The sequence below is a fragment of the Argopecten irradians genome, unplaced genomic scaffold (assembly GCF_041381155.1).
Source record: "Argopecten irradians isolate NY unplaced genomic scaffold, Ai_NY scaffold_0092, whole genome shotgun sequence".
Lineage (NCBI taxonomy): Eukaryota > Metazoa > Mollusca > Bivalvia > Pectinida > Pectinidae > Argopecten > Argopecten irradians.
The window spans coordinates 1-72089 of NW_027187559.1; the positions used below are offsets into that span (position 1 = coordinate 1).

Here is a 72089-nt window from a genome sequence, read left to right on the forward strand (position 1 = left end):
TTGATATATATACACAGGCAATATGTCTTCAGGTAAATTCAGGTCATTTTCATGTCAATTTCAGGTGAAATTTTTTTCAGGTCAAATTGACCTGAAAAGAGCAAAAAAGTCATTTCAGGTCAAAATCTTGACCTGAAATTGACCTGAAATTCATACGAAATTGACCTGAAATTGACCTGAATTTCACATGAAGAAATTTCCAGGTCAAATTCAGGTGAAGAATTTGACCTGAATTCACATGAAGATTTTTTTCAGGTCAATTTTACCTGAAATTGAGGTGAAATTGACCTGAATTTCACCTGAAATTGACCTGAAAAAATCTTCATGTGAATTTACGTCAAAATCTTCATATGCAAATTAGGTGGTTATTCCTGTCAGTTTTCTCTGTAGATCGTTTACATGTATCGATTACATGTATCGGTACACTCTCAATAATAGAAAATGAATACACTAGTGCTGTCCGACACAATGAAGGATGCCTGCAGAATAATTAAAAGAAAGATAACATTAAATTAGTGTCAAATTTATTAATAAACATCAAATGCACTCCAATATCTATATACCAAAGTCATTCTGTGATGGTACATATTCAAATTACACTTATACCACTCACTATTAAAATATTACAGTATACTCTGTATGTACATGTACTATATTGTCAGGAGTCTGGGACTAACAATTTTATATAATACAAGCCAAAGGAACACAGTCATCGCCATCACAAGTTTGATGATACCAGGCTAGGTATTGTTTTAAATTGCACACGGGAAATTGATGTTTTTGAACTGCATTCAGTATCCAATATCCTCGATTCTTTCAATTCCTGCATCTCTGGTTAGCATTTCTTTGCACCTGTAAAAAAGATGTGAAAATGCAGGGTAAAACGTAGCTGCATATAACAGTATGCTAAATTGGTAACTGATTCAGAAGTAGTGTAACAAGTTTATTTATTATGTAGTGATGTTTGTGTAAGACACATATACATGTATATAAATTATGATTGTACAATATGTTTATCACTTCCTTCACTAAATTTCACATCTTATATATATTTTACATGAACATACATTACCTTCTGGCTTCTTAGTATTCATATTGTCCTGTGGGACACATGTACAGTATAGTCGCCTGTGCAAAGTCTCCTGTAGTCCATGGCTTAGGTTCTGAAATTCACAAGCACCAGATCCAGATCCATCCTAGTGAAAACTGTTGAATATCAACAAAAAATATCAGTAAAAGCAGTGGATGTTGCCTCTAGTTTTACTAGGAGATATATAGGCCAGGGCTGGATATAATGTAACGCCACCGTGACAGTCATTGATAGTAACCCCTGCAGTTTTGAGGATGATTATAAGGTTACCTAGACCGTGATACTCTGGCCACGACACCAGACTTAACAGTTTAGACATTACATGGACGCACATGACGCTTATAAATCCTTGGGGATTATAAAAGATATGCCTACATGTTGTAGATGTCATAATGTCTTAGTCTGGTGTTACGGCTAGGGTATCTCGGGCTAAGGCTAGGGATGCCATATCAGTTAATCCTTTCAGACTCCATTCATTTCAAAATACATGTATAACTCACTATAAAACAGGCCTATAACTGGCTTTACATAAACACGTATACTATATGTAAGACAGACCTAAACATTTAAGGTTACACTCACTGTATACAAACTCGTAATGTAAAACACAGTTGAGTTACATTAAAACCTAACGAACCCCTGAGGACCAGCAGAATCACTTCGTTATTAGCAAAGTTCGTTATACAGATAATGCAGATGTATAGGCCTATCATGGGAACCTTTGTAACCGTGTTCGTTATAAACGTGTTTAACTGATTACGTAATCAGTGTAACAGTGCACTCGTACTGTAAAACAGGTCTATACGTGTACTTAGATCCTAACATATTGTAAATGTACAAGTTTCTCAAGTGCTGTAAAAATCATGTATTCTCATTGTAAAGCAGGCCAAATCTTGAATCAATGTAGGTCTAAATGTATATGCTACTAGATAAATTGAAACACGGACCATTTCCATTTTTGGTTTTCGATGACTGATTAGACCTAACATGTACAAACTGTACGTGTACAGTAGCCTGGATAGTTTTTTTTTATATATTCATTGTTTTTAGACTTGCATGCCTGTAAACCTGTATAAAAATGCAGGTCCGTCAGGATTTAAACTTTGGCCTAAATAACGACTTTCACAACCGGTGGAACCGGTTGTTCCGTATTTTATAATCGAAAACGGCCACGGTATCACCGCGAATGCGATATCAAAACGAATGTCCGCGCTGATCAGTTCGGCATTTCATTTCAGTCTACACTGCAGTATGGCCATCGATATTTTACATAGATTTTTGAATAAGTGAAAAATGTATTATATTTACTATATAGTGTCTGTTATTTCACTCACAACTTACCGTGCATATTCCATGAACGTCAAATGCATTGATCGTCTGCCGAGCACAATATCGCCGTGCACTTCAGGTCACAGCATAATTGCCGAAACAACGAAATTCCGGAAAAGTAAAACGCCGATATGAATACGTTTTAATTCAAATTCAAATACATTATTCTCAAATCAATGCTACTAAAATATCAATATGAATAATCTGTATTTCTTGATATATTTTGAACATCCTCGTTATCTTTTTTAGAAACAAGTAATATAGCTTGGAGTGGGTAATATAATCTATTTCGGCTTAACTGCGGGATAGTTGCTGGCGCATGCGCACAAACGGCTTGGGGGACAAACTTTTGCGATTTGTTTACATTGACGACACGATTCAAGATGGTGAAGGGCTGCAGCGTTTGGGGGTGTACCAATCGGTCTAACGGAAAGGAAAGAGAAAGAGGTGTGAAATTTTTCAAATTTCCCATGGACAGACATAAAAGAAGATCCTGGATAAAAGCTTTGAATCGCAAGGACTGGGAACCGACTGCTAATTCATTCGTATGCTCGGACCATTTCGTCAGCGGCTGGCACGCGTACGACAGATCAACAGAAAGCAACCAATCCGGCTAGAACAAATCGGGCATTCAGACGCAATTTAAGTAAAGTAAGTCAATTAACTTTGAAAATTAAATCGAATATTGGTGTATTATATCCCTGAATGTCGATATACTGTACAGGTAATATTGATGTAAACAAATACACGCGGGTTTCTAGAATTAGGTCATGGTGTACATTTGAGTCATACAATTCAGCAAAATAAAGCGCATGCTGTTATTATTAATTAAACACAGCTATTTAACCTTAAAATGGGTAACTGTTACTCATATGCAGGGTTGTGCCCAACCTGATACAGATACAGTACGTGGACAAAAAGTACTTTGACACACCACATTTTTTTACTACATACATGTACAATGTATTTTAAACCGTTTTCTTTGAAGATTTTAACCAAATTTGACATGTACTTATAGCAAATTATCTACACTTTCAGCACATAATATTTTCATATTTTTCCTGATGTTTTTGGTTGAAATCTGCCAATGGATTAGATCAGTACAATTCAAACTAAAAAAAAGTAGGCCTAAAAATAAATTAAATGTATATTAAACTTATGAATTATAACTTTGATGTTTAATTTGCGATATTTTGTTCAAATTGTAGACATTCGAGGAGGCAGCTCAGATTCAAAAGGAGCAAGAAGAAGGAATGTTGAGGCAATCCATGGCCCAACATGACTTTGTCATCTCCACCGATACTGACAATACAGAATGTACAGACAAGTCTTACTCAACAACAGGTATTCAGTCGGAATGTGACCCTGTCTTGGAAGACAATGTAAGTTTGAGAGAGGAAAACGCCCTTCTCAAAGAAAGAGAACGAAAACTGACTTTTTATGTTGATAAAATCAGAAATAATGATAAGACTACTCGTTTTTATACGGGTTTACCCACATTTGGAATATTTTTGTGGCTGTTTAACTTCGTTAAAATGAAAGCAGAGAAGATGACTTTCTGGGATGGACAGAACACCCCAGGTGACAGAAAAATGCCAATGAAAGTTTCAATTTCATTAGTTGATCAACTGCTGGCAGTATTGATGAGACTGAAATTGAGTCTATTTGTGCAAGACATAGCGGATCGCTTTGGTTTATCATGTAGTACTTTTTCAAATCTATTTGTATCATGGATCTGTCTTTTATATGAAGAATTGAAAATAATTAATGTGTATCCTTCTCGAGACTTAATAAACCAGAATATGCCTGAAGTTTTCAAATCATTCCCAAATTTAAGAATTATTATTTATTGTACTGAAATTTTTGTACAGAGGTCTTCAAGTCTTGTAAACCAGAATCTGTTGTATTCAAATTATAAACATCATGCAACTTTGAAATTTTTAATTGGTATAACACCTTCAGGTGTTATTTCATATGTATCAGATGCTTGGGGTGGAAAAGTATCTGACCGTCGTATTGTTATAGAGAGTGGATTTTTAGATTTATTGGAGCCATGAGATAATGTTATGGCTGATAAAGGTTTTACTATATCAGATTTACTCAGAGAGAGAAAGTGTTCATTAAATATACCACCTTTTAAACGAGGTAATTCACAGTTCACTGTTGAAGAGGTTTTTGCGACACAATCAATTGCAAAAGTGAGAATTCATGTTGAAAGAAGCATTGGTCGAGTGAAAAAGTTTCATTTATTTGATGGTGTGTTGCCCTTAACTTTGGCACCTATTGCTTCAAAATGTTTAAGGTTGCTTGCTGGTTGACCAACCTTGATGTGCCTATTGTATAAGCAATTACCCATTTTTCCTAGAGTGAAATAACAATAGTATCAATTCAACTTGTACCTGATGTTGAATATGTGATTTTTTAAAAATTTAATCTAAGTACTACCCGATAGGACACTGGCAAAAAGCATGAATGGGTATTTCATTCTTGAAGGCGATGTTGACAGAATATTTCGTTTTTTTCATTGACGCAAGTACCATTGCTGTCCCATAAATTAGATCAGTATCAACCTATAAAAAGAAAACAATAGATGAAAAAACACTATTATTTATTTCATAGATGCAACTTTTCCCCAATCCTGTCAGTGCAAATCATGAAGGAAGAAAGATAACTCTTGGTTAATTACTTGACTAGTCTACTTCACTGTCTGTGGCCCCTTTTCATAGTATTTTTTTTTCTTTTGACATGCTTTTTAAAACAGTTTGTGTTTATAATTTTTATATATATTCTTTGTTACCAATAATGGGGTTTGAAATTTTGCTTTTAAATTAGATTGACATCATTGACAAATGCAATAACATCGCCGAAAATTAGGTCACCGTGTAGGCCTACTGTAGCCTTGGCCACCGTACGACTGAATCTAGGCCCGCTTGAATTTTGATTATATTATTTCGAATATATCTAACGATTAAATATAAATTACATAAGTTTCTATTAAAAACATCCATACCTCCACAAATTTAATCTGCTGGACATCCCCTGCCTGGTAATGTGCGACAGCTCTATCCATCGATCGGTACGATTTGACAGAAGTCAGCTGATGACATCCGTCGCCTGACTCCCCAACTGGCCGCTTTCTATTGACCATGAAGTCATAAATGACTTGAAATTTATGTTTGGATCCTTACTTTGAAAAATCGAAGCATATGCTACCGAGTTATAAGGTGGAAAACCTGACGGGAGCGCGATGCTGTCAACAAAAGAATTTTGTAATTCCCGCGACGCCATCTTGGTTGCTATAAACAAAGGACGCCCAGATGACGTTTGTCCCCCCAGGTGGTTTCTGCGCATGCGCCATATTTAACCCGAAACGAACTATTTCCGGAATAAAATTATATTCTGTTTTATAATGTCTGTGACGTAAGCGAGTCGAGTTGTGACGTATGACAGTGTTATGTTTTGTAGTCTTACACAAGTCCCATTTTCTTTGTTACATGTAATATTATGGTTTATTTCTAAGGCCACAGTTTATTATTATTGTACACATGTATAATGTATTATAAATGAAGCAGACACATGCTCATAATATACTGACATACCGTAGATGTAAAAAATCATGCATGTGTGTGATTAAAGAAAAATCAGAAATTCCAGTATCTATGCAATATAGACCATGTTGAAAGACAAATTGATTAATAAATGATTATTTCTCCTTGTAATGACCTGACAGGTACATTTGTTTATTTATCTATTTAATACATGTATTTAGCTCTCTTACATTGGATGAACATAATATAAAAATAATTAATGTAAGATCATGGAAATTTATACCCTATGTGTTTCACATATTGAGTTTTATACTAAATGTCTCTCTTTTACCAGTTGCATCATCTTAGTTTCCAGTATAATTCTCAATAGCTTGTAAGATACAAATTACATGTACATATTGTACAGGTTTCATGTAGATATCTAGTAAAAGCAACACTGGCATTTGTTTGATTAAAATTTATGATCACTGTTATATAGAGGAGTATTTCTAAGGTATAAGTCAATGTAAGGGTTCAGGTAATAAAAATCACTGACTAAACTTTGATGGTGATTATTTCAGATCATGTTCATCTTCAGATTTTTATTGTGTCAATTTTTAGAATTAAAATATGATCTCATTTCACATGGAAAAAATTTCAGGTGAAATTGGCCTGAAGCTATTTTCAGGTCAATTTCAAATTGACTTGAATTTTACATGGAGAATTTTTCAGGTGAATTGATCTGAAGCATTTTTCAGGTGAAATTGACCTGAAATTGACCTGAATTTCGCATGGAAAAAATTTCAGGTGAAATTGACCTGAAATTGACCTGAATTCACATGAAGATTTTGACCTGAATTTACATGAAGATTTTTTCAGGTCAATTTCAGGTGAAATTGACCTGAAATTGACCTGAAAAAATCTTCATGTGAAATTGACCTTAATTTCATGTGAATTTCATGTGAATTTCAGGTCAATTTTAGATCAAGATTTTTTCAGGTCAAATTTACCTGAAGACATATTGCCTGTGTAAGCTTTGTTGAGTTCAGTTCTTTATAACATTATTATGTAAGCAAATATTCAAATCATCATTCTTTTATAGACTCACTTCCTTTTGAAAACGGTTTTTAATTTTAAAATGGGAATTTAAAACGAGATTGAAAATTTTGTAAAATCGCTAAATTATTATCTTACTAGAAATACTTCATTTATAATGACCTTATGGGTAATTAAATTAAACTAAATTAAAAGTTTATTTTCCATAACCCGGATCGCATTGTGGTCCCCTCCGTTGTCATACAAAATATATGTACGTGTGTTAGTTGACTATCACTGCGATATACGGCAAAGTACCCTACCGAATCTTTATTGGTTAAACTAGATTACACCAAGAATATCGCATTTGATAGGTGTTGTAAGTTATGCCATCGATATGCATTTTCTTAAGTTAAACTTATTTTTGAGAAACATTTAATTTTTTGTTTCGGGAAGGCAGTGGGCCTGTATTATGTTCACACCGGATTTAGTCATGTTCCAGATATCCCATTTTAACATTGACTGATTTGATGATTTGTCTAGATTACATAGTAATGAACAATGATTGAAATGGCATACATTAACAAACTTAGCGGTCTGTATTGGTTATATTGTTTTATTGATATGTAGGAATAAGGACGATATGGCACAACTGAAGGAAGAAATAAAACAATTAAAATCGGAACGGTAAGACGTTGAAATTAAATTATCTTTGTTTACTAAATGTTCGTACAAACATTTTCATGAGATCATCTAAACTAGTTCTGTAGTTACTGGAATGAATTTCATATAGGTAATAACCGTGTCCTTATTCAAATTAAAGTCCTTTCACATTATTGATATTGAGATTTGATATAACTTTTGTTAAATATATAATTAATATACTCTATGTACTTGTCATGTATTTGCTCAATTACCGTACGGCATTTGTTGTTAACATATATTTTCGCAACATTATGCAATATTCAGCATTTGCATATAAACACCTTTTATATAAGCGAACAGTGTTTCAAATTATGTGAGAAACTTCAAATGATATCTATTTTGAACAAAACATATGTCCCAAATTGCACTGTTTTGACGATACTGTGATAAGGATAAGAGTTTAAGATGATGTTAAAATGTCATTTCTTTTGATAAATAGATTGAATACATTGTTAAAATCATTATTGATAATTTATTATAACTTTCTGTCATTTTATAGAAAAGATCAGACATCAACGATCACAGATCTAAAGAAAAGAGTAAAGAAACTTGAATCGGATCTTACAAAAGCAAAGCATGGGTGAGTATTCAACTTGTCTCTTTTCCATTAAGTGGCCCATTTGTATTGACCCATTTGCATTTATCGTATCTACGTACAACGGTGGTGTACCTATAACAAGTAAGCTATCAGTGAGTTTTTAAACAGAATACTTCTAATTTGATAAAGTTTTTAGTGACAGAAATATACCTCATATATCTAGTTTGATATTTATAAAACTTTCATTTTCATTAACATTACAGATACCATAAATTCATATACATATTGTAAATACCAAAATAAAGAACGGACCATATCTATTGCGCATTTGGCGATTTCTTTTTTATATCAGAATCTATCAATTATTAAGCTAAATATGTTATACATTTATATCACCCGATCATTCTATTACCGGAATATGTATGTAATTCATTTTTTTTGTAAAATACACTTTAATTGGCTTACAAATTCCCTTAAAGAGATCAACCAACTAAATGATTTGACATAGACCACAGTGTTAAAGATTGTTAAAGATTTGTAATATATTATTAAAACAAAGGGAGTTTAGTTAGCTATTGTGTTCTATAATTAAAGTCTAGGTTATCATATAACACTCGATGGAAAAAAAGTTGGGGTCCTTCAGCTCAAACTCCAACCAGGGTAGCTATATTGAAACCAGGCGCATTTTGCACTAAAAACTCCTGAAATTCTAATGTTTTTACCAATACATTATCAAAATTGATATTTTGAACCTGACTCTCAATCTGAATTTCCAAATTCATATTATGGTTATCTAGGAATAATTACCTGTCAGAAAACATTGTCACAATGGAAATTTCATTATTAGCCAGGCAATCAGCGGCCAGGTTAAATACACAGAGGCCTTTTCGAAGGTCTTTTTTTCAGTTAGTTGGATGTTTCCTTAATCAGTCCATAAATTTTAAAATAACGGTGCCGTTTGTAACGTCGCTTCTGATTGCCCTTGATAACGGCGTAATGATTTCACCGAAAAAAGAGTCCCAAAAAATTAGGAATTTTGAATTATCTTTAGTAAATTTAATTGTAATGATTAGTTTTAAAACAATTTTTTATGTTATGGTTTATTTAGAGAACACTCAGATTTTTGTGTTATATCTCCATAACATATAAACTCTTTTCAAGTTAATTATTAGATATTGCTCTGCCAGCTATTGCATATGCTAAGATAATTCAATTTTGCTTGTAAACATTCACTTTTTCAGCACAAAAAGGAACAAAATGGCGTCGTTTCTGATTGGCTGAGATAACGGCGTATTGATTTGATAAAAACAATGAGTCCCAAAACGAGTTCAGAGTTTTGAAGAAATTATATTTAGTAAATAGAATTATAAGAATTAATCTGATATCTACGTTATGGAGATTTTACATAAGAATATGAGTGCACTCTCATCATATACCCATTCGCGATAAATTTAGAGTACACTCAAAGTTTTGTATTATATCTCCATTAGATAAAAAGTCTATTCAAATTAATCCTTAAGTATTTGTTTATTTTAATTGTAACTGATCTTTGTGTCCATTTGGTTATTTCTTTATTATTTCAGACTTGAAAGCACGGCACCGGAATTTTTGGATATGATATCTGGAGTTTCCAGGGAAAGGTAAAACTAATCACATAACCTAATATACACATGAATCTTAAAACCTATTATGAATTGATAAGAACCAACACCTAAATAAATTCATTTATTGAAAACGTTTTGGCTATCTGATTTGGTCCATACACAAGAAGAATAGCCACAGGCAAAACAAAATTGAACAGAATTAATTGATCTGATTTGCTGAATAAATTATATATGTTACTTAATAATAAAAGTTCGAATATATGTTTCCTATTTTATTTTATATCGTTGGAACCGGAGGGGTTATACTTTTAGTATGTTTGAACGTCCTTGCTTGTCTCTGTCTGTCTCTTTGACTGTCTATATATCTGTCTGTCAGGATGTTATTTTCATAACGACAACCTGAGAACTAATTGATAAATACAGGATCCGGATGTCATGCAATGGTAGCTGAATGGGTAACACAGCTTGGAAAATTAATTTGGTTTGGAAATGTAGGTTTCCTGACAATGAATTAAGAATAGATCAATTGATTTTCATCAAACTCCATACAATTGTAGGAGTTAAGGCAGCTTGTAAATTATTAGGGGGTCAAAAGGTCATAAAAAAGGTAATTGATACTAAAAATAGGGTAATGTCAGTATAATGCCTTGTTAGAATCGGCAGGGGACATGAGTGCTTCAGCAATGCTCCCAGAATGCTTGTTTTGTGTCATCCTATTGCTATCAAGCAATCGGTTGATTTGACAAACATGTATGGTACATATACTCATTCCTAACCATAGATACACGAACGCTATATTGGGTATTAGTTATTCATTTTTAAAATTATATTATGTGATCCACGTAGTTATGAGAAGAAAATGATACAGCTGGAAGAAGAAAATCAGAGACTCAGATCTCGCCATAACGGAGAAGAAAATGGGTAAGCAATGATTGATGAAACATATTTATGCATCTACAAACTTGCAACAGAATAACACAACGATAAATATAAAATGAAAATGACCGACCTATTATAGGTTGACTGAGAATTTATCAATGTATTATGTAACTCAAAAGACACTGTAATTAAAATACACGGTACAAACTTACAGAATATACCTATTACGAGGGGGAGCCAATTTGGGGTTAACAAACGCGCCACTAAGACAATGAAATGTCTTCCTCACAAACGCAAATGCAAATGTATATATATAAAGTTAGATATACGTTAAGCTGATAAATATTTATTAGATAACAAATATACGGCGAATAAAGTGTAAACGGTTATTTGTTCGGTCAGACAACTGATAGTTAAGAAATTTCCATTTCATACCAATAATTCACGCCTCGTCTATAGGCACCATTTATAATACTGTAATTTTGTTTATGTAGGAACGAGGAAGAAATTGCAAAAATGAGAAAAAATATACAGAAACTAACGTCTGACAGGCAAGTTATTTCTGGGCTGCAAGTATTTGTAATTTTGTTTTGTAAATTTAACTAATATTTTATGTAATTTTCACTCTAATTAATGTTTTTTAACATGCAATGTGTGCATATATTTGATGCTTCAGATCCATAAAAGCATAATGTATCTTTAAGATAGAGAAGAAAATTTTGGGTGAAATATCATGCATTTTTAAAGCGGCCATTGATCAACGTCATGCTTAAAACCTTCGATCGAGTAATATCAGACACCCGAGTCACACCACGTGACCAACAGCGGTGATACCAGTACATCGACTGATATAGATCCTTCCAAGCTATTACTGAATTATTTAATTTTTTTTTTAATTCGAACAATATTGGTAATCTAAAATTTGAAAAATTGGAAGAAAAAATATGCATAAACCACTTCCATAGTTTCTTTGACAAATGAGACCAGGTCATAGATCATACAACTTCAAATGCCCATCACGTGTTCTTTATGTCGCAGTTTCTAATTTGACTCCTCCAGAGAAGATATACCATGTCAATCTATTGAAATAGTTCAAATTATATAAATTGTATCACGGAAAATATTGTTTTTGAAATGCTCAATTTAATATTAGAAGAAAAATATTCTACTAGTCTAAGAACAAATGAGTGATTAAAACAATCAAACGTGAATTATGTATAGATGTCGTTTCACTCAAGTGTATTTTTTGAAAACGCAAAAATGTGTTTTACAGTCCATATGAGTTTTAATCAGAAATTTAATATGCATACAGATTTTCTTACATATCAAGGTGTAATCAATGAAATTTCCAATAGGATTTTAAATTACCCATTCATCCCAAAAAACATAGAAATATTTGGTTAAGCATAAAAAAGGAGCAAGTGATTTTTTATAAGGCACATATTTTTTGCCAGAATACTACTGTTGCTACAGGAAGAAAAAAATGGGATGATATTTTTGGTATCGAAAATCAAAAATGGAGACAAAAATACATTATTCCTTTTATCAGTACCAGAAGCACAAAATTGCACGTGGCTTCAGTTTAGAATTAATCAGTATATTTTAACCACAAAATTCATATCTGTTTAAAATAGGGCCTTGTAGACACTCCTTACTGGTCATCAGTGTTAAAACTGAAATTGAGACTATAGTTCAAACATTAATGGGACTGTGAAAAATGTTCCAGTTATTCCTATCAAATTTGTAATCCATATTAGAAATGATTTTTAATTCCATTTACGTTAAATTAGGAATCTTTCATTTTTTTGGACTCTCTAATTGAAAAATTATACAGATACTGTTGTCATTTTAGTACTAAAGCAATATATATTATTTTGTGCTAAATGTCTCCAAATTGGTTTTATCAATGAATGCGTTTAAAAAAGTTTATTGAAGGTTTTGTACAGGACTGAAAAATACATTGCAACCACCAAGGGTGAAACACATATTATGAAATTTGTCAATGAGTGTGAGAAAATGGGAAAGTTTTTTAGAATTATGTCACTTTTTAAACTTTTTCTCTACTATACTTTAATTGCTTTTTTGCATGATCTTGGGTGTGGTATCTAATCTTTTTACATATTATTTTATAAATCTCATTGAGAACAATGACCTTGTCAGTCCATTCCCCCTTCTTCTTTCTCTCAGTTCTTTCTACTATTCTTCTTTTTTACTTAACCTCTTCTTTTGCTTTTCTAAAAGGGTGCAACTTGCAAATTTTATGTCATAAATCGTTCAATTAAAACTCGAGAAAATTACTATCATATTGTATAGGGAATACCTGGTACTGTAAACCACTTTGTCTACATGGCAACCGTTTTTTTTCCTTTTCAGATTTGATATAATTAAGTCGAGTGATTATATATATATATGTGAAAACACATAATAACTAATTAATATATATAGTGCATATATACATATCTACAGAGAGAGTAAATTTTGTTTTTTCAATGAACACATTGAGAGTGCATTATATCTAGCGGCCCTTGTAAATAACTCGGTTTACAGTATAAGAGAAGTTCAAAGTTAAATAAATGAATATTAAACGAGTTAAAATAATGAATATTGAATTTCATATGTAAATGCATTTTGTCACAAATGTACAAATCACTTCACATATCACAAAAACTAAAATTTTTTCCTTGATTAATTTCGTACGTGTAATAATGAAAAAAAGACTTCAACACTTACACAATGGAATGTATCGAGTCCTTCATAAACAAATAATCATAATTGCTAGTCTCTTCCGTTTTCCTGTTTTTCTCGTGCGGTTACGTTTTAAAACAATCATTTGTTGTCGGGTTTTTGTTCAATGCCTTTCCATGAATAGCTGCTACAATTTATTATACGACCCATTTATACCAAAATTTATATAAAAAAAATGGTTAGTGACATATATGAGTATTTTAGATTTTCGTTTTTAATTGAACAATATATTTTAACATTAGTTGTTTCGAATTTGACGTTGTTTCACAGAGACAAGATCGAAATGGAAAAAAACGAATTGGTGAAAAGGAATCAGGAAATACTTAAACAACTCAACAATAAACCTAAAAGGTATGTTGAGGACAATTTGGTTTAAGTTAGTCTAAATTGTTTATACTTGAGATAAATCTTGCCAGTTATTTTTATTCGCTTTAAGAACAAACATAATTTTCATACTATAACTAGTCTGAGTAAAACTAGAAACTAAAACTATCCATATTGATGAGATGTACCCAGTTCTTTTGATCAATGGTAAACAGTGGAATTTGTAAAATTAAGTCATTATTTAATACAGTTGTAAATTAATATAACGAGTAACGTTAAAACAGATATAATGTATCCTCCTGTCTGTAAATGTCAACGTTACAAGATTGTTCAATAACATATTATATTTCATCTTATTTTTGGCAGAAACCAATCCACAGTCTCCACGCAAGGTACAAACAACGAACAAGATAAAAGGTGCGTTGAAAACGTCTGATTGCAAAGCATTATTATATAGTCAAAAGTGTTATTTTCGACGGAAGAGGATGCTATTTTAAGGGACATTTGATAGTTAATCAAATAAGTACTACATGACGTTATAAAGACTGCATGAACTACGTATGCAATGTTAATATTGACATCCAATCTTCTAAAATGAAGTAAATTTTATATTCCGCGCTAGTTATTTTCCGCTATAATATGATTGCACTAATCAAAGTGAATGTGCAATTTGCGCTAAACTTTGATCGCAACCAAAATAGTTTTTTATAGTATCAAACTCAAAGGCTCACCAAAAGTGTCCCTTAGAGCATCTTAAATTGAAATGCATCTTCAATTCCACTTAGGAATGCCCCATCCCGGTCATTTAATGCATTTATGTAGCCGATGCTTGTCCTTATTTAAATATCAGGGCCTTAATTTCGATGGGATAACTTCCTCTCATTGTGACGTCAGTAAACAAAACTAACAAAAAAGTGATAAATGAGGTATCCGTATGTCTTTCTACCTTATATATAGGGCATCACTTTCAAGGTTTAAAATCTCTTGCAACTGATAAGTAAACATACAGGTTACATAAAACGTAAACACATCTTTATTAACACATCTTTAATTTTGATTACACAAAATGGGTTTATTAGACTCGAGATTATATTTGACCATCGCTGGTTATATTCGTCTTTTGATTTATGGACGTAATAATTTATGCACATATATACATGTACAAAAAAGCAATCATATACTTCGTAATCAATACATTTTTTCAAATTACGGTTTGACGAGAACATCGCCTATAAATTGTGAGTGAGACAGGGCTGTATATCGCTTATAATGTCTAAAATTATGTTTTTCTTACCATCTTAAGTACGACTTCCAAGTGTCACCGAAAAGGTGATGAAAACGAACGTATTATCTATACTATTGTTGTAATGTTGTAATCTTTAGGCTGACACATCAAGCTTTAATCGGTACTAAGTGATATACATATATATATATATATATATATATATATATATATATTGAATAACATTAAATTCTCAGTGTCCGGTAAACATATAGAAAAATAAAAAAATGAAACACGTTGTTAGTTTAGCATTAGCGCATTCAAACATGTATTCTTCAGATGCTTAACCAACAATAAGTATGACGTCAATGACATTAAAGTACACATTGTTGTTTAATGTGACGCTATCATATATAAAGGGCGTGAATAACCCATTAACAATTGCATTTAGTACAATTACTAAACAACTTATAACAATTAACAACAAAACGATACAGTTTCGGTTTCATCAGATTCTGAATACATATTTTATTATATCTCTTGGTTCATTTTCTCTTTTTTTTCTTTTGCATGGTTATTATTATTATTTAAACATTTTATTAGAACTGGATATTTTGTAAACCATTCTTTTATCCGGCGCAAATGTTCCAAAAGATGTTCACTTAAAATTTGTTTTCCTTCCCCTGTTCACTCCGTAACATTAATAAGTTATTTTATGTACACGTGACCACGGAACGGACCACGAACCGGGCCCTCAGTGTAAGTAAACTGGTCTCGATCCAATGTTAAAAATGCCTTACAAAATCCTGGGAGCATGTAATAATTACATAAAAAAGGTCTTTTCTTTTGTTCGAAATCACGCAACACATATTTGCATATCACTTACGAATGTCTTCTGGAGTGTGAAAGATTTGAAAGAGTTGAACCAAATCTGTTAATTTATTCGCAGTGGGGCAGGTTCCGTACATCGTGGGTCCATACTTTTATTCTTTACGGTGCATACTGCAAAAAAACAGGTAACAGCCAACTAACACAATGTTCACCAAGCAGATACAAATGCAGAGATTGCAGAACAAAAACACAAAACAAAACAAAACCATCGTCATCAATAAGAGAAACGCCAAACATAGACCCAAAAATCCTGAAGAGAGTAACTAATAGTACATCTAAATCTAACTTCCAAACCGAAGAAAATTTTCACCGTAAAGAAACATGTATGGGACCCACGATTGTGTGTAAACCATGCGACTTACATATACAGAAGGTCAATCTTTCAAATCTCGATTTTGGAGGATAACGTTCAAGGTCAGGTCACAGAACGTCAAAAAAACAACTTTTTTCTAACGAACTTTAGAACGCTCATAATTTCATAACCGTGCGCTACAAAACATGTACGTGTTTTTCATTCTCCCAGGTAGATCACGAACAATTCACGTTTTATATTTCCATACATGTTTATCCATAAATTATGTCAATGTCACTGAGTTCGCAAGGGGGTCAAAATGAGGTTAAACAAAGGTCAAAAATGAACTTTTACATAGAAACGTTTTGAAGGGCGCATATGAAAGAGCATGCTCTCATGCACATAAAATGACAAAATTTCAAGGTCATGTGATTCAAAATGGCGGAGATATAGGACATCAAAAAACAGAATTTTTTAGTTTATATTTGTCCTTGCGCGAGACGTTTTCAGCGCCTTTAAACCGGTATGTACAGTCTTGGTTTTTCGTACCTGTGTTGTATACACTTTTGTATTGAAAACGTATGAATTTCAAGGGGTTATATAGAAAAATGGCGGAAATATAGCTCTCTGAATATCGCGATTTGTTTCATTTTCTTATTTTTTTCCGTAATTAGTGAGCTTGTAGGGCCTTAATCATTTAATGTAGGGTGTTGTTTTTTAATAAATGTAGACTTTGGTCTGTTGTCTGTACAGATTTTTTAATTTCAAAGACATAAATTTGAAAATGGCGGAAATAAAGCCCTCCGAATATGGCGTTTCGTTCATTTTTTTAACGTAAATTTTACCGTAATTCATGAAAATTCAATGAGAAATGTTTTTTGAATTGGATGTGGAAGAGCATTCCCTCAGATACATAAAATGACCAATTTCAAGGTCATATGATTCAAAATGGCGGAGATATATAGGACATAAAATATCGAAATTTTAGTTTATATTTGTCCTGCGCGAGACGTTTCAGCGCCTTTAAATCTGTATGTACAGTCTTCATTTTTCGTACCTGTGTTGCAAGAACTTTTGTTTTCAAATGTTATGAATTTGAAGGGGTGGTATAGAAAAATGGCGGAAATATAGCTCTCCAAATATGGTAATTTGTTTTATTTCCTGATTTTTTTCCGTAATTGGTGAGCTCGTAGGGCCTTTATCATTTCATGTAGGATTTTGATTTTTTGTAAATGTAGACTTTGGCCTATGGTCTGTACAGGTTTAAATTTCAAAGACATAAATTTGAAAATGGCGGAAATATCGCTCTCCGAATATGGCGTTTCGTTCATTTTTTAACGTAAATTTTACCGTTAATTCATGAAAATTTAATGAGAAATGTTTTGAACTGGATGTGAAAGAGCATTCCCTCAGATACATAAAATGACCAATTTCAAGGTCATATGTTTTCAAAATGGCCGAGATATAGGACATTAAAAACCGAAATTTTAGTTTATTTTATTTGTCCCTTGCGAGCACGAGGACGTTTCAGCGCCTTTAAACCTGTATGTACAGTGTTTGATTGTTCAATACTATGTTTTATGAACTTTTTGTCTTCAAAAGTTATTTATTTTTTAAGGGGTTCTATATAGAAAAAATTGGCGGAAATAGAGCTCTCCAAAATATGGCAATTTGTTTCATTTTCTTTTTTTTTTTCCGTTATTTGTGAAGCTCGTAGGGCCTTTATCATCTCACACGTTGAGTGTGGAATTTTTGTAATATGTTTAGCTTTAGCCTATTGTTTTACAGGTTTTTAATTTCAAAGACATGAATGTTGAAAAAATGGCGGAAATGTTAGACCTCCCGATTACCCATGGGGCGTTTCGTTCCATTTTTTAAACGTAAATTTAGAGCGTAATTCATGTAATTCATAGGTTGGATATGTTTTGACATTTGGATGTGAAATTCATGCTTTCAGATAACATATAAGAGACTCAATTTCAAGTATTTTGAATTAGATGTTAAAGATGTGGCAGGGTGATCTCAGACTAATCGTAGATGTTATATGACTAATCTTTCAAGAGTGAAATTCATGTGATTCAATATGATATTTTTGAAAACAGAAAACATTTTTAATTTTGAAATTCATAATAAGCCAGCCAATCAGTGGCCGGGGTTAAAATTCTGTCCTGGGCTCAATCTTCTATACACACGGGCCGTTTCGAAGGTCTTTTTTTCATTTGGCTGGTTGTTACCTATACCCAACGTGAATACTTTAATTTCGAGGTGTTTCAAGTTCTACATGAACAATGTACACAATCGCCATGTTTGCGTTAATACACGTACATGTACATGTGTAGCTACACCGCATGTATGGGAGACCGTCCTCACGTGAACCTAGCTACTAATAGAACGTACATTTAATCAAAGAAAGGTAATGCACAAACCCAATAACTGACAGGTTCAAAAACCTTTTATGTGTGTGGCAGAGCTGTCACACTGTGACACCGGATGTTTAAGTAAAACCGGTGTTATGTTGTGGAAAATACCCGGCAGTTTTGAAACCACAGAACCAAACAAACTTTCATATACATCAAAATTCTTTACAAATTTTACATCTACATGTATTGCCCGACCCACACATTAACCATTAACTGATATACCCTGAATATATCCAATCAGCAGGCTCCGATATATTCATCTCTCTATGAAAGCTTTTGCCCTAAGGGGGATTACCCTAAATCTGTTTTTCCAGTTGGACCAGACTACTTTCGTAAGAAACGCTTTCTGATTAATATTGAGTGAGATCGTCCGTTCGTTCAAGCAATCGTCTGTTCGCTAACATTACTTATATCATTACATAGGTAGAAATCCCGTGTTTTGATCGCGATCAAATCTAGTTATTATTAGGGATTTCCATTGAGGATGGAAATCCCTATTGTTATTGTTCTGTTTTTTTCTTCTTATTATTATTATTCTTTATTTTTCTTTTTTATTCTTATTTCCACACAAATCTTGTTCGCAAGATATCTCAGGAACGAAATAAGGTACGACGCTCAACTTTGGACACGTTATGAATGTACATAAGATCTTGAAATGTACGTTCGATTTTTTACAAAAATGTTCAAGGTCAAGGTCATAGACGTAAAAAAACAATTTTTTGGAACGAAGTTTAAGCGCTCATAACTTCATTACCGTACGGTGTACATCGTTCACGTTTTGTTATTCAGATAGATCGTGACATTGCGCGTGCTTTTCCCATGCCATGTTATCAGAGATTATGTCAAGGTCAAGAGTTCGCTACGGGGTCAAACAAAGGTCAAAAACGAAATTCAACACAGAAAAAGTTTTGAAAGTTGGATATGAAAGGGCATGCCCTCAGAAATATATAATGACAAGTTTTAAGGTCATGTGATCCAAAATGGCGGAGATATAGGCCTTTTGAAAAAAGGCTATTTTGGCGTTTTCCCGCCAAAAATATTTAAGGTTTCAGCGCCTTTAATACTTAACACACATGCTTGATTTTTTGTATAGACATAGCATGGACGAATGTCTACAGAACTTATGCTGTTTTATTGACCTTGACATTCATTCAAGGTCACAGGGTTCAAAAAGCTTTAAATCTTTAAACGACATCTTCGTAATAAATAAGAGGTGTAGAGCGCTGAAATTTGGAGACGTTATGTACGTACATGAGTTCTTAAAATGTACTCCCGATTTTGGAGGATAACGTTCAAGGTCAAGGTCACAGACGTAAAAAAACTGCTTTTTTCGAACGAACTTTAAACGCTCATAATTTCATAACCGTTCGCTACACAACATGCACGTTTCATTCTCCATGTAGATCACGATAATTCACGTTTTTTTCTCAATACATGTTATCAGAAATTATGTCAAGGTCACGAGTTCACTAGGGGGTCAAATGAGGTCAAACAAAGGTCAAAAATGAACTTTACCATAGAAATGTTTCGAAGGGCGCATATGAAAGAGCATGGTCTCAGGCACATAAAATGACCAAATTCAAGGTCATATGATCCAAAATGGCGGAGATATAGGACATCAAAAATCGAAATTTTAGTTTATATTTGCCCCTGCCCGAGACGTTTCAGCGCCTTAATACCTGTATGTACGGTGTTGATTTTTCATACGGCTGTTGTATGAACTTTTGTCTTCAAAAATTATGGGTTTTAAAGGGATTATATAGAAAAATGGCGGAAATATAGCTCTCCAAATATGGCAATTTGTTTCATTTTCTTATTTTTTTTCCGTTATTTGTGAGCTCGTAGGGCCTTTATCATTTCATGTAGGGTGTTGATTTTTTGTAAATGTTAGCTTTAGCCTATTGTCTGTCAAGGTTTTTAATTTCAAAGACATGAATGTGAAAATGGCGGAAATATAGACCTCCGAATATGGCGTTTCGTTCATTTTTTAACGTAAATTTTAGCGTAATTCATGAAAATTCAAAGGTGAAATGTTTTGAATTGGATGTGAAAGATCATACTTTCAGACACATAAAATGACCAAGTTCAAGGTCATAAGATTCAAAATGGCGGAGATATAGGACATCGAAAATCGAAATTTTAGTTTATATTTGTCCTTGCCCGAGACGTTTCAGCGCCTTTAAACCTGTATGTACAGTGTTGATTTTTTCATACCTATGTTGTATGAACTTTTGTCTTCAAAAGTTATTTATTTTTAAGGGGTTATATAGAAAAATGGCGAAAACATAGCTCTCCAAATATGGCAATTTGTTTCATTTTCTTATTTTTGTCCGTTATTTGTGAGCTCGTAGGGCCTTTATCATCTCATGTAGAGTGTTGAATTTTTGTAAATGTTAGCTTTAGCCTATTGTCTGTACAGGTTTTTAATTTCAAAGTCATGAATTTGAATATGGCGGAAATATAGACCCCTCCGAATATGGCGTTTCGTTCATTTTTTAACGTAAATTTTAGCGTAATTCATGAAAATTCAAAGGTGAAATGTTTTGAATTGGATGTGAAAGATCATGCTTTCAGACACATAAAATGACCAATTTCAATGTCATATGATTCAAAATGGCGGAGGTATAGAACTTTCAGCGATTTTGAGGTGTGATTACATGATGTGGCATGTGGCCAAAGGGAGATAATCGGTATCTAATACTAAAACTCTAATCGTACTTGTTATTCCGCATTGGTCCAAGATCTTCATAAGATAAGGAGAATTTTTGCACTTTTTAAAAAAACCTGAAATTCTAATGTGTTTACCTATTCATTATCAAAATTGATATTTTGAACCTAAATCTCAATCGGAATTTCCAAATTCATATCACGGTTATCAAGGAATAATTACCTGTCAGAAAACATTTTTTAATTTTGAAATTCATAATAAGCCAGCCAATCAGCGGCCGGGTTAAAATTCTGTCCTGGGCTCAATCTTCGTTACACACGGGCCGTTTCGAAGGTATTTTTACATCTAGTTTTCAATACTTTTCGGGATGTTTTAAGTGCTACTGTAATAGGGAGGGTTTTCCACAAGAGACCCGGAGGGGCGATCCGACTGTAGCTCCCGTTATATGTATAAGTCCCAAATCGTGATCGTATAGTATTTTTAGTATACAACAGAGTCCACAGTCGTCACAAATCCTCTCCGGATCCCGTTTCCTCCACAGGTTACAGGCCTGTATCTCAACAGGTTCGATCTCTAGGATGTAGCGGAAGCACTGACACTAATCCAATAACTCAACTAGGTAAATACAGGTACAAATAACTATTTATTATATAAAAGACAAGTAGATTAATTATTACATAGAAGATTCACAATAGTGCCCGTTAAGACAGATAACAATAAGAGATATAATAAGTGCCGAAGCAGTTACAATGTATCCAAGATTAACTATAGCCAAACTTTAGGCCTAATTAGCTAAGTCCTGTGTGATTACCACGTTCCCTAAACAAAGCCTAACACCCTACGGAGCCAACTAACCACCTACAAGTGTTCTTAACTCTAGAGGTATATAAAACCAACGGTGTAAACTAGGATACCTTAGGATGCCTAAGCCCTAAGCCCCTGACAACCCCTAATTATACACAAACCCTACGTTAGCTATAGATACACTCTAAGTAAAGACCCATCAGCCCCTTTTATAACAACTCATCAACCCAGTACCCCAAAGTGACCACTGATTGGTCAATGTCCGGATAGAGCACCATATTTAGGTGAAACCGTTGCTACAACAACCCACCTACACACTAAATATATCTTCCGCTTAAAACAGACAAGGCTCAACTGACTGATAAAAACCTCCCACGTGTACCACACGTGTACTCCGGCCAGCGGTCATCATCGGGGTGATCATGAGGACAACTAGGTTGATGAATGTGACTGCTAAACAGCAAACACACCCTAGATAAGACCTGTTCTCACGGTGTTCCCCTGAATTTGGGTCCAAGATACATAAACAGATCACTGAAGTGAAGACTTAGAAGAGTGCAATAACAAATATACATACTGTAGAAATCAATGCAACAATGATAGAAACCCGTTCTATCACACTACATATACACGTATATATGAACAATGTACACGTGTTTGCGTAAATACACGTACATGTGTAACTACACCGCATACATGGGAGGCCGTCCTTACGTGACCCTAGCTGTTAATAGGACGTACATTTGAACAAACAAACAACAAAAGTAATGCACAAACCCAATAACTGACAGGTTTAAAAACCTTTTATGTGTGTGGCAGAGCCGTCACCTGTGACACCGGATGTTCAAACACAACCGGTGCTATTTTGAGAAACTATCCGGCCGTTTTGAGATCACAGAACCAAATAAATTCCCATAGAGGACCGTGTTAACGTTTGCTACTATTCAGGTTAATTGAAGTTATCAAAATTCTTTACAAAATTTACATCTACATGTATTGTTCCGACCCACACATATATCCAATCAGCAGGCTCCTATATATTCACCTCTCTATGAAATCTTCTGCCCAAAGGGGGATTCCCCTAAATCTGTTTTTCGGTTGAACCAGACTGCTTTCGTAAGAAACGCTCTCTGATTAATATTGAGTGAGATCGTCCGTTCGTTCAAGCAATCGTCTGTTCGCTAACATTACTTATATCATTACATAGGTGGAAATCCCGTGTTTTGATCGCGATCAAATCTAGTTATTATTATTATTATTATTCTTATTATTTCCACGAAACCATCTTAACACTTTTTCTCACGAACGGAACAAGGTACGACGCTCAAATTTGGACACGTTATGTATGTACATGAGTGCTTGAAACGTACGTTCGATTTTGTACGATAAGGTTCAAGGTCAAGGTCACAGACGTAAACAACTTTTTTTAACGAACTTTAAACGCTCATAACTTCATAACTGTACGATGTACATCGTTCATGTTTAGTAATTCAGACAGATCCTGACAAGGCGAGTGCTTTTCCCATGCCATGTTATCAGAGATTATGTCAAGGTCAAGAGTTCGCTACGGGGTCAAACAAAGGTCAAAAACGAAATTTGTCACAGAAAAGTTTTGATGGGCGCATATGACAGATCATGCTCTCAGGAACATAAAATGACCAATTTCAAGGTCATATGATCCAAAATGGTGGAGATATAGGACATCAAAAATCGAAATTTTTAGTCCCTGCGCGAGACGTTTCAGCGCCTTAATACCTGTATGTACAGTGTTGATTTTTCATACCTTCGTTGTATGAACTTTTCTCTTCAAAAGTTATGAATTTTAAAGGGGTTATATAGAAAAATGGCGGAAATATAGCTCTTTAAATTTGTCAATTTGTTCCATTTCCTTATTTTTTTTCCGTAATTTGTGAGCTCGTAGGGCCTTTATCATTTAATTTAGGGTGTTGATTTTATGTAAATGAAGACATTGATATGTTGTCTGTACAGGGTTTATAATTTCAAAATCAGGAATTCGAAAATGGTGGAAATACAGCCCTCCGAATATGGCGTTTCGTTCCCTTTTTAACGTAAATTTTACCGTAATTGAAGAAATTTCCAAGAGAAAGGTTTTGAATCGAATGTGAAAGGGCACGCTCTCAGACGCATATATTGACCAATTTCAATGTCATATGATTCAAAATGGCGGAGGTATAGAACATCAATTGTCCTTTCAGCGATTTTATTTTGTGCGTTGGGTGTTGTGTATGTAGTTGAGCTGTGGCCAAAGGGAGATAATCCGTATCTAAAACTAAAACTCTAATTGTACGAGTTATTCCGCATTGGTCCAAGATCTTCATAAGAAAAGGAGATTTTTTGCACTTTAAAAAATTCCTGAAATTCTAATGTTTTTACCTATTCATTATCAGAATTGACATTTTGAATCTAAATCTCAATCTGAATTTCCAAATTCATAGCATGGTTATCAAGGAATAATTACCTGTCAGAAAACATTTTTACTTTTGAAATTCAAGATTAGCCAGCCAATCAGCGCCCGGGTTAAAATTATATCCTGGGATCAATCTTTTATACACACGGCCGTTTCGGTGGTCTTTTTTTCATTTGGCTGATTGTTACCTATACCCACACTTGAAAACTTTAAAATCGAGATGTTTTAAGTTCTACATAAACAATTTACACAAATGCCATGTTTGCGTTACGTGAACCTAGCTATTAATAGGACGTACATTTGAACAATCAAACTAACTAACTAAAAAGGTAATGCACAAACCCAATAACTGACAGATTCAAAACCTTTTATGTGGGTGGCAGAGCTGTCACATGTGACACCGGATGTTTAAGCAAAACCGGTGTTATGTTGGGGCAAATGCCCGCAGTTTTGAAACCACAGAACCAAACGAATTCACATGAAAATTCTTTACAATTTTACATCTACATGTATTGCCCGAACCACACATTAACCATTAACTGATGTACCCTGAATATATCCAATCAGCAGGCTCCGATATATTCACCTCTCTATGAAATCTTGATTCCCCTAAATCTGTTTTTTGGTTGGACCAGACTACTTTCGTAAGAAACGCTCTCTGATTAATATTGAATAAGATCATCCGTCCGTTCATTAATTCGACTTGAAGCGAAGGAAAAGAGTATTAAAGCAATCGTCTTTTCGCTAACATTACTTATATCATTACATAGGTGGAAATCCCGTGTTTTGATCGCGATCAGATCTAGATGTTTATTGGTGTACTGTTATTATTTTGCAGATTGACCTATATTTGCATAATTATATTTAACAGGGAAAAACTAAAAGGTGAACTCGAGAAGCTGGAAAGAGAAAATAAGGACCTAATTGAAGAAAAACAATACCTTGTATGTTATTGCATTCTTTCATGTTTTATTCTTCGGATGAAATATATATAAATTGTCCGGTGACATTAATATGTTAAATGCATTATAATTCAAATCATATTTATCAGTTTTATTTTTAATTGCAACGCTTCCAGGTATCAACCAATTGTGCGGCATTTATTCATAGAAGATCTGCCTAGATTCTTTATTTCATTTGCTTTTCAATATGTTGTTTGCATTATGGTCTGCCTGCTCTTCAATATTTTAGCCAACTGTTGATAGGTTTTAAAAAAAGGTAAAAGAGATGTTTCATCATTCTATATATTTATATATGCATTGATTTGGATTTTTTGCGTGAATTAAACAAAACAAATCAACATTTTTGGTAACAGCTTTCCCTGGAAAAACCAAAATTGGTGTGGTATTTTTTTTATTCTCCCTTCGTTATGCATATTCTACTTTCTCAGATTATGCTGATTTAATGAGTATTTGCAAATTATTTGCAATTGTCTTTCACGGGGTCTAGTTCCACTTCCTGCATTTTTGACACAACAAAATCGACAAGATATTAGTAGGCAGCAATTCTTGCATTTTAAAGATGCTCCACCGCCGACGGACCATAAACGATACTCACCATTTGAACTATAATAGGTGTTTAATCGTGGATATGTATGTCAAATTAATACAGAAAAATACGAAATGATTTATTTTGCTTTTGGTGCATGCGCAATCAGTACTTCATTCCATATAAGATAAAGTGGCACGGAATTTTCTCGGGTGAAGTGAAATGAGAAACTTAAACTTTTCTATGTTGGTGAAAAGTAAGTAACTTTTGTAACCGAAGAAAAATACTAAATCGCCTGCTCCTGTATTTGATAGAAAAAAAACGTTTGTCAGAGGTGGAGCATCTTTAAAATTAGATATAATACATAAAGAAATATAAATGATTTGCAGTCGGTTAGCTTCTTTATTTTTTGCAATTAATTTATTAGAGTAGGTACTATGATATAATTTCTAAAGGTAATATGAATATTTTTCTCAAATATTATAAATTGTGTACATATTCAAAATCGTTCATGCATGAGACTTGTTGGAACAAACAGACATGGTGAATGCAGCAATTTAGTACTGGATAGAAATGAATCATTGACTTCAGATATTGATTATTCAGTGGCAATAAATGCATTTTATATTATAGAAAGAAGAATCAAACACAAGAAAAGGAAAACACAACAGATAAGTATGTAGTAGTATACCTTTGGAATTGTTCAGGGGGTAAATGTAAACATACAACAGTAATATTAATTAAACAAACCTAAACCTATTATGCTATTTCAATAAAAGGCGTTTCTGTATTGTTACATTATAATTTGCTGTGTTACATAGGACTAATAAGCCTATAAGGATTAATATCTTTTTTTTTTCAATTTAGGAACTTGGTTGATTTCGAAAAAGTGAATAAGGAAAACAAGGCTCTCAATGAAAGAGTGTAAGTACTCTAGAACCTGTTCCTTTTAAGATGGTTTTAAGTGTTGTTGTTTATGCTCATAATAAAAATACTGTACAATACATAATAATCAGGTATATTTCTACATAATCTTTTTTAATTTTGTCATTTTCATTATTAAGTCCTATCCTAAATATGTGGCATTTAGTTGTTATCCTACATATGATGTCATGATAATGTTATTATATTCATGTCATATGGTATTTTTAACATGGCCGTGTGGCATGAAGGCTGAATGGGTCAGCGATATGATACATTAATAGATATCTAGTTGTTTCACTGTGTCATTTTAATCGATAAATGTTGTGTAGGGATAAAATCTAGACAATAGGCAAATCCGGGACTCAGATACGACCTACAAGCCATTTCAACACAAAATTATTATGTTTGTTAAAACATGAAGCAAAATTAAAGCGTATGATTGACATGCATACCTTATATATAGAATGTGAGAATAATGCATCAAAACGTGTTAGTTAAATTGTTAAAGTTCCTTACCATATATATTTAACAACAAACAACTTTGTACATTGGCATTTTGAAGGGTATCTTTTATTACTTTTCTTCAAATGGCTTTACTTTTGACTCGACTATCATCTTGATAATACCTTTACCGGAGCTCACTTGAAGCTCTGTTGATTTCATGATGAGTATTTTATAAAGTTTAGAAAAAATGTTTCTTAAATTTGCAGGAAATTGTTTGCATGCGTTTATATCATACTCCTGAGCATTGGTATACGTGTAATAATTATCGAAAAATGTTTACTGTATTTATCTACAGCAAAAACTTGGATGAGGAAATCAGTAGAGTAAAAGATGATAACGAGCGTTTAAATGCAAAACAGGCAGATAGGTATGTCAAATTACATTTTATATCTCACACGTCTATTTAAAGATGCTCCATCGCTGACAAATGACATTCTTTTCTCTATCAAAAACAGGAGTAGACGAATTAGTATTTTTTCTTCAGTTACAAAAGATACTTTCTTAACACCATTACCACCATTGAAAAGTTTGAGCTTTTTCTTTTATTTCAAAACAAATATATTGAAAATAATTAATTGCGTCCCGAAAAAAAAATCCGTTGCACTATGTCCTATATGAAATGAAATATTGATTGCGCATGCACCAAAAGCAAAATTAATTATTTCATATTATTTTTGTGTTAATTAGACATATTTATACACGATTAAACACCAATTATTGTTAAATTTATAAATATTGTTTATACGCTGTCGACGGTGGAGCATCTTTAACATGTCCTTATCATATTTAGAATGTGTAACATTCTTACATCAAAAACCATGCCAAACTATTCCTAATTTTAAGACTATAGACAAACATAATAGACCACTCAACCAATCAAAAATATCTAAGAAAACCAAAAAAATAATTATTAATTATATAAATATTCTATGTAGTACAGGGAGGACATAAAGTTGCAAATAAAGAAAATGGAAGAAGAAAATAATAAGTTAATTGTTTTTGTCATTATCGATGATTGATAGTTTTAAATACGTAAAATAACAATAAATCAATATATAAAAAGTATCAAATTGTTTTTAATAATTAATTGTTTTATATTTTACAATCCACATATTAATCCATCTAAGCTGATCCTTTTTACATCCAATCCAATGTTACAGTCTAGTGTATGCTATGATGTATATATGAAAAAAGTAAGGTATTTCTTTCACAGAAAAGGCTTTTACGTGTAGATTTACCATGCTTGTTGGTACAGGTAATTGTTTTATTTCTATTTTGTCATAACTGTCTTCCCTTAAATGCTAAATTTGATAAGCAAATTTCATTCAGGGACATTGCTTCTCTCAGAGTTAATATATGTATTTCTTGTACTTACACTGCTGATAATAAATCGAAATACACTTATATATATATATAAGCACACCGGGACACATTCAAAGAATAGTGACTTAGAACAGAACATGACATTGTTAACACATGTAATCACATAGGGGGGTATTGAACATATCTTAATATAACCTTGCTGCCATAAGAACTATAGAAATAATCAGAAAATATCGTCTTGGCGTCATAATTTGATCATGGCATCACAAAAATACGTTCCACAGCCCTCTACTAGAAGGTTTGGAACATACTTTAGTCCGCAAAACGATGTGTGTCAAAAACCGTTGCAAGGAATTACGTGAAACTTGGAAGAAATATTAAGGTAGCTGCTAATTGGTCAAAATTTAGAGTTTGAGTGGTTTCAGCAAAATATCATTTGAAGTCAACGATGCAGAACATATTAGTACCCTTTTCGAAAGCCTACGTTGCCATGGTAACAAAATAAATGTTCAAATTGGCCAATATTGTCTTATTTCAGCGGGCAGGATTTGAGGGATGCAGAACGTAAATCTACATTATTTTTCTTAACTTCTAATCTTATCATCATATACTTTCAGCAACAACAAGGACATGGCAAAGCTGCAGGAGGAAAAAACTAGTCTTGAGAAAAACATGTAAGTCATTCTACATAATGTATCATATGAAGGAAAACAAACCCTGTAATCTGTTATTTTATTCATTAGTATAATAAAATGTAATTATTTTAACCATGCACCTGGTAACTAAGGCAATAATACTTTAATCGATTTTCATTACTCTGGTGTGATGGCAGGACTGACGAACAGTACAGATACATTGTTGCCATTTGGTTTTTACAGCACGTCGATTTATGATAACAGTTGCCTTTTATATGTGTTCTGTATACTGGTAAATTGGACTATTCTTCGGGTAGAAGATTAAAAAAGATGGAAAAGTGTAATGTTGCCAATGTGGCTAATGTGAATCGACTGGTGTTTTATGGACCTGGGTTCGAACCTGCAGTCTGGCCTTACATACGCATTTCCGTCAACCTTACGATTCTTATAGAATAATCAAAACCACATAAAGATGTTTTGTCCGTTGTTAGCAAATAGTTCAAATGAAAATAGTATTTATCAAAGCGTACTTTTTCGAACATTTATAATTAAAACTTCTTGGTTTTCATATTTTTTGAATGATTATTTGAATAGTTAAAGTTATTTCATATACGATTTTATGACTTCCATCTTCTATGTTTATGTCTTGTGATGAGATATGAAATGAACGCTCTTTGGAGATCATAATATATTGATGATATTCGTTTATTTATTGCTTTAATGAACTTTCTAATGCTATATTTATACTTACAGCAACAAACAGGAAAATGAAATATCGAAAACTGAAGGAGGAAAACGGAGTTCTTGAGAAAGAAATGTAAGTTGACTGGTATTATTTACATGTGAATCACATGCTTTAATTTGCGTTTCATTCAAAAGTATAGTTCGATAAAAGAAATACCAATTCATGTAGTTATCTTATCAACACCTGGTAACTAGTGCAATATTACAATGATTGACTTCCAAATGTAAACAAATCACCCGTCGCCCCTACTAGCATGACTTATGTAGCTTGAACAAATCGTGCATACTTGGCTTCTATCAACACATTTCGATAGAATGGAAATGCAAAAAATGTTAGTTTAAACTTTCCTTTCAATGTTTTTGTCTATGACCGCTTCGAAAAAAATATAAGCAACTGCCTTCTGCTATTTTCTCGCTTCGAGCTAACCCTAATGCCGTCAAAGCGCCCCCATATTCATAGGTACGCGACTTTTGCTCACACCAAATCCGTTAATCTTCTTCAGGGTGTCGGTAGTTCTTGTATTTGAAATCCTCGTCGAAATAATTGATAATATTTGAAAGTTTGATTGGGAATCATTTATATTGCCTGCGATTCTTAATGTAAACGACATTACTACATGTATACAAACACAATACAATATCACTCAATCAAAAATAACTAAGAATACTGAAGATAATCCTGCCTAAAATTTTCATGGATGGGACGAATAAATTTGATTGGTTGCATTATGATGTACAGAAAGGATATACAGTCGAAAATGAAGAAAATGGAAGACGAAGCGGGTCGTTTAATAGCACAAAATACTGAAAGGTACTTTTTTATTTGTCCTTTTTTGTTTAGGGAATACTAAATGTGTAATATTAGTATCAATTAATATATGAAAAGTAATGCATACTTATTATTAATTTAATTTTCAATATACATATGAGTGAACGTAATTTCAATTAAATCATCGCAATCTTCATACGTTACAGTCTCATATATACTAAGAGTTATATATCAAATACAAGATTTTTTCCGAAGAAAATAGCTTTACATGCTTCTTGTGTTTTGGTCCATATTTGTTTGATTTTTGTATTACTTATTGTCTTTTATTAAATGTTAATGTTATTTTGTTAAACAAAGTTTATTCAGGGAAATCATTTTTCTCCGAGTTTGATTATTATATTCCCTGTACTTAAACCGGTAAAGGCAAGTCGAATAACGGCATATTTGACGACGCACAAGGATGAATTTGTATAATAATTTGACTTACTACTGAACACAACATCATGATTTAAATTAATCGCGAAACGGTCGAAATTGATCATGTATATATGTGTAAATATAACCTGGTGCGATGTTGTGAATATCATCCTCAAAGATTCTTGTAATCGAGATCGTATATAAAAACGAACATTCGTTGAAGATAATGTATCATGTAAGATATTGAGGACATACGTGTTCTCTTATCATCATATACTTACAGCAACAGCAAGGACATGTCAACGCTGCAGGAGGAAAAAGCAAGTCTTGAGAAAGAAATGTAAGTCAATTTACATAATGTATCATATAAATGACACAAATTGAATTTGTTATTTTATTCAACGGTATAATAAAAATATAATTATTTTTAACCATGCACCTGGTAACTAAGGCAATATTACTTGAATCGATGTTCATTACCTGGTATGATTACATGATGGGGTATGTTATAAGTCTTCGGATAGAAGACTAAAAAAAGGGTGGGAAATTGTAATGTGGTCAAGAGCATGCGTTTGTTTCATGGACCTGGGTTGGAACCCTAGTCTGGCCTTCTATTTCTTGTTACATACGCACTTCAGTCAACCTTACAACTCTTATCAATTAATCAACAAAATGACTTAATCATTAAGATTTGTGTTCGTTATTAGTAAATACTTTAAATGAACTCTTATATACCTAAATGTAGAATTTCGAGCATTTAAAATTAAACATCTTTGTTTTCATATTATTGACATGATTATTTGTATAACTAGGGTTATTTCGTATACGATTTGATGAGTCTTATCTTCTATATTTGTTTTCTAAAATGGGATATGAAAGGAACACTCACAGAAAATAATTTATTTCTAATTTATTCATTGTATTCTTTTATCAGTCGCTTTAAAGAACTCTAATTCTAATTACATTTAAATTTTTAGCAAGAAACATGAAAGCAAAAATATTGAACCTAAAAGAGGAAAAGGAAGATCTTAAGAGAGAAATGTAAGTTAATTCTGGAGATTGATTTTCTCAGCACGTTGAATATATCGAAATGAAGACTTGCATAGTTTTAAGATAACAGTTGTTTTTCATATATGTTCTTTTTACAATGTGAAACTGTATTAAACTATGTACATGTATTCTGGAGATTGCTTTAAAATGCTGGTGTTTCAAAACAACCCGAAGGGTCAGGATGACCTATTGTCATCATGCACCGTCTGTCGTCGTGCGCCGTGCGTAAACTTTTCATTCAAAAGACTTCTTCTCAATAACCGAAAGGCCCAGGGGACTGATATTTGGCCTGTAGTATGATGGGATGAAGGGCTACCAAGATTATTCAAATGAATGACCTTGACCTTCGTTCAAGGTCAAATGGGTCAAAAAGGTCAAAATCCTTTAAACAGCTTCCTGTCATTAACTAGGAGGCCTAGAGATATGATATTTGGCCCATGACATGCTTTGATGAAGGGCTATCCAATTTGTACAAATGAATGACCTTAATCTTCATTCAAGGTCACGGGGGTCAAGTAGGCTAAAACCTTTAAACGACTTCTTCTCAAGAACCAGAAGGCCCAGGGTACTGGTATTGGGCATGTACCATGCTGGGAGTAAGAGCTACCAAGTTTGTTCAAATGAAATACCTTGACTCTCATTCAAGGTCACAGGGGTCAAATAGGCTAAAATCCTTTAAACAACGTCCTGTCATTAACTAGGAGGCCTAGAGATATGATATTTGGCCCATGACATGCTTTGATGAAGGGCTATCAAATTTGTTCAAATGAATGACCTTAATCTACATTCAAGGTCACAGGGGTCAAATAGGCTAAAATCTTTGAACGACTTCTTCTCAAGAACCAGAAAGCCCAGGGTACAGATATTAAGCATGTAGCATGCTTTGATGAAGTGCTACCAAGTTTGTTCAAATGAAATACCTTGACCTTCATTCAAGGTCACAGGGGTCAAATAGGCTAAAATCCTTTAAACGACTTCTTCTCAAGAACCGAAAGGCCCAGGATACTCATATTGGGCCTGCAGCATGCTTGTATGAAGGGCTACCAAGTTTGTTCAAATAATGACATTGACCTTCTTCAAGGTCACTGGGGTCAAATAGGCTAAAATCTTTAAACAACTTCTTGAGAACTAAAAGGCCCAGGATACTCATATTGGGCCTGCAGCATGCTTTGATGAAGTGCTACCAAGTTTGTTCAAATGAATGACCTTGATCTTCAATCAAGGTTACAGGAGTCAAATAGGATAAAATCTTTAAACGACTATATGGAATTGTACTAATAGTCAAATAACTGTTAAGACCCATGGGCCTCTTTTTACTATTAATTTGTGTCTTTTATCTGATGAAAATGTCACTGTACTGTTTCATTTGTCGGCAACTACTTAATTAATTATGTATCTTAAGCTGACACTATTTCTATCAGCTTAAAGCAGGTATCATTTTGATGATAAGCAATTCACTTACTTGTGAAATAAATTCAATATCTAACAACGAATTGTTGCATAACCTATATTTATACAATTTTACAATTTAGCCTACCTGAGCCAATCCTTCACCGGTTATATCTACAGTGTTTTCAATACCATGAATATCATGTATTTTTCGTTATTAAAGTGGTAGCCTATAATGAATTATCCGGAGGTGAATTACCTAATACTATATTTATATGAATTACAGCCGAGAACAAAAGAAAGAAAACAAAAAGGGAGACTCATCTTCCGCGGAAAAGATTTCTCGACTTGAAGAAGAAGTAGAAGGATTAAGAAACAGGTACACAGATATCGCGAACGCATGTAATTGTTTACATCTCTTCACGGTCCGTGCCAAATTAAAATTATAATAACTTACATTTGTATAGTATATAAAACATACAATTGTTCGGCAAATTGAAATCATGCTCATTCTGCTAGTGATTCATATCTAGAGCCAATACACACTTAGATAGTCAAATTTTTCAAATTGGTTAAAATCTCAACATTTTCTAACTGGAATTTGTATTTTATAACATCAGGTTAAGCAAAATAGCTGGAGCACAGTTGACAGACAACAATCCTGCAATAGCAGATCTGAGCGATCCCAACCGTCCACTGAGTCTTGGAGAGAAATTTTCTGAGTTGTATGACAATGAATGGACGGACGCTATGGAAGAGTTGTCAGATAGCTCAGACGAACGAGCTGTGATAAAGCAACTGCTTAAAATTGTAGTCGTAAGTATGCGTGTGAATGTCAAAATCAATTATAAATGTTATTTTACACTGCTCTCGAAATGTTCTGTTACACATATTAAAATTTGTTGGCAATTTCTCTCTGAGAAAACTTTCGATTTATGAATTAGAGACAGACAATTAAAAAACTTGATAAATAATATATACTGATGTCTGTATTATAAAAGTTTACACATTTGTGTACTTTATTTATATTTGTAAAACTTCACGTGTAACATAATTGTTGGAGGACAGTGTATTTATCTGTGAGTGTTTACTACTTATATCATGATTTTATCATTCGTTTTACTGGATTCCCCTTTTTCTGTATAATTATTGAATAATAAATTGTAAATAATACATGCAGATTACAAAGGGGTAATATCACACCTCCTTGAACGTGTGTATTGTGTTGGTTGTGTACAAACAAACACGTTTTTATTAAAAAAATTAAGTACGTCAGACCACATTACCTGCAATGTTAGAACGTTAAAGTATCCAGGTCAATGATGACATCCTGACAGCTGCAAGAACAGGAAACAACTTTCGGACTTCTGACTATTTTCTGAACTCTGCGGACTAATTTAAGTGGGATTCTAGATGATCATGTAGGCTAGATATCCTTATATATCAGCAACTATTCGAATTGTAGAGATTATTAATTGACCATTTTGATATCACATCCTTTATGCGATCCGGGGTCAGATAAACAGAACTAAAGGGCTGATGAATGGCGTGATATCTAAATGATTGTTATAATTGTTTTTATATGTTTTGTGTCCATTTAAATTAACAAAGAATACACAGTTAAATAAAGTCATAACAAGTCTGACAATTGATTGTTATTCGATGAATTTTAGAAAGGCATCACCGTCATACTGAATTCATAGTGTAAAAACCAAAATTTCAAAAATTCTACAGTATAAAATAACAACAATCACTATTAACATGAATTAAAAAAATGAATCGCTGTCGGTGCAGGTTGGAAAGGCCGGGCTATTTAACAGTTTTGATTGTGACGTCATTGACAGCCCCATCAAAATAAAAACTGGATAAAAGCCAAAAAAGGGGTTAGTATCAATCAGATATCACTCGAGGGGATATGGTATCACTTGGGCTGATATACATTTTGTACATGAACATGTTGGAATTTAAAATTTATCGCTTGCTTGTATATAACAAAAAATATGGCACCAGTAATTAGCATATGACCATGATACTAAAACGATTTTAAACTAGAACTGTGTGTATACAAGTTATGATTGTATACGGATTAATTTTATAGGAGTCATACCAATTTTGCTGTGAACAATCCGATAAATTCATGGACAGAATCAATGGAACAATGGAAATGTTTTCTGGCAATTTGGTTTCTGAGGTGAGTGATACGTCGCATGATTTTAATTAAGGAATATTAAATCTTAATAACTGATGTTATATTTCATTTATTACAGAGGTGATATCTAAATCATTGCTTCTACATAAAATTAATAATATAGTAAACTTTCCATAGGACTGTCGATATTTTTAATTAGAAATAAATCCATATGGTTTCCCATACTTCATTGGAGTATTTTGTATTATACCATAAGCAAACAATAAAAATATCAATTCGTTTAAATAGTTCTGTATAATGACTTTTTTCATATGTGTCCTAAGATGCCGAAGGAAATCTCGAAAACAAACAAGGATTTCCGAAAGAGTCTGGCAGTGCATTGTGTTTATCACTTACAAGAGGTAATATTCAGTTTTGCAACATTTGTTAAAATAATTTTCGTTTCTTCTTATTACTTCTATTTTACATTCATAAGCTACCAAATGATAATATATAACATATGCTTAAAAACATTAATAGCAGATTTTAACTTTTTGTTTCTTTGCAATAGCCCTTTTATAAATTTTGGAAACATTATTCATAACATAATACATTTTTTGTGTATTTGTGTTCATTTAGTTTACTAAAAGTCTATATATTGATAAAGCTTTTGTTGTGGTACGCAGGAATTCACGAATAAAAAATCGATAGGAAATATAAGAAAGAAAACAAAGGATTACATGAAGAAGTGTGTACAGGTTTGCTGGTTCATGACGGTACAGGACCCAAAAGTCGTAATCAATTACAAAGTAACAGGACAGTTTGACGAGGACAGATTCAAAGCCTACACAAAGAAGGGGAAACAGGTAGACTACCTGGTCTGGCCGGCCCTGCATCTTCACGAAGGTGGACCAATGATTAGCAAGGGTGTAGCTCAGGGAAAGTAATAAGCAAGTACCAAATGACATATGCTTAAAACCACAGGACTTAATGCATTGGGAGGAAATATATATCAAATGTGAATTAATATATATATTTTTTAGATGTTCATCTCATTTATAAAGTGTGTTCTGTAGCAATAGTCCTTTAGTATTTTCAATATTGTATATCTGATAGATTTATAAACAGAGAGATTTTCCAGTACTTAATGTTTGGCCAAATGTATTATAGATTGAGAAAAAGACACGAGAATGTGTCTGACAGTTTATTACAACTACAGACAGTGGTTAGAAGTAGTAACCCAATTTCCATGATTATGCCGTTATTATATAGTGTGAAATTGACGAAGAATTTCATTTATGTATTTTCTTGAAATGCCCATCAATGGTAGATGTATTGAACATCCCTTTATCATGTGCTGACCAATACGATGAGTATTAATTATTTTGGATGACAGAAAATATTTCTGCGTGTTGATGTAATAAACATTGCATGAAAAAATAGTATTTTAAGGTTTAGGTTGCTAGTATGAAGGCAAAATAAATTTCAAAATACCACACAACTTGTGCATCCGTGTAGATATACACCTTGATACAAATATTTGTTTTAGCCTGTTTTGCTATTTGTTCCGTTGGGGTTGCTTCCCTTCGTTTCACTCAGTAAGCGACGGGAGGTAAATACGATAGATCAAAACATGATCATAAAAATATTGATTGTTTTCAAAGTATGAGAGATTAAATAAAAATCATGTGATTGAATGTTTTTGAAAGAGTATGTATTTTTTTATGAAGTGAATTATTTTACTATAAAACAATAATAGAATATATGTATTGTATAGATTGTTTTTATTGTTTCCTTAAGATGTAAATTCTTTAAAGTATTTATCATTTTAATATTTACCCATAATATAGACTTTTTTGTTTATATTTAACACACTCTCTGAATAAGGCATGTTTTTTTTCGCTAAAGCAGAACTTCTGAATCAAGACTATTTGATTGCCTTTTTTTCAAATTTTAACGTGATTTAGCGGATTGTTTCAATGTTCAAGAATGTGAAGGAAAAGGAAGAAAAGAGTTGTTGCTTTCTTTTATACAGCCGTGTTCTCGGGATTTAGATAAACTCTATTATGTAAAATAATCGTATCTATTTGAGCTAAGCACGCATACATGTTTGTACTCTCGTCACATCCGTCCAATTGCAAAATAAAATACAATGTATAAAGAGTTAATATCATGTAAATCTTTTATTAAATATCATCAAAATTATGAGGTTCTTATTTTCTTGTCTTCAATAATATATTTACCTGATACACATAGTCATATTGTGATTTTCCAGCGGATAATATCCCATACCCACAGCATGTCCCAACGTATTATGAATTGGTTATAAGCCTCGAGAAATATAGAAGATCCAGTCGTTTGCTTTCACTAATTATGGTTTGTAAAGAAGCTATATAATGCTGGGATCTTGATATACTAACTAGAGTCAGATACAAATGCATGTAGTCACCTAAGCTACTATATGTTTGTATATACAAGTGTCACAATATGATCAAGACATACAGCCGATGATTTTGCAAAATTGTAATGTGTCAAAAAATCAATTACTATTAATAAAATATTCAGCGCTATTTCCAAATTAAACACGATGGGTAAAAATAATTGAATATGTTTGTGATACATCAAACATATATATCTATTCATGCATTGCTAGATAAAATAAATTAAATGAATACATTAACCATTACGTTGAGCGAAAATGTTGTAGTTGTTGCAGGGGTAGAGGATAGGGGAGGGGAGGGGTTAAAAGTTCGGGTAAGGAGTGAAGGGTAAAGGTTAAGAGAAGATGTTGAGGGTAGGGGAAATAGTATATTGTAGGGGAAGAGGAGAGGGGGAGGGGTTAAAGATAAGGAAAGAGAGTGGAGGGTAGAGGTAAAGGGGTAGATGTATAGGGTGTGGGTAACAGTAGAGGATAGAGGGAAGGTGTAGGGGTTGATTGTAAGTAGTAGAGGCAGATGGTATAACCTATGGATAGATGCTAGGGTAGAGGTAGGTATAGGGTAAGTGTTAAAGGGTAGGGGCAAAGAATTACTAGAATCGGTATCACACAGTACGCGGATTGTGCAAGTCCATGAGCATGACCATGTATGCACTTAATTCACGCGGTGATGACACAGTCGGTTTACTCCAAAGGTTCTTCTTTAGTGGAGTCATTAACCTATTCCCTGAATGGACTATAGAATGTAAAGTCATACATGTAAAAGTTTTCCGAAACATAGCCTGTCGATATTTCGTTGGAGCATCTCAAAACTAGGTAACATTACCACTTCGGGCGATATGGGCTGGCCACCCACTACCTCTAAACAATATCTTAAGTATTCAAAACTTTATTTGGAAATTAAGAATATGAAACGTGATTTGACTGTCAGAACTCTAGCGGTGGTCCAGCCCGATTGTTTTAACCATAACTGTAAATAAAACCGTGCATCTTAACGAGCCGATAGGATTTCTTTCTATTGAAGTTGGACTGGTGAAATAAAGATATATTCGTATTTTTTTTTAAATTCGCGTGTGTATATTAAATAATAAAGAATAACGTAATGCTGATGCCGATAGTAAAAAAACCCAATTGTGGAACGATAATGAAAATGCTAATTGTAGTTAATAGCGATATTTATGGCATTTACATATGAATTTGCATCAATGGCTCATGTAAATTTCTACCACAATACGTTTTGACACACTTTCCGTGTAATTTTGAGAGAGAGCACAACCTTGAATTAAATTGTTTCTAATTATTACATTATAATTGTATATATGAACGCCCGGTTTGTAATTAGAGCCTTTGATTGCGAATTTTATATATGTGTAAATATATTGAATATAAGAATGCCTTGACATCTTACGTAATGTGGATATGCGGAAATAAATGACAATATTACCCCGCCTTCACAGATAAGTACCGATTCACCTATATGGGTTCGCTACTGTGTAGTTGTTAGATTTCGTGATCTACTGTTGGAACTTATTCGCGGGAGCTTATTTTCACGAATTATCTTTATAGCTTAAAAAATATAGTCATTGAGATTACAGGCTATGATATATTTTAAACTATGATATTGATACATTTTGCGAGGTTTTAACTTCCCAAAGTTTGGATGCATACGCAAATTTAGCTAAAATGCCCCCCCCCCCCCCCTTCCCGCTTCCGCAAATATTACCAACTATATATGCACATACGTCAAAACTACATTTTACCAAGATAATTAGGACCTATCTAATAATAGAAATATAATTATATTAGAGTAGTGACTTAGAGCGTATGTAAAATAATGAATACGTTAACAAATAAGTACTATCAATGAAATTACAGATAGGAATTCCACAAAGCCAAATACGGCGTTTATCCACGCATTAATTAAGCGTTATGTATTTATATATGAATATGATTCATATCTTTATATTAGATACACCATATGTCTACTCTTGTCTACCCCTTCACGTTAGTTAAGTAAGATATTTTCGTTTATGGATAGAACTTGCTATACTATTTAGATATCATCCTTAAAATGAAGGGGCATCATGTTACATGTTAAAAGTGGCGTCATAGTTTACTATTTCATCATAAAGTTACGGGACTGTGACATGATGTTAGTCTATACTGTAATTATGTTATAATATGGGTCGATGGTGTTATTTCTGCACGCTTGTAGAACATGGTGTTATTATGAATATATTATGATGATATAGTTCGACATATTGCTAATATTAGACTGTTTGAACAAGACGTTATATGGTGACCATCCTCGATACTCCAGGGCTTCCGATCACTTACGATCTCTACACGTAGGTGATCGGAAGCCCTGAAGTATCGAGGAGTCCTGTATGGTGACATACCTCAATCATTTTCTTGAATATATGAAAGAAAATTAAATAGAAACTAACCTTGTGGTGTTCTACATTTTAGAACAGCATGAACATGGTGGGAAATGAAGTAATTTAGGGATATATACTTGGTAGATTTGGTGTATCAAGTATTGATTGAAATCGATAATTGGTGTACCAAATATTGATTTAAATCGAGACCGTAACAGAACAGAGATCCGATCAAATGTGTGGATATAATATTGTCATTTAACTTGATATCGTTATGATACGGGAGCTAAACAAATAGAAGTAGGGTATTTTGTATACTTCGTTAGCCAACTTGAAGGCTCGCAAAAAAAAAAAAAATAAAAAAAAAAAATGAAAAAGTCTAAACTCACATCTTAAATAAAACATTGGTTCTAAGTTTGTTATCCTTAGCCATATGTCATATTATCGATGACAATCTGTCTGCTGTAAATCTTTAATTTTATTTAGGAAATATGAAATTCCAATGAACCTCTATCCTTACTACCTTTACTCGTTACAACTCTACACCCTGACCCTTTTACCCTATGTGTCTGACGCCTGTATACCTCAGACTCACACACTCTAATTTACGACCCCTCTACCTTTATCCTCTGCCCCATACCCGACAATCTACCCCTGATAACTTTACCCTCGAACCACACCTTCTTACCCCCTTTCCCCTATCCATACCATCTATTTATATCTTACCCTAACCGCTTTACCCTCTATTCTCTACTACTCTATCCATACCGTCTACTCTTTCTCTCTGCTGTCTACTCTCTACACCCTAACCTTTCTACCCTCAACCCTCTAACCCTAAGACCCCCTTACCCCCCACCCTTCCCCTCTACTTACGTATCTGCCCTTACCCACTTCCACCTACTCTCTAACCTCTTTCTCCTCAACCCCCCCCCCCCTCTACCGGTTACGAAAACTCTCTAACCGACTATTTGTGTCTCTTTAAGTGATTGATTTTTTCCAACAGAAAATACGACATGTAAACTTACGTTCGGCAATACTGTACAGTATGTATATTGAAGGTGAATGAACTCTTACCACTTTTGCAATAAAAAAAAACATGCTAACATAATTAATGTTTTGTGTACTGAAACGTAATACAACTGAAAGGTCAAGTTCAGAAAAATACTTATGTATTGTGGGCATTGGCAGTGTCGCAAAATGTCTTGGAGCGTTTTATTGGATTGTTTTTATCTAAAGAAGAACCACATAAGGAATTTTGCATTTTCGTGTGTACGCAAGAAAATTGTTCATTGATGCCGAAAAAGAAAGTCTGGAGACGTTATTTTAATAATCAAAACTGGCTTGTTGTAATGCGTTTCAATAGTATCGTGATTGTGCAAGTTTTTTTTTTAATCACAATTTATATAGTAAACAAACATAACCGCTAGAAGACAACGTTTTTTCAGCCTTACACAAGATAAACTGATAATGTGTTAGTTTTAAAAAAACGCCTTAGGTAGGCAATATCGGAAACACACATTGATCGAAAAACCAGACACACTTCATAGAGACCATCACCTATAACAAACCATCTCGTTGGGTAACGAATTTACGACATTGAATATATTGTAGTAAGGGAATTCTGAAATAAAAAAAGCACTACAAGCGCATACTAAGTAATTATGACATAACAGTTAGTATCATTTGTCTGGTAATGGAAATTGTTATATACGTCGACTTGCCCCATGATAGCAGAGTTTGTAACGCCGGACAGACCGGGTGATATCGGAAAGTGTTCGTGTCAATTAAATAAAAATAAATATAGTCTCTTGGAGAGACGGTTACAAAATTCCATAATTCTAGCAAGAATTCCCGGATATTATTTTATACCCAGTCTCTTAGAATTTGAAGCACACACCAATAGTTTATGTTGGACATTATCATGTTTGTTCAGAAATTGTTTAAAACTCGCCCGGTGCCTCCAGACCTAATTAGTTTATGCTCTAGGTATTAGGTTGTAATGCTGTAAGTAGGTCTTATTACTAATTTTATGTTTTCTATTATTTTCCAAGTTATATCCATCCCTATTTTCCGTACTAAAACTTAATGCCCTTGAGTTTTCGACAGGAAAATAACTGGAAATATCCTATAGAATGGTGTACAGTGTTATGGATCTAACTGTAACTATGTGTAATAAAGTCTAGTGGCGAGATATATTGAAGTTATATTGGAAGACCGTGTGATTCACGAGGACTTGTAAATGAACACGGGTATACCATGTTCAAATATACAATATATTGTATAGAATTTCTGTGTCTGTGCCATAAACCACTATCGAGCTATTTAGAGTAAACATTGTGCAGTACATTAGATTTAATAAAATAAACTACGTTGAAGAAAAATGTAAAAGAATGATTAACTAAATATCTCTAACCTCGAAAATACTGAATATATTGCAAGAAAGTATGTAGACCAACTATCATGTAGCAAGTTATAATTCTCACTGGAACATATTATCTGTAAAAGTTCGAGTCAGAGGTTCGTGGTTTAACTGCTATGATACATTTCTGGTGACCTTTGTGACGATGATTGTAGTTGTTTAAAAAAGCCATCGCCCGCCGTTCAGCGTATACTGATGGTGAGCAAGAATGCCAACAGGACATCGACAAATTCGCCGCATAATTGCATCAAATTGATAAGCTTTCATTAAATCTAGTAAGAGGAGGATCCTGCCTGAGGACAGACAGCAATGTAAAAAGCTACGATCCTCTATTTAGTTGAAACCTTCCATTTAAATTTAATAAAATTATACAAATCTTGGCAGGAGTAACATGGTATGTCTAATATAGAACCTACGATATCATATACACATTTAATAATACATGTCGAAATTCTAACAATCAATCAACCTGCATGGATAATCATTTATACTACTTTCGTTCTACTTACTTTACTCCCTACTTACACCCCTACTTTCTATTCTTACGTACTACTATAACTCATGCTCTACTGGCTACTACTCTACTACTTACTGACACTACTCTGACTCCTCACTAGTTACTCTCTTGTTCTCCCTCTTACTCTCTACTTTACTCCTACTACTACTATTACTCTATTACTCTTTACTACTTACTCACTACTGTACTACTCTTTCTACTTCTACCTACTACTCTACTTACTCTACTACTACTCTTACTACTTACTCTACTACTACTACTACTCTACTACTCTACTACTCTACTACTACTACTCTTACTCTACTCTCTAACTACTACTAACTACTTACTTCTACTACTCTCTCTCTATACTCTAACTCTACTTACTTCTACTTCTCTACTCTCTACTCTCTACTACTCTCTTCTACTTCTACTCTACAACTTTACTTTTACTACTTACTACTACTACTCTACTACTTACTATCTCTACTACTTAACTACTACTCTACTCTCTACTACTACTACTCTACTCTTACTCTCTACTCACTACTCTCTACTTACTACTACTACTACTTCTCTACTACTCTTTACTACTCTACTACTCTAACTACTACTACTACTTACTTACTCTTTACTTTCTCTACTACTCTCTATAACTCTACTTACTCTTTAACTACTCTCTACTACTACTACTCTCACTCTCTACTACTACTAACTACTTACTACTCTCTACTACTCTCTTCTTTACTACTACTCTAACTCTAACTCTCTTCTACTTACTTTTACTTACTTTTCTCTACTACTTACTACTCTCTTCCTCTCTACCTACTTACTCTTACACTACTCTACTACTACTCTACTACACTCTACTCTACTACTCTCTCTACTACTCTCTACTCTCACACTCTTCACTACTCTTCTCTACTTCTCCTCTACTCTTACTACTACTACTCTACTCCTACTTCTACTACTTCTACTTACTCCTACTACTTACTCCTTACTACTCTACTTTACTACTACTACTACTACTACTCTACCTACTCTACTTTACTACTACTTACTACTTACTACTCTACTACTACTCTACTACTACTCTACTTATCTACTCTTTACTCTTACTCTACTACTCTACTCTACCTCTACTCTACTCTACTACTACTTACTACTCTACTACTACTCTACTCTCTTACTCTCTACCTACTACTACTCTCTACTTACTCTCTCTACTAACTACTACTACTACTACTACTCATAACTACTACTCTCTACTCTTACTACTCTACTACCTCTCTTACTCTACCTCTCTACTCTCTCTACTACTCTTCACTACTTACTACTACTCTCTTACTCTCTACTCTTACTCTACTCTCCTTACTACTACTATACTAACTACTCTCTACTACTCTACTACTTACTACTTCTACTCTACTACTACTACTTACTTTACTCTACTACTACTACTCTCTACTACCTACTACTTTACCTCTACTACTCTACTACTCTACTTCTCTCTCTTACTACTACTCTCTACTTACTTACTCTCTCTCTACTTCTACTTACTACTCTACTACTACTCTTTACTTCTCTCTTCTACTACTTTACTACTCTACTACTCTACTACTACTACTACTACTACTCTCTTACTACTACTACACTCTACTTACTACTACTCTACTCTACTCTCTACTCTACTCTTCACTTTACTTACTCTACTACTAACTCTCTACTCTACTCTTTACTACTACTCTCTCTACTACTACTACTCTTCTACTCTACTCTCTACTCTTACTCTACTACCTTCTACTACTCTACTACTACTCTACTACTACTCTACTACTCCTCACTCTTGCTACTACTACTCTCTCTCTACTCTACACTTACTCTCTACTACTCTACTACTACTACTTCTACTACTCTCTCACTCTACTACTACTACTCTACTACTACTCTACTACTACTCTCTCTACTACTCTTACTACTACTCTCTACTCTAACTACTTACTTACTCTACTACTACTCTACTACTTCTACTCTACTCTCTCTACTCTACTCTACTCTACACTTCTACTTCTACTACTCTACTACTACTCTACTCTCTACTCTACACTACTACTACTTACTCTACTCTCTTACTCTACTCTACTCTACTACTACTACTCTACTTACTCTACTACTTACTCTCTACTACTCTACTACTTACTCTACATCTACTACTACTAACTTCTAACTAACTACTCTCTACTACTCTACTACTCTACTACTCTACTCTCTTTTCTACCTCTCTCTCTTACTACTACTCTACTTCTACTCTCTCTACTACTCCTACTCTACTCTTCTCTACTCTCTACTCTACTATACTCTCTCTACTCTACTACTCTACTAACTACTCTCTACTCTACTACTACTCTCTACCTCTCTACTACTACTCTACTCTCTACTCTTACTACTACTCTCTCTACTACTCTACTACTCTCTACTACTACACTACTACTACTACTACTACTCTACTCTTCTCTCTACTACTACTACTCTCTACTCTACTACTCTACTCTACTCTACTACTACTTACTTACTCTACTACTACTCTTCTACTACTCTCTCTCTACTACTACTACTCTCTACTACTCTACTACTCTACTACTCCTCTACTACCTACTACTCATCTCTTACTCTCCTACTACTACTACTACTTACTCTACTCTACTACTACTCTTACTCTACTCTCTCTACTACTACTCTACTACTACTACTCTACTACTTCTCTTACTACTCTACTTCTACTTACTACTTACTAACTACTCTACTTCTAACTACTTACTCTCTCTCTACTCTACTACTACTCTACTACTCTACTCTACTACTCTTCTACTACTACTCTACTTACTACTCTCTACTTCTTTCTCTCTACATCACTCACTCTCTACTCTACTCTCTACTACTTACTACTCTCTCTCACTACACTACTCTACTTCTACTACTCTACTACTCTACTCTCTACTACTCTACTACTCTACTACTACTACTACTACTAACCTCACTTACTACTACTACTCTACTACTACTACTCTTACTCTACTCTACTACTACTACTCTCTCTAACTCTACTACACTACTATACTCTCTCTACTTACACTCTACTACTACTCTACTAACTCTTACTACTTACTACTACTACTACTACTCTACTACTACTCTACTTACTCTACTCTCTACTCTCTACTACTCTACTACCTACTACTACTACTACTACTCTCTACTACTCTACTACTCTACTACTACTACTACTCTACTACTACTTCTACTACTACTCTTACTACTACTACTTACTACTCTACTACTACTACTACTACTACTACTACTACTACTCTTCTACTCTACTCTACTACCTCTACTACTCTACTACTACTACTACTACTACTACTACTCTACTACTCTACTACTACTACTACTACTACTACTCTACTTACTCTACTACTACTACTACTACTACTACTACTACTACTACTACTGCTACTACTTCTACTTACTACTACTACTACTACTACTTTCTCTCTCTCACTACTACTACTACTCTACTACTACTCTACTCTCTACTCTACTACTACTTCTCTCTTCACTCTACTTACTAGCTACTACTACTTACTACTAACTCTACTACACTACTACTACTACTACCTACTCTCTACTCTACTCTCTCTCTACTACTACTACTACTACTCTACTACTTCTACTACTCTTCTCTACTACTACTCTACTCTACTAACTACTACTACTACTACTACTACTACTACTTACTACTACTACAACTCTACTTCTCTACTACACTCTCTTCTAACTTACTCTTACTACTCTACTCTACTACTACTTACTACTACTACTCTACTCTTAACTACTACTACTCACTACTACTCTCACTACTCTACTCTACTCTACTACTACTCTCCTACTACTACTCTTCTACTCTCTCTACTACTACTACTACTACTACTACTCTACTCTCTACTACTACTACTACTACTACTACTCTCACTCTCTTACTCTACTACTTCTCTACTACTACTCTACTACTTACTCTACTCTACTCTCTACTCTTACTTCTACTACTACTCTACTCTCTCTACTCTCTCTCTCTACTCTCTACTACTACTCTCTACTACTACTACTTACTTACTCTACTACTACTACTACTACTACTACTAACTCTCTACTACTACTCTAACTACTACTCACTCTCTACTACTCACTACTCTTCTCTACTACTCTCTACTCTACTCTCTACTCTCTACTACTACTCTACTACTACTACTACTACTCTACTACTACTACTCTACTCTCTCTACACTACTTCTACTACTCTACTACTCTTCTACTTCTACTCTACTACTTACTTACTACTCTACTTCTCTACTCTACTACTCTCTCTACTTACTCTAACTCTACTCTACTACTCTACTCTACTACTACTCTACTCTCTCTACTCTACTCAACTACTACTCTACTCTCTCTACTCTACTCTACTTACTACTACTACTACTCTCTCTACTACTACTCTACTAACTACAATACTCTCTACTACTCTCTCTCTACTCTCTACTCTCTACTCTCTACTCTACTACTACTCTCTTACTACTCTCTACTACTTACTACTACTCTCTACTACTACTCTACTCTACTTACTCTCTCTCTTACTCTACTCTACTACTCTCACCTACTCTCTCTCTACTTACTCTACTACTACTACTTCTACTCTCTCTTACTCTACTACCTACTCTCTTCTACTCTCTACTCTACTCTACTCTACTCTACTACTACTACTTACTCTACTACTACTACTCTTACTACTACTACTCTACTCTCTCTCTACTACTCTCTACTCTACTCTCTCACTACTACTACTACTTCTACTCTACTCTTACTCTCTACTACTACTCTCTCTCTACTACTCTACTTACTCTCTACTTACTACTACTCTCTTACTACTCTCTCTCTCTCTACTACTCTACTACTCTACTCTACTCTCTTCTACTCTCTAACTCTACTACTACGTACTAACTTACTACACTTACTCTACTACTACTCTACTAACTACTCTTCTTCTTACTACTCTACTCTCTCTCTACTACTACTACTACTACTCTCTCTACTACTCTACTCTACTACTTACTCTACTCTACTCTCTACTACTTACTACTACTCTACTTCTACTACTACTACTACTACTACTACTACTCTACTCTACTACTACTACTACTACTACTCTCTACTTCTCTACTCTACTACTCTACTACTCTACTCTCTCTCTTACTCTACTACTACTACTCTTACTCTCTACTACTCTTCTTACTACTACTCTCTACTCTCTCTAACTCTCTACTTACTACTACTACTACTCTACTACTCTACTCTACTACTCTACTCTACTACTCTACTCTACTCTACTACTCTTACTCTACTACTCTCTCTCTACTACTACTCTACTCTCTCACTACTACTCTCTCTCTACTCTACTACTACTACTACTCTACTCTACTACTACTTACTCTCTCTACTACTCTACTACTTACTCTACTTAACTACTCTACAACTACTTACTACTACTACTACTTCTCTACTACTACTCTCTACTACTACTCTACTCTCTCTACTACCACTCTACTACTCTACTACTCTCTCTACTTACTCTACTACACTACTCTCTTACTACTCTACTCTCTCTCTACTACTCACTCTACTCTTACTCTCTACTACTACTACTCTCTTACTACCTCACTCTTACTACTCTACACTCTCTACTACTCTACTCTTTACTACTCTACTACTACTCTACTACTACTCTACTCTCTCTACTTCTACTACTCTACTAACTCTACTACTCTACTACTTACACTACTACTACTACTCTACTCTACTCTACTACTCTACTACTCTCTCTCTCTACTACTCTCTCTACTCTACTACTACTACTACTACTCTCTCTACTCTCTTACTACTCTATACACTACTTACTCTCTACTTCTACTCTACTCTACTCTACTCTCTCTACTCTACTTACTCTACTAACTACTACTCTCTCATTACTACTCTACTCTACTTAACTACTACTCTACTACTACTTACTCTACTACTACTCTACTACTCTACTACTACTCTACTACTACTACTACTACTCTCTCTACTACTACTTACTACTCTTCTACTCTCTCTCTCTACTCTTACTACTCTATCTCTCTCTACTCTTCTCTACTACTACTCTCTACTCTACTACTCTCTACTACTACTACTACTCTCTCTACTCACTACTCTACTCTCTACTACTACTACTCTACTCTACTCTACTCTACTACTCTACTCTACTACTAACTACTACTACTACTACTACTTCTCTACTCTACTACTTACTACTACTTCACTACTCTACTACTACTACTACTCTACTACTACTCTACTACTACTACTCTACTACTCTACTACTACTACTACTACTTACTACTACTCTCTACTACTACTCTCTACTCTACTACTACTCTCTACTCTCTACTACTACTTCTACTTACTACTCTACTACTACTACTACACTACTCTACTCTACTACTACTTAACTCTACTCTCTACTACTCTCTACTCTACTCTACTACTCTACTACTACTACTACTACTACTACTCTACTCTACTACTACTTCTTACTACTACTCTACTACTCTACTACTCTACTCTCTACTCTCTACTCTCTCTCTACTCTCTACTACTACTACTCTACTACTACTACTACTACTCCTCTACTCTACTCTCTCTCTCTACTCTCTCTACTCTCTACTCTACTACTACTCTACTACTCTACTACTCTACTACTCTACTACTTACTCTAACTCTCTACTACTCTACTACTACTCTACTCTCTTCTACTCTACTCTACTCTCTAACTACTACTACTACTTACTCTTACTCTACTTACTACTACTACTACTACTCTCTACTACTACTACTTACTCTACTCTCTCTACTCTACTCTCTACTACTTACTTACTCTCTTACACTACTAACTACTCTCTACTACTACTACTCTACTACTACTACTACTCTACTACTCTCTCTACTACTCTCCTCTCTCTCTACTCTTACTACTACTTACTCTACTCTCTACTCTACTCTACTACTACTCTACTCTTCTCTCTCTCTCTCTACTACTACTACTCTACTACTCTACTACTCTACTTTCTCTACTCTCTCTACTCTACTACTACTACTACTACTACTACTACTCTACTACTCTTCTACTCTCTCTCTCTCTCTCTCTCTCTACTACTACTCTACTACTACACTCTACTACTACTCTACTACTCTCTACTACTACTACTCTACTACTACTCTACTCTCTCTACTACTACTACTCTCTACTACTACTCTCTACTACTACTACTCTAACTACTACTCTACTACTACTCTACTACTACTACTCTCTACTTACTACTACTACTCTCTACTACTCTCTACTCTACTACTTCTACTCTACTACTACTCTACTACTACTCTCTACTACTACTCTAACTACTCTACTACTCTCTACTCTCTCTACTACTACTACTCTACTTACTACTCTACTACTACTACTATCTCTACTCTCTCTTACTCTACTCTACTACTACTACTACTACTCTACTACTACTCTCTCTCTCTACTCTACTACTCTACTCTCTACTACTACTCTACTTCTACTCTCTACTACTACTCTCTACTACTACTACTACTACTCTACTACTCTCTCTCCTCTCTCTCTTTCTCTACTCTCTACTACTCTCGACTCTCTACTCTCTCTTCTCTCTACTCTCTCTACTACTCTACTACTCTCTTACTACTCTCTACTACTCTACTACTACTCTACTCTACTACTACTCTACTAACTCTCTACTACTCACTACTACTACTCTACTACTCTACTACTTACTCTACTCTACTCTACTCTACTACTCTACTACTCTACTCTCTCTACTCTCTACTACTCTCTACTACTTACTCTCTTACTACTCTCTCTCTCTCTCTTACTACTACTACTCTACTCTCTACTACTACTACTCTACTCTTACTACTCTCTACTACTCTACTCTACTACTACTACTCTCTACTACTCTCTCTACTCTACTCTACTCTACTACTCTCTCTACTACTCTACTACTTCTCTACTACTACTACTACTCTCTACTCTCTCTACTACTCTACTACTACTACTACTCTCTCTCTACTCTCTCTACTCTTCTACTACTACTACTCTCTCTACTACTACTCTCTACTACTACTACTACTCTACTCTTACTCTCTCTACTACTACTACTCTACTACTCTACTCTACTTACTACTACTACTACTCTACTACTACTACTACTCTACTAACTCTCTCTCTACTACTACTTCTCTCTACTCTTCTACTACTCTCTACTACTCTCTCACTCTACTACTACTCTTACTCTACTCTACTACTACTACTCTCTCTACTCTCTCTACTTACTACTCTCTCTCTCTTACTCTACTCTTACTCTCTACTACTCTCTCTCTCTACTTCTCTAACTACTACTCTAACTCTCTCTCTCTAACTACTCTACTCTTTACTCTACTACTACTACTACTCTACTACTCTACTACTACTCTACTACTCTCTTTCTACTACTACTCTACTCTCTCTACTACAACTCTCTCTCTACTCTTACTACTACTACTACTACTACTCTACTACTACTTACTACTACTACTTACTCTCTACTACTTACTACTACTCTACTCTACTCTTCTACTCTACTTACTCTTCTCTCTACTACTCTCTACTCTCTACTTACTCTCTCTACTACTACACTACTACTCTACTCTCTCTCTACTCTACTACTACTCTACTCTCTCTACTCTCTCTACTCTCTACTCTACTCTACTCTACTTACTCTACTTCTCTCTCTCTACTCTACTCTTACTACTACTCTACTACTCACTCTCTACTACTACTCTCTTCCTACTACTACTACTAACTTCTACTACTCTACTACTCTACTACTACTCTACTCTCTCTACTACTACTCTACTACTCTCTCTACTACTCTACTACTCTCTCTACTACTCTACTCTACTACTACTACTCTACTACTCTCTACTCTCTACTCTACTCTACTCTCTACTCTACACTCTACTACTCCTACTCTACACTACTACTCTACTCTACTACTTACTTCTACTTACTCTACTACTACTCTACTCTACTAACTCTTACTCTCTACTCTCTACTCTACTCTCTACTCTACTACTCTCTACTACTACTCTCTCTACCTACTCTCTACTCTTCTACTCTACTCTCTACTTACTACTTCTACTCTCTACTCTTACTCTCTACTACTACTCTACTACTCTCTACTCTACTTACTACTACTACTACTCTACTCTACTCTCTCTCTCTACTCTACTACTACTACTACTACTCTACTACTCTCTACTCTACTCTCTCTACTCTTACTCTACTACTCTCTACTCACTACTACTACTACTACTCTCTACTCTACTACTCTACTTCTCTACTACTCTCTACTCTCTCTACTCTTACTCTACACTCTCTACTCTCTACTCTAACTTCTCTACTCTACTACTCTCTACTACTCTACTCTACTACTACTACTCTACTCTACTTCTCTACTCTACTCTACTCTCTTACACTACTACTCTCTACTCTACCTCTACTACTCTACTTACTCTCTACTCACTTCTCTCTCTACTCTACTCTACTACTACTCTACTACTCTCTACTCTACTCTACTACTACTACTACTCTCTCTCTACTCTACTACTCTCCTACTCTACTACTACTCTCTCTCTACTACTCTACTCTCTACTCTACTACTACTCTACTCTACTCACTTACTCTCTCTACTACTCTACTCTCTCTCTACTCTACTCTACTACTACTCTACTTCTCTTCTACTACTACTTACTACTCTCTACTTACTACTCTACTACTACTCTACGACTACTCTCTACTCTCTCTACTCTACTACTACTCTACTACTCTCTACTACTCTCTTACTCTACTTCTCTCTACTCTACTCTACTATACTCTACTACTACTACTCTACTACTACTCTCTACTCTCTACTCTCTACTCTACTCTACTCTACTCTCTCTACTCCTCTTCTACTCTCTCTACTCTCTCTACTACTACTCTACTCTACTCTACTCTCTACTCTACTCTCTACTCTCTCTCTACTCTTCTACTACTACTACCTACTCTACTACTTCTCTACTCTCTCTCTCTACTCTCTTACTCTACTCTCTTCACTACTCTCTACTACTACACTACTCTACTACTCTTCTCATACACTCTACTCTCTACTCTACTTACTACTCTCTACTACCTCTACTACTCTACTACTACTCTACTCTTACTCTACTACTCTACTACTAAAACTTCTCTACTACTCTACTACTACTACTACTACTCTACTCTCTACTCTACTCTTCTCTCTCTACTACTAACTCTCTCTCTACTTCCAACTCTCTACTACTACTACTACTACTCTACTACTCCTCTCTCACTACTCTCTACTTCTCTACACTCTACTCTACTACTACTCTCTACTACTCTACTACTCTACTACTACTTCTCTCTACTACTACTCTTACTACTACTTCTCTACTTCTCTCTACTCTACTCTACTACTCTACTCTACTCTCTCTACTCTCTCTACTACTCTCTACTCTCTCTACTACTACTCTACTCTACTCTCTTACTACTACTCTCTACTCTACTACTCTACTCTCTTACTCACTCTTACTCTCTATACTACTCTCTACTACTCTACTCTACTACTCTACTCTCTCTACTACACTCTACTACTCTACTACTACTCTCTTACTCTACTACTCTACTACTACTACTACTACTACTTCTCACTACTCTCTCTCTCTACTCTCTACTACTCTCTCTCTCTACTCTACTCTACTACTCTACTACTACTACTACTCTACTCTACTCTCTACTACTCTCTCTCTACTAACTCTCCTCTTACTTACTTACTCACTACTCTACTACTACTCTAACTCTACTACTACTCTCTACTCTAACTCTCTCTCTTCTCTACTACTCTCTACTTACTCTCTCTACTCACTCTACTACTCTATTCTACTCTCTACTCTACTCTACTACTACCTCTACTCTCTACTCTACTACTCTACTCTACTACTACTCTACTCTCTCTACTCTACTACTCTCTAACTACTCTCTACTCTACTCTACTACTCTACTTCTACTCTACTACTCTAACTACTACTCTACTTCTACTACTACTACTCTACTCTCTACTCTCTACTCTCTCTACCTCTACTCTACTACTCTTACTCTACTCTACTACTCTCTACTCTCTACTACTCTACTCTCTCTACTACTTCTCTACTCTCTTACTAACTCTACTCTCTCTACTCTACTCTTCTCTCTACTACTCTCTTCTCTACTACTCTACTCTCTACTACTACTACTCTACTCTCTCTACTACTACTACTTTCTACTCTACTCTACTCTACTCTTACTAACTACTAACTCACTTCTCTAACTAACTATACTACTACTACTACTCTCTACTCTACTCTACTCTACTACTTCTACTACTCTCTCTCTACTCTACTACTCTACTCTACTCTACTCTCTCTCTACTACTCTACTACTCACTCTCTTCTTCTCTACTACTCTCTACTTTCTCTACTACTACTACTCTACTACTCTCTCTCTCTACTCTAACTACTCTACTTCTCTCACTCTCTAACTACTACTCCTTACTTACTCTCTACTACTCTCTACTACTCTCTACTACTCTACTCTACTACTCTCTACTACTCTCTACTCTCTACTACTACTACTCTCTCTCTACTAACTACTCTCTACTCTACTTACTACTACTACTCTACTCTCTACTCTCTCTCTACTACTACTCTACTCTCTACTCTACTTCTCTCTCTCTCTCTACTCTACTCTACTCTAACTACTCCTACTACTACTACTCTCTACTCTCTACTACTCTCTCTCTACTCTTACTACTACTACTCTACTACTACTCTACTACTCTCCTCTCTCTCTCTTCTCTCTCTACTCTCTTCTCTATCTCTCTCTCTCTAACTACTCTCTACTCTCTCTCTACTCTTCTCTCTCTACTCTCTTTACTTACTCTCTCTACTCTACTACTCTACTACTCTCTCTACTCTCTACTACTCTTCTACTACTACTACTTACTTACTCTACTCTCTCTACTCTACTACTCTCTACTCTACTCTCTACTCTCTACTCTCTACACTACTCTCTACTCTCTACTCTCTCTTCTACTCTTCTACTCTACTACTACTACACTACTCTCTACTACTACTACTACACTCTCTACTACTACTCTCTCTACTCTTTACTCTCTCTACTCTCTCTACTTCTACTACACTCTACTACTCTCTACTACTACTACTCTACTCTACTCTACTCTACTCTCTCACTACTACTACTACTCTACTACTACTACTCTACTACTACTAACTCTCTACTACTCTCTACTACTACTCTACTCTCTCTCTACTACTCTACTACTCTCTCTACTCTCTATCTCTACTACTCTACTACACTACTCTCTACTCTCTCTACTTCTCTACTCTACTCTTCTCTACTCTCTACACTACTTACTACTCTCTCTCTCCACTACTACTCTCTACTCTCTACTACTACTACTTACTACTCTACTACTACTCTACTACTCTCCTCTATACTCACTCTACTCTCTCTCTACTACTCTACTACTACTCTCTATCTTACTACCTCTACTACTCTACTTATCTCTCTCTACTCTTACTCTCTACTACTCTCTCTCTACTCTCTACTCTCTACTCTCTCTACTGAACTCTACTCTCTACTCTACTCTACTCTCTACTCTACTCTCTACTACTCCTACTCTCTACTCTTCTACTACTACTCTACTCTACTACTCTCTCTACTACTCTACTCTACTCTACTACTCTACTCTACTTACTCTCTCTACTCTACTCTACTACTACTCTCTCTCTTCTCTCTACTCTCTACTACTACTCTCTACACTCTCCTCTATCTCTCTTCTCTACTCTCTACTACTCTACTACTCTCTACTACTTACTACTACTCTTACTACTACTACTCTCTACTCTACTACCTCTCTACTACTACTACTTTCTACTCTCTCTACTACTCTACTCTACTCCTACTCTACTACTCTTCTTACTTCTTACTTACTACTACTACTCTCTACTCTCTACTACTCTACTCTACTACTTACTCTACTACTACTCTACTTACTACTCTCTACTCTACTACTACTCTACTTCTCTTCTCTCTCTACTACTCTACTACATACTCTACTACTTCTACTCTCTCCTAACTCTCTACTACTCTCTCTCTACTACTCTCTACTCTACCTACTCTCTACTCTACTACTCTCCTTCTCTACTCTTCTACTCTCTACTCTACTACTCTCTACTTACTCTACTCTCTCTCTAACTCTCTACTACTCTCTCTACTACTCTCTACTACTACTACTACTACTCTCTACTATACTACTTACTCTACTACTTTACTCTACTACTTCTACTGCCACTCTACTACTCTACTACTACTACTCTCTCTAACTCTAACTCTACTCTCACTTCTACTCTACTACTACTACTCTACTTACTACTACTCTACTACTCTCTACTCTACTACTACTACTACTCTCTAACTACTACTTACTACTACTACTCCAACTAACTACTACTACTCTCTACTCTTCTCTACTACTCTTACTACTCACTCTCTACTCACTACTCTACTACTTTCTACTACTACTCTACTACTACTACTCTCATACACTCTACTCTCTACTACTTACTCTACTCTCTACTCTACTTCTCTCTACACTTCTTCTACTACTACTACTACTCTACTCACTTCTCTCTCTCTCTTACTACTACTACTAACTACTCTCTTCTACTTCTACTACAACTACTCTATCTCTCTAACTACTTCTCTCTACTCTACTACTACCTTACTACTACTACTACTACTACTCTACTACTACTCTACTACTCTACTCTACTACTACTACTCTACTTACACTCTACTCTCTACTACTACTCTCTACTCTACTCTCTCTACTACTTCTCTACTCTACTCTACTCTACTCTACTACTACTCTACTCTCTCTACTCTTACTACTCTACTACTCTACTCTACTACTACTCTACTACTACTCTACTACTCTCACTCTACTACTCTACTCTTCTACTACTACTTCTACTCTTCTCTACTCTACTCTAACTACTCTCTACTACAACTACTACTCTCTCTACTACTACTCTCTACTACTACTCTCTACTACTTACTAACTACTACTACTACTACTCTACCTACTACTACTTCTCTCTACTCTCTTCTACTACTACTCTACTCTTAACTCTCTCTCTACTTACTACTACCTACTCTACTCTACTCTACTACTTACTCTACTACTCTACTACTACTACTACTCTCTTACTACTCTACTCTACACTCTTACACTACTACTCTACTCACTCTTCCTACTACTCTACTCTCTACTCTCTACTACTACTCTACTACTACTATACTACTACTCTTTACTTACTACTCTCTACTTCCTACTTTACTTACTCTACTCTCTACTCTACTCTCTACTACTTACTACTACTCTACTCTACTACTACTACTACTCTACTACTTACTACTCTCTACTCTACTACTCTTACTCTCTACTCTCTACTCACTACTACTCTCACTCTACTCTACTAACTACTACTACTCTACCTACTACTACTACTCTCTCTCTAACTACTACTCCTACTCTCTCTACTCTCTCTACTCTCCTACTACTACTACTACCTACTTACTCTCTCTCTACTACTACTCTACTACTACTCTTACTTACTCTACTACTCTCTACTCTCTACTTCTACTTTTACTACTACTCTCTTACTACTCTTACTACCACTACTCTACTACTACTTACTCTCTACTACCTACTCTACACTTCTACTCTAACTACTCTACTACTCAACTTTACTCTTCTCTACTTACTACTACTACTCTACTCTAAACTCTACTACTCTTTACTACTACTACTACTACTTACTTTACTCATCTACTACTACTGACTATACTACTACTTACTACTTCTTACTCTACTACTCTACTACTACTCTACTCTACTACTACTACTCACTTCTTTTCTACTACCACTCTACACTACTCTACTTACTACTCTACCTCTACCTACTTACTACTTTACTACTCCTTACTTCTACTACTCTACTACTCTCACTACTACTACTACTACTTACTAACTTACTAACTCTACTACTACCTACTCTACTTCTCTACTACCTCTACTCTCTTCTCTCTACTACTCACTACTCTACTTCTTACTCTCTACTAACTCTCTCTCTCTACTCTCTACTTTCTACTCACTACTACTCTACAACTTACTCTCTACTCTACTTCTACCTAACTCTACCTCTACTCTACTCTCTACTCATTACTACTAACTCTAACCTACTACTCTTCTACTCTCTACTACCTACCTTTCTTATCCTCTACCACTCTACTTACTCTTCTCCCTCTACTCTCTACTCTCTCCTACTCTACTTCCTACCTCTCTCTCTCTACTCTCTACTCACTTACTCCTTCTTACAATCATTCACTTTGTGTGTTATTTTTAATGAATATTCATTAGGATCAAAGCATTATAAACGAAAGTACGATGTACAACTGGAGTCGCAGATGCTGTTAATTCAGTTTTCTAGGATTCATACGTGCAGATGATGTGTTCCAAAGTCATTTAACACAAGTTTCTTTGAAATTGACGCACATGCAGATTTCATTTGTTTTTATATTCCAATGTATTGAGGCAATGATTAAAGATGCACTCAACCGCAGGTAGTTTTCTTAAAAAAAACTGAGTAGACGATTAAGTATTTTATATTGAGAAAAAATTACATACTTTTACACCATTGCCACCATTAAAAAAGTTTGAACTTCTTATTTTACTTCAAGATAAAAATACCTGAAAATAATTAATTGCATCCTTGCACTACGTCCTAATATGGAATGCTGTAATGATTGTGGCATGAACCAAAAGCAAAATTAATTACTTTATCGATTGATTGTGTTTAATTAGACATATGTTTATACACGATTAAAACACCAATTATTGTTCAAATGATGAGTATTCATTTATGCTTGTGTTGGCGATGAAGCATATTTTAAGGTGTAACAATCATATATTTTTGAACTGTTCAATTGTAATGTTAAAATATCTATAAAAAAACACTATATACGTAAATTGAAGCAGAGACATTCTCTATTGCGTTACAAAAATATTTCATAATCGGATTTTGTTGGCAAATTCAAATGAGTATTTCATCATAATTTAATAAAGGTTCCAAAAAGTAAAGCACCGATCAACAAACGTGTGAAAAAATGTATCTGAAGAAATATTCATAAACATCCTTTGATATTACCACTAGCTCCACGATTCATTGTTTTCAACACAGAATAATCACAGAATACTTTATAAAAAAAGATATAATTTTTATTATGAATTGGTAAATGAAACAACAATATATTACATTTTGTAAAAACTATCCATAAACGGCTTACATTAAATGTTTCAAATCTGAATGAACATCCAATAATTTTTATAATTGCTAATTATTTAGGTCTTAGATTTGAAAAAAAAAACAAGAGAATATTTTCGGCAAACAGAATGATATTTACATACGTATTATGATATTGATACTTTTTACTTCTTTCAGTGGAACAAAACATCAACAAAATGCTCACAAGATTACAAAGTTCTACAGTAATATGAAGCATAAACTACAAACACTCGCGTATAGTGGAACTCTTGCCCTTTTATAGTGCCTATCACTGAAATATGCCACCGAAAACAAAAAGCAATACATTCGAACCGATTGCTTTATACTGACAACGAGCGAACCAGTGGTCCTACTCATTGCATGCTGAGCGCTAAGCAGGAGCTGGAAATACTACTTTTAGTAATAGACGTTGGTGTGTCTCGGCCAGGGGAGGGAATAGAACTCTGAACCTACCTAACAGGGGGCGAGCAGTCAACAGAAGGCAAAAAGTAAGGTGGCGTCAAGGAAGACGTTAAGAAGAATAAAGTCAGTTAGAAAGAAGAGAAAAGATAAGATAATATAAGATCCTACGAATACATATCATATATACGTTATATGCTATTTTAGTTCTTGTCTTAACCACTTGTTGTCAGAGTGGAATCAGAAATATCTCTGGTCGAATGCTGCTTAAGCCTACTTATCGTATAATCGATTATTTTCGCATGGTTGATATTTTCAAGATATTCACAGATGATTGCTATGAACGCGAAAATTTGATTCGCCAAATATTGCGAAAGATTAATTGCATATGCACTGACAGCCAGATAAATTTACAAACCGTGATTCATATAAAAAAATTATGATTTATCTATTATTAATGTTTGTGAGTAGGAAACGTGGCTTCAAAACGTCTCGTGATCGGTTCTATTTCTATTCAAGCTACAATGACCTTAACATCTTGGATTTAACATATTTTTTCCTTTTAAAATTACGATAAATGTTCAGAATAAAATTGTTTTGTGTTAAATATAGGTCAAAGTTGACGGGGTGTTATTCGATTTCAGTCTATCACTGGATCCCCTATAGCAGGGAAGACATAGTGACCCGAGAGATTGACGCAAATATTTTTCACTCCATTTACAACGCTAATAAACATGGTTATACATTAATTCGGCTGATACATCTGTCTTATATACTAATACCCAATGAAATTATATTGTTTTACATAGCACGCTCAATTTTCATTTAAACATCTTTATATTCAAACGTAACGGAAATTTAATATTATACAGTACAATACTCGATTCCATTGTGTGTCTATTGGATCATCATCTTTGATTTCTTTATAGGCACAAAATATACGACACCATCAGGAAAATAAATCCAGTTCATTAATTTCGGTTGATATGTTGTTCATTCGTGTATTCGCCATTGAGGTTAGTAAGGCTGCAAGGACTGGCGTACCACCAACCACCACGGTGATCTTCGACACAACCGTGATAATGAGTATGAACAGTGATGTCACGATCGAAGGTGCAGAAAGCGTAACCATTATTATCTAGCATGGCATCATCTGAAAGACAAGGAGAAAAGTAACGATTAATACAATCTAAAACCCCACGTGGACAAGGGTATATTAATCAAATCGAAAGAGTTTGACTGCTCAACACGAGGCTTGACGAATGCTCAAATGAGCCTTAGGTTTACTCTATTTTTTTTTTCTTAAAAGGTAGTGTTCAAGGTAATGGTAGAAATTTCCATAAAACTCCCCGCAGCCACATTTTTCTTTATAATTTGCAAGTCGAAAAGTTCTACTAGTTGCCCCTTTAAAATAACGTTTGTGTGATTTTTAAAAAGGCCCAAAGGGCCTGAAAATCTTTGTTTTTCATTTTCACTAAAACTACCTTCACAAATATGTCAAAAATAAGTCATCCTTTTTTAATATTGTTTTTTATTCATAAATTATTTTGAGTAGATTGTTATACTTTATATATCAGTATTTTTTCAGAATTTGAACGGAAAATTTTGCTTTAAAATAATTTTTTTTCACAAAATAATAATACTTTTGGGGGGAGGGAAAATGGAAAACAAATTATTGCTCTTTGTCATCTCAGTTCACCCTATTTACAGGTAGTCCACAATTTTTTTTAACATGCATTAAAGCACTCTCAGAAACATTCATTGTCTATATCTAAATTAGTCTTCAAAATTAGAATCCGGGAAAACAGGTTTTTGGTTCATGTAAACATAGCGAGGGCAGGTAGCAACATAACTCTGTTTTGTTAACATACCTAAATAACCACATCCAGGTTAAGATACGAAGATAGTCCCAATTTAAGCGAAAAATAGGAGTGTGTGGTAATACTTTTGGATGCTAAATATAATGGTAAAAGTTTTCGAAAGTACTGGGTTGCCATGGTAACAAAAATAGAGACACTTGATTGGTTGAAATTTAGATATTTGGCAGATTTATGTGAAAATTGATACAGCTGTATATAGGGTTAAAAGTACGCTGAATAACACAGAAACACTTTCGAAAATGCTTGTTTCTCCATGGGTAACAAAATGAGCGACTGATTAGTTGAAGTTTAGATATTTTTAGATATAAGTGAAAATTAGTACATATGGTTTATTAGATATACCGAATACGATAGAGTAGCAGTTTTTGAAATACCTTGTTGTCGCATTAACAAAATAAAGGACCCTGATTGCTGAAAATTAATGATTGTAGTCTTTGTGGTGTTGGTATTCTTTTCAGTGAACACATTTTTTTTTGAAAACCCAAATGTAATTCTGCTTAATTCAGATTTTAATATTGATTGTATCTACTTGGTGGAAAGAATAATCATAATTTTGTATCTTTGAGTCTGATTTACTAACGAAAAATACATTTCTTTCCCATTATTATTTGATTTATGAGATATTGAAAAAGAACTATTTGTTTCAACACCCAAGAGCATATCTAGTTGTTTGGCTTTTTTTTTGTACCGTTAGGGAAAATGCAATAATAATAATTGCCGTTGGTATATTTTTGCGGGGGAGCTTGCATGGATTAAAATGTTAAAATGTTGTCGTAATTACTTACCAGAAAGGTCTCCAGAGAATCCACTTACAGACAGTCGGTAGTTGTTTGCTTCGTTGGCCACCTGGAATACCGAGTATTGTGCATACGCTTTTATTCCCCTGACCACGATTGCTAGTTTCAATACGCAGCATCCGCGGGCTAGTCGTCAGCAGGTGAAGCTGATCATTGCCTTTGAATAAGAGAGAAAAGAAATATAAGATGACTGCTATATAGCCTCTGTAATATTGTATCATTTTAACCGTTAATGTTGCAGAAAAGTAATAATAATAGATTACCATAATGACGCGATTACCGTAGATTTTTTTAACATTTTGTTTGACATGGGTTTAGTCAATAATTATATTTTTTAATCACATAGCCTGTGACAGAAAAAAGCATTACAGTATTGCGTGATATTCTCTGAATCTAGGCAAACAATCAAGCCTTAAAGAGACAAAATGTACTGCTTTTTTGTACAACTGCACATAACATTTGATGTTATGGTAAGGGAAAATAAAGTCAACTAACAAGTTAAGTTATTAATTCGCCTGAAAAATGTCCCTACTTTTTTTTTGTATTATCAATGACTGGTTTGCTAAGAAAGTAAACAATTTGTTTATCGGAAAATCAAGTTGTGATAAAACATAGGCTCCATCGGTAATCACATGACAACCATAGTGTATTATATGGAATGATCCCCGTATTTACCTCCATTAATTAATAAAACAGACTCCTTTAATATACAGTACTTTAAATACCGTATAGGCAGTAACCATCTTTATTCCAATCATAGCAATAGATTGCGATACAAATGACATGTCAAAATAAAGAACTGTACTCTGCCCATATCATCAGAAGTACATGTCATGTTTTAAATGCGACTTGTTTGACTTACCAATCCAAAAAATCACCCGATGTATCTCCAAAACCACTTTTGTAGTCTGCCCAGTTGCGATAGAAGTCAACATTCCCTTGTTCTTTTCGTTGTATTATCTAAATACAGTACAACATGAAAATATAGAACCTCTGGGCTTGGCCAAATTACTTCGTAAGATGCATATATTCGTTATTCACATACTGTTTAAAAGCGGATATTTTTGCGTGCGGAATTTTTTTGTTTTGCCAGCTCCTAAACTGTTCGCGATGAGGACATTTTCGCCCTGTTAGACATACCGATAAACAATTTTCCCGGTGTTCTATCTTTGGAATATATGTTTTTTTTCGAAGTACGAGTTTACTTCCCCTGACGAATGGATTTCACAAAAGGGAAAACTACATACATATACATGTATAAAGTATAATGAAAATGCTGCATTCTTGATATATAACAAAGTATATAAAACATCAATTACATTGTGTATATCCGGTTATAGTGTGTTAATTTATTGTACCAATTATTATAATGAATGATACACGGTTTTGGAGGAGGAGGTCCAGCCCTGAGTACCGCCATGTTTTTGAGAGCCGCGTGGCTGAATCACAGGATGTTTTTAATTTATGAAGGTGCCAATAGCGTTTACATTGTCATAACCTAATCATATTCTAACTTATTACAAGTTCTTGTAATACAAGTTTCTGTCAACGATTATGATAAACTTACATAAACACTGACGAATCGAATGCCAGGATTATCATATCTGTACTATCAGACAAGAAACGGTGTCTTGGAGTTTATTATCAGTTTATATATAATTACCTAGTGAAAATATTCGCGTGTCAATGTTAATGTTTGGGAAATAATGAAAATGTACGTGCTTTGATTGGCGGTTATTGAACAGTCAATAACAGAATTGTTTGTAATCTTCTCATGGAAATAAAATTAAATATCTTTCTATTCATCAATAACTTTGACGTATTTTCAATGCATTAACTTTTTCATATAACCCATTGAAAAACAAAAGATCAAATCAATAATCCCAGAGAAAGGTAAGTTGAAGTAAAAAGTATTCGAATTTCTAAAAATAAAAAGTAGCACATTAGGATTCAAAGCGGAATACGAACAAAATGTCAACTACGCATAAAACTATTGTATTCATGCTAGATTTTTTTTAAATTTATTTGTTTATAGAGAATATTAAAATATACATACAGTCCACGGATCTTCCATCTGTTGTTGTGTGGACGTTTCAGCTGCTGCTACGGCTTGTAATTACATAGAATAAAAAAAGTAGTAAAATTAATCTGGATTTTAGAGGAGATTGGCTGAATTATAAGGATTAAGTAAGATAGTATGTTTTATGTTATAAATATGTGAATATTTGAATATATTTTAAAATCATGAACCACTTCTAGGATTATTTGAATTACACACAGATTTTTATGTTATATCTCCATAATATCATAATCATGTCTAAGTTAATCCTTAATATCAGAATATGCAGAAACCAATTTTAGTTGCCACAGATAACACTAACACTTCAAACAATGCCGACGTCAGGGTAATCCAATAAGCCCTAATCTCTTTTCTCTTTGAAAACGAGCTTAAAAATTATCATCATTTTTCAAAAATAAACCATGGAAACTATTAGATACTGTAAATCAAAGCGATAGGTTTTCGCAAATTTTGCGATCAGAGTAAATTTGGGGATATTAATCTTCTCGAATGCGTGTAAACCTCAATTATTTCGATACATATTTACACAAATATTTTATTTAATGCACGGACATTAATACTACAAACTTGTTTTAAGCAAGAAATCGTGAAGTTTACTATAACGTTTAACGCAGCATGTAGAATAATAAAGTATTAAGACTTACTAGTAGATGCTCCTTCTACAAGAAATCGTACGTTTAGAATATCGGTTTGTAGAATATTAAAGAAGACTTACTAGTAGATGTTACCTTCGTACAAGAAATCGTGAGTTTAGTACAATGGTATATCGTTTACAGCTGTAGAATATTAAAGTAGACTTACTAGTAGATACACCTTCGTACAAGAAACGTGAAGTTATTTACATAAGGGAGAAATCGTTTTACAGCTGTAGAATATTAAAGTATTAGACTTACTGTAGTAGATGCACCTTCGTACAAGAAATCGTGAAGTTTATTTACAATGGGTTGATCGTGTTTACAGCTTGTAGAATATTAAAGTATTAAAGACTTACTAGTAGAATACACCTTTCGTACAGAGAAATCGTGAAGTTTAGTAACTAAGGGAGGATCGTTTACAGCTGTAGAATATTAAAGGTAGACTTACTAGTAGATGTAGCCTTCGTACAAGAAATCGTGAAGTTTAGTAACTAAGGGGAGATCGTTTACAGCTGTAGAATATAAAGTAGACTTTACTAGTAAAGATGCACCTACGAACAAGAAATCGTGGAAGTTTAGTAACTATGGGAGATCGTTTTACAGCTGGTAGAATATTAAAGTTAGACTTACTAGTAGATGCACCTTCGTACATGAAATCGTAGTTTAGTAAGGAGATGCGTTTACAGCTGTAGAATATTAAATAGACTTACTAGTAGATGGCACCTTCTTACATTAAATCGTGAAGTTTTTAGTAACCTATGGGAGATCGATTAAAGCTGTAAATATTAAAATAGACTTACTATTAGAATGCACCTTCGTACATGAAATCGTGGAAGTTTAGTAACTATGGGAGATCGTTTACAGCTGTAGAATATTAAAGTAGACTTAATAGTAGATGCACCATCGTAACATAGAAATCGTGAATTTTTTAGTAACTATGGTAGAACGAGAAGCTGTAGAATATTAAAGTAGACTACTAGTAGATGCACCTTCGTACAAGAAATTCGTGAAGTTTTAGTAACTAAGTAGAGTCGTATTACAGCTGTAGAATATAAAAGTAGACTTACTAGTAGATGCACCTTCGTACAAAATTCGTGAAGTTTAAGTAACTATGGTAGATCGTTTACAGCTGGTAGAATATTAAAGTAGACTTACTAGTAAATATTAAAGTAGACTTAATTATCGTTTACAGCTGTATAATATTAAAGTAGACATACTTGGTAGATGCACGCCTTACAAGAAATCGTGAGTTTAGTACATGCTAAAATTGAAATGGAAACGACACCTTCGTACAAGAAATTGTGTTCGTTACAAGCTTCGATTTTAATTAGATGCAACCTTCGTATGAAACTAAAAGAAAGGACATTAATTGTAAATATTTATCTACGTTTTAAGACATTTTATATATATAAAAACATAAAAATGTGTAAAAAAAGAATTGAGTTGAAATGTGCCTCAATTTTTACAATCAAGAGGAGCTATTTATATGTAACTCGCCGGTAAATGTAACTAATATTTTAAGTATAACAATACATACAACTCATAGGTTTTAATTTACATGACCATTTACAATAGTTGTAGAATATTAAAGTAGACTTACTAGTAGATGTACTTTCGTGCATGGAATCTAAAAGAATGAAAACATGTGGCATAATTATGTAATCTACGATGTTTATGCAAAATGACATTAATTGTTTTCAGACTATTTTCGTATACATAAACATAAAAATGTAAAAAGAAAAAAAATGAGTTGAAATGTGCCTTGATTTTCACACTCAAGAAGAGCTTTTTATATAATTAACTCAACGGTAAGTGTATCTAGTATTTTAAGTATTACAATACTTTCAACGCATAGGTTTTAATTTACATGACCGTTTACAATAGTTGTAGAATATTAAAGTAGACTTACTAGTAGATGTACTTTCGTGCAAGGAATCTAAAAGAATGGGGAAACATGTGGCATAAATTATGTAATCTACGATGTTTATGCATAGCGACATTAATTGTTTTCAGACTATTTTCATAAACATAAAAATGTAAAAAAAAAAAAAAAAAAAAAAATAGTTGAAATGTGCCTTGATTTTCACTCTTACATTTTTTCAACGGTAAGTGTAACTATATTTTAAGTATTATAATACATACAACGCATAGGTTTTGATTGACATGATGACACTACTGCCAGAAATCATTATATCTGCGCACGGTCAAACCATGAAGCTAATTTGTGGTCTACAGTTTCATTTCACATAGTTTTTAGTGTTATTAGAAAGTATAATAGTGACTTCTACAAATATGTTTTAATTAAACCTGCATAACAAATAAAATCAACAATTTTCCACTGTCTTAAAATCTGTAACGTAACTTATGCCTAAAAGGCATCAAACATGTTTAGTTGTCCATTTGAATGGTTTTCTACAGCTTAATTCATCAAATATTTATGGTTTGTAATAATTTTACAAAAGAAGAAATTGCATTAAAAAATTAGCCCAGTTATGTCACCTACAAATTATAACGTTTTCACATACAACTTTCTGCATGATTAAAGTAAAAGATAAGTAATATATTTACTGTTAATCTTGGAGAAGAGCACACTGGCATCTGACACATTGGTGGCAATTTCATCAAACAATAATTGGTAGTAGATGTCACATCTCTCCTCCGAGTTTTCGTGTACGAGAACGACAAGCCAATCCTCTTCCTCATGGCACTTCATTGCACACATTGGACGATTTCGTACTCCGTGGTGTGAATGTTCCTGCATCTAATCCTATATTTGTCGGTTTCCACGCCGAATACTCTTCGAAACTTGCTCCGTTCACATGTTTCTGTTGTAGCAGAAACGTCCATAGTTTGTAAACAGCAAAATGACGCACACTAATTATTCATTATATCAGGTATTTAAGATGTCAATCTTTTTATAAAACACTAAAATAATTCTTAGGTCATGCAGGAGTAGTACATGAGTCGCGTTCCGTACGTTCAGTATTATGAAATAAGACTAATGAAACATTACGCTACATCAAAGCTTATATTGTATAAGTTTGCCGTTTGCTACTTGGAGACCATTCATTGGCTGTATGTCTAAACAGATCAACCAATCGACTTCTTGATAGTTCCTAATGACTCGACAATTTTATTCGTTAATATTTCAGATGATATCCAGGTATCTTGGGGGAAAGTGCAGTGTGAATATTATAGATACATCTTAACAGTAGCAGGGTGAGTGTGTACTCTAGCCCCTAATAGACACAAAAATATTTATTTCAATGAGCAAAAAGATTCTGCAAGCTGCAACTGAACAGGAACGCTTTCTGTTGACTTTGGTGTATAATATCCACAGTTGATCAGCACGATGGCCTCTTGACTGTTGTATTAGTCGTCCGCTATCAATTACAGACTGCTCTCTTGGCTCCCACAAGTAGTCCCATTAAAGGCTAAATGAGGCGTTTGTGATCATTTACTGAAAAGGAATTCTTACAGATATAGAGGATTATAAACATAGATTAAAGAAAAAAAATAAAATAAGATAAAAAAAAAACTATTTTATATTATATTTGTTAACGCTTATATTACTAATTTTTGTTTGTTTACAAGTCTTTCCATGTTCTCTTTTCCCGTATTTATTGGTTATTTTTTTGGATGATAGTCACCCTACAGTTATTGAACATCTGAGGTTATCAGTACGCTGTACTTGGAGAGAGTTTATTGGAAATTCTTGCTGACTAAAGTGCGATTGTAAACATTTCATCATCAAAATCGATGTCGTCAAAATCACCTTAACTGCTGCTGCTGTCAGAGGCCAGCATAGGGGGCCGGGCGGTCAAGGCCGTCATAGGGACCGGGGAGATCAGAAGGCCGGCATAAGGGGCCGGGGCTGGGTCAAGTCTGGCATAGGGGCCGGGGCGGTCAAAGGTTTGACATAGGGGCCGGGGCGGTCCAAGGCAAAAAGGGTATTGACCCAGGTACATATTTTCTGCCAATGAAAACCCTCTGATAAACCGATAAGACTGGACAGATTTGAGGCCCGTTGACCGACATGATCTGTGTGGCCTCCAAAGTTACACTTGGCCAGCACTGTGGCCCCTGTCACTCGGATGGTAGTGGTTTCGTGTATATTTCACTGAAATTACATCTCACACTCAAGTCACTTCGGAAACCCCCTATTCTTCTCACCCAACCCCATGTTGCAGTACAAACATCGCACCAACCTTGAATGATTCCTTTGGTCGCCGCCACAACCTGCAAAAGAAACCAAAATTTACATAGGAACTATTGGTAGTTTTAACTCATCGAAACACTTAATGTTACAAAACTTTAAAAAGAAAACCAGGATGTAAATAAAGTATACATTTAAAATTATTATGAATTAGAATATTTTAATATTATAGAATTAAGAAAAATTGAGAATACTTTTTTTCATCTATGTCTGATATTTCAAAACATAATTCATTTTAACTTTATTAATCAATGTTTTTCGTTTTTTACCTACCTGTGACATTCTGGTGCAGTTTTTCTGACATACTTTTTGAATGAAGCGACTGGAAAGTACAGAGATCCTGAGGAAAATATGTGCATTTTGAACATAAAAATATAATAAAGAAAAAAAGTACATTTTCTGAGAATGCAAAAATAAATCAATTAAAAAAGAGAAAAAAAAAACTCTTAAATCTTGTTTTCAGGTCATTTTTTTGCAAACGAAAATGGCGGAATTACTTTATTTTACCTTCTTACCTATGCATATTATATTTAAGCGCTTCATGTATGATTTGCATCTGTCCAGTTGGCATTCATAATGGCTATGAATGCCAACTGAAAGACTGTTCAGTGCTTATATGACTGCAAAGATGCACTTGGTAAGGTTACATAGTGTGGACAGCAGTGAAAATGTAAATATAGACATATACCTGGGCTTTCTGGCATGAGTTCTGTTGTAAGCTCCTTATAATGGCTGTGTGATTCTTTGTCATTTCGTCGATGGCTTTTTACTCTGAACGTCCACTTAGTCATTGTCAATATATCTTCAAATCCTCTTCGTCTTATGTCGAAGTGCACTTTATTAAACACACCGCATGGTGTACTTGGGTTATAACGGGACACATATCACTCACGGGCAAGTTCTCTTACATAACCTAAGAAGGCAAGAATATGGTTATAAATGTATTGTTCTAACATTTCTTATGAAACATATAACATAATGATATTGACAAAATCCGCCGTCATTGTTTTATTATTTTAATTGATAGCCGTTGTAATTTACAAATCTGTTTGATCATACGCTATTAATGCAGGTACCAATCTATTAACGCTTGTACCCATATCCGATCCAAAGTCACGACACAGGTTAAACAAATGAACAACATAACCACGTGTCGAGGTGATATAAAGATTTTTTTTAGGCAAGACAATAACACCTAAGTAATTTAAACACACTTCAGTCAGAGACCATTTAGAGCTGTTTCTAAGACAAAAGTAGCATTACTCTACGAGCAAGGGCTGGGTTCGGCAAACAAGATATTCGACCACAATGTGTAATGGCGTGACAGCGAGTGAGTTTGAACCATTAACACACGCATTTTCACCACCATGGACTTTTTCTGACATATCACAGTAAAACCACTGATCTAATTTCCAATTAGAACTTGGGTGTTTTTCCGTGATAGTATAAACAAATTAAATTTTCTCGTAGAATGAATTGGTCCCTATTAAAATATATGTATGTTGTACAATTTGAAGCAGGTCTCTAGCTGTGAGTATGTGGGAAGTAAATGATCAATGTTTCACCTCGTCACTATTTTGTTTTACCATCATGTGCGCCCTACTGGGCATACGGGAGGCGACTCTCACAAATATATCTATCCACTATTTACAATACAAAAATGAGAGAAATCATTACCGCATGTCTTCACTCACCCTCCTAGTGACATTTCGAACATATGTTCAGAGATGGGACTTTTATTGATTAAAGCGACGAGTAGTCGAGCGTCTGGCCATGTTGCCCTCTATAAAATACACATGCCCCCCC

General features: G+C 34.3%; 2 protein-coding genes, 1 long non-coding RNA gene and 1 pseudogene across 4 annotated transcripts; 3 read left to right on the forward strand and 1 right to left on the reverse strand.

Moving 5' to 3' along the window:
- Positions 1-649: 649 nt before the first annotated feature.
- LOC138311712 (uncharacterized) lies at positions 650-2499 on the reverse strand. The gene is made up of 3 exons (XR_011206726.1): positions 2432-2499; positions 1073-1206; positions 650-852 (listed from the first exon to the last, which is right to left on the reverse strand). It is a non-coding gene; the product is annotated as an uncharacterized lncRNA (long non-coding RNA).
- Positions 2278-4871, forward strand: LOC138311711 (uncharacterized; annotated as a pseudogene).
- A 2747-nt stretch (positions 4872-7618) lies between these two features.
- LOC138311710 (uncharacterized protein MCAP_0864-like) lies at positions 7619-30183 on the forward strand (the record flags this gene model as incomplete). The annotated part of the gene is given in 13 exon segments (XM_069252949.1): positions 7619-7668; positions 8186-8266; positions 9808-9864; positions 10675-10749; positions 11202-11258; positions 13723-13803; positions 14143-14193; positions 25373-25445; positions 25817-25845; positions 26857-26913; positions 27713-27784; positions 29358-29414; positions 30129-30183. Coding segments are annotated over 13 exon segments (795 nt in total), but the record flags the coding sequence as incomplete, so codon positions are not given.
- On the forward strand, positions 29358-38001 carry LOC138311713 (uncharacterized). 2 transcript variants are annotated; one of them, XM_069252951.1, is made up of 9 exons: positions 29358-29414; positions 30129-30192; positions 31589-31645; positions 32283-32346; positions 34031-34123; positions 34365-34560; positions 35843-35935; positions 36217-36294; positions 36559-38001. In XM_069252951.1, the coding sequence occupies exons 4-9, from the start codon at positions 32291-32293 to the stop codon at positions 36817-36819; spliced, it is 777 nt and encodes a 258-aa protein (XP_069109052.1). In that variant the 5' UTR covers positions 29358-29414; positions 30129-30192; positions 31589-31645; positions 32283-32290; the 3' UTR covers positions 36820-38001. The 2 variants fall into 2 exon arrangements, with proteins under 2 accessions (XP_069109052.1, XP_069109051.1); XM_069252950.1 differs by lacking the exons at positions 29358-29414; positions 30129-30192 and adding an exon at positions 30859-30930.
- The last annotated feature ends 34088 nt before the right edge of the window (positions 38002-72089 follow it).

What these genes read in the sequence shown, in the direction of transcription:
- LOC138311713 (XM_069252951.1), top strand. Translation starts at nt 32,291, where the DNA reads ATGAAAGCAAAAATATTGAACCTAAAAGAGGAAAAGGAAGATCTTAAG. An exon ending in GAAGATCTTAAGAGAGAAAT is followed by an intron (nt 32,347 to 34,030) that starts GTAAGTTAATTC and finishes TATGAATTACAG; the next exon opens with CCGAGAACAAAAGAAAGAAA. An exon ending in CTGGCAATTTGGTTTCTGAG is followed by an intron (nt 35,936 to 36,216) that starts GTGAGTGATACG and finishes ATGTGTCCTAAG; the next exon opens with ATGCCGAAGGAAATCTCGAA.